Source organism: Bufo bufo, chromosome 3 (assembly GCF_905171765.1).
Source record: "Bufo bufo chromosome 3, aBufBuf1.1, whole genome shotgun sequence".
Lineage (NCBI taxonomy): Eukaryota > Metazoa > Chordata > Amphibia > Anura > Bufonidae > Bufo > Bufo bufo.
In genome coordinates this window covers 522,151,435-522,223,523 of record NC_053391.1, presented here as the reverse complement: position 1 = coordinate 522,223,523, position 72,089 = coordinate 522,151,435, and positions in this window count along the sequence as shown.

The window sequence follows — 72,089 nt, the reverse complement described above, 5'->3', positions numbered from 1 at the left end:
CGGGTTCGCTCATCCCTACCAAGCATCTCTAACTTATTAGTATAGCATTTGCAATTATGATGCAATTTTGTACTTTATTTGGTTTGCAGTGAGCTGTTGTATTGCATGTTTCGTTTAACAGTCTTGTTCTCAGCCATAGCAACGTGCCCCTGTGCTTTGGGATGTGCTGACTGACCCCCTTTTTCTTTGTGATTTGTGCATAGCATCCTTTAATGTTATGGGTTTTCATGCCCCATGTAAATGCAGTCAAATATTCACTTATATAAAAAAAAAAAAAAAATGTTCAGTCCTGATGCTTCAGGAGACACATTTCAAATTCAACAAATATCCTACCCTCTCCAGATCATTATTCCCACAATGGTACCACTGTGGCTCAAATTCTGCTGCCTCTAGAGGCGTGAGCATCGGATTCCAGAGGGGCCTTCCTTTCACATATATATCACACATCCAAGATGTGGAGGGCAGATATATTCTGCTAAAGGGAACTATTGCTAATCAAATATACACTTTTGCAAATTTATATGCCCCCAATGTTAATCAGATGTCGTGGTTGGACGAGGTACTATCTCTTTTGGAAACGTATAAGGAAGGTGTGGTGGTGCTTGGAAGAGACTTAAATATTACATTAGATCCTATATTGAACTCTACATCCAAGAAATCTGCAATATATACCAAAGCACTTAGACATCTTAAGAACAAATTCCAACAAAGTGCTATTTTCGATGTTTGGCGTCTTCTCAATCCCTCCACGCAGGACTACACCTTCTTCTCCTCTCCTCATAGTTCGTACCATAGACTGGATTATATATTTTTGTCTAAAGAACACTTACACTTATGTTCTCGTGCTTATATAGGAAATATGTTCCTCTCTGACCACGCACTTGTGTTTACTACTATCGTAGCCCCCTCACTAGAAAACAGAGCATTTAGATGGAGATTAAATGAACAACTTATATCTACAGAAGAGAACATAAAGAACGTCCAAGCTTTACTAGTATAATTTTTTGCCCTTAACTCCCTCCCTGAGACATCTTCCCATATTCTGTGGGATGCCCATAAGGCATACATAAGGGGTCAATTTATTAGCATTGGATCCAAAATAAAAAAATAAAATAAAAATGAGTTGACGAGCTTCTATCCCAGATCCAGCGGTTAGAAAATATACATAAAAAATCCTTATTGGAAGCACATCTCACTGAACTCACTGAACTGAGAACTACTTAAAAAAATCTGCTTAACACAACATCAGTAAAATATTATCTCCATGTGCAATTTAAATACTACGCACATGGAGATAAAGCATCTAAATTTATGATGCAGCGTATTAAGCAGAGAAAATCCCGCAACTATATACATAAGATTAAGGTCCCTAACAAAAGAGACGTACTTACCACCCCAGATATAGCTAAACAATTTAAAAACTTTTATTACTCCCTATATAACATTAAAGAAGCGGAGAAAGAAACTAATCCCCTACCTCCCCCCCCCCCCCCCCCCCGAAGAATCGATAACTTTATTTCTTAATTCCCTCTCCTTACCAGCCTTATCTGACATCCAGGCCCAAACTCTTCAAGCCCCCTTCACAGCAGAAGAAATAATGACAGCAATTAAACAACTTCCCAATGGGAAAAGCCCAGGGCCAGATGGCTTCCCAGCCTTATACTATCGAACTTTTCGCAACACATTGGGACAGCATCTTCTCCCATTATTCAACAGCGTCCTGTCTGGTGTCCCATTAACTGCAGACATGACTAGAGCACATATTACATTGATCCCGAAAGTTCCCAATGTGCTAATTACCACCCAATCTCCCTGTTAAATTTGGATTTAAAGTTATTAGCTAAAATGTTAGCCTGTCCAATTTTCTTCCATTTCTGATTAAAAGAGAACAGGTAGGGTTCGTCCGTGGTGGGGAGTCTTGAATTCCATCTATTATGCAAAAAAGTCTAAACGCCCTCTAGTCGTCCTTAGCACGGACGCAGAAAAAGCCTTTGATAGGGTCAGCTGAGAATACATGAGGAAAGTTCTCGAGGCATTTAAATTTCCGGATAACATAACAAAAACAAAAACAGGTGCACTCTGCGGTCTTACTAACCCTCGAACTGGTGTAAAATTGAGAATTAGCCAACATATCCAGCTTGGAGGACATGTCTGAGCCCGAGCATCGCGCCAAGGTTTCTCAAGTAGCTTGGGAACCTAACGCTAAACCTACCTGGGCCGTATGGGCAATACCAGGAGCCAGTGGGCGAATTATAGGTGCGCATGGTCCGACTCAAAGCAATCTCCCAGTAACCTCCAGCATGTGACCATGCATACAATGGGAGGAGGCAGAGAGCTCTGAGCCCCACACAATTGCTATCCTGTGTAGGATGTCCATTGTGGTACTTGTGGTCCGCTGCAGACATCCTCCCTTGTATGCATTTTTGCTGGGGATTGCCATCAGCAACGGACCACAAGTGCAGGATCTGCCCCCCCGGTATAGATGCACCACTGCATATGGGGTTGAGCACTTCCTGCTTTTTAATACCACGCCAATTTGTAGTTTGTATTTAGAATTTTTGGAGGTGTAGAAACTCCTAGTCTGAATGTGCCTTCATTTCCATCCACAGGCAGCATTCTGGTGCACATGTGAGGCCCGGGCTATATCAGCCAGTCTTGGGTGGGGCTCAGAGCTCTCTGCCTCCTCCCATTGTATGCATGGTCACATGCTGGAGGTTACTGGGAGATTGCTTTGAGTCGGACCTTGCGCACCTATAATTCGCCCACTGGCTCCTGGTATTGCCCATACGGCCCAGGTAGGTTTAGCGTTAGGTTCCCGAGCTACTTGAGAAACCTTTGTAGTTTGTAATTTACATTTCTGGACCCATATATTAAAGCCATCTTATCCCTATATACCCATGCCTCAGCTTCTAATATTATAAATTACACTTTATCTCCGTCTTTTCCTATCCGCAATGGCACCAGACAGGGCTGCCCGTTATCTCCACTAATATTCGTCCTGATCATGGAAACCCTGCTCCAGATGATCAGAAGTGAAAAGGGGATTGAAGGCATTAGAATGGGTCAGCAGGAACATAAAGTGGCTGCATTTGCAGATGACCTGCTTATACTAAATACTAATCCAGCTAAAGCTCTTCCACTGATTTACAAGATACTAGAGCAGTTTAGTCTCTACTCTAACTTTAAAATTAACATTAGTAAGTCCCACATTCTCAGTATAAACCTCCTATCCCCAATTAGAGATACTATGAAAGCTAACTCTCCATTTAACTGGGACTCCCCGTATATTACTTGCCTAGGAGTTAAGATTGGACCAGACCCAAAATCACTTTTTAGTATGAATTTTACTCCTCTCCTTCAATCAATCTATAACCAACTTTCCATGTTAAAGAATCCAATGCTATCATGGTTTGGAAGGAAAAATATCGTCACCTCACTAGTTTTACCCAGACTGACATACCTACAACAGGTATTACCTATCCCAGTCCCAAAGTCATATTACACTAAATAAAAAACGTCAAATTGGCTCATTTGTTTGGGCCGGGAAGAGAGCTCGACTGGCTCGCTCTGTTCTCTGTAGACCTAAATTGAGTGGGGGAATAGGTTTACCTGACCCTGAGCTATATGGAAAAAAAAATATATTTGCCAGTCAGCGGAGCAGTTATCTGTTCTAAAGTCTTTTGTGGAGTGTATTAGTGGAAAAAGAAAAGGGGGGTGTGGCCGATTGCCGAGCTGAGAAGACGCTTAGATCGGGAGCTCCTCACCAAGCCATAAAGCGGCTCAAATATACCGAGGCAGACCACTATATTTTTGCCCGAAACTGACTCCCTACAACCCTGGAAACTCCTGATCACATTTCCACCATGACCAGAGGAAGAAAGAAGGGCACAAGTCCACCAAAACTTACTGTGTTCTCCCAGCCTGCACAGTCCGCGCAAGATAGCGCTGACTCCCGCCATACAGGTGGCGCCTCCCAGCCAGCAAATGTACCGAGCGAATGTCCTCCAAAGGGATTGATAAAAGCAGCCATAAATACTCCACAGAAACACTCTCTTCTCAGCGTAGAATCAACTCCTTTAAAAGTGAGTAATACCATACAGAGCTCCCAAAGAGATATTAAAGGGCTTCTGTCACCCTCCAAAGAGCAATTTTCAGTATTGGACTTAATATAATTGCTAATATACGCAGAGTCCATATATACCCCTCTTACCTCTGGCTGTGCTTTAAATTCTTTAAAAATAGTTCTTTTGTGATATGCAAATTTCTTCACTACCAGCAAGTTGGGCGGACTTGCTGGTAGCTGCCGCATCCTCGGTCTAAAAAAACACCCCCTCCTCCACTTGATTGACAGGGCCAGAGAGTGCTCTCCTACTTCCTCTGGCCCTGTTTGCAGCTGAAATCCCGCGCCTGTGCCATACCGGTCCTCATTCGGCGCAGGTGCTCTGAGAGAAGGACGCTCGCTTGGCTGCTCCTTCCTCAGTGCGCCTGCGCCGATCTTCTCTTCCGGCTGTAGGGCATCCTTCTCTCAGAGCGCCTGAGCTGAATGAGGACCGGTACGGCGCAGGCGCGGGATTTCAGCTGCAAACAGGGCCAGCGGAAGGAGGAGAGCGCTCGCTGGCCCTGTCAATCAAGTGGAGGAGGGGGCATTTTTTTAGACCGAGGATTTGCCGGCTACCAGCAAGTCCGCCCAACTTGCTGGTAGTGAAGAAATTTGCATATCACAAAAGTACTATTATTAAAGAATTTAAAGCACAGCCAGAGGTAAGAGGGGTATATATGGACTCTGCGTAAATTAGCAATTATATTAAGTCCAATACTGAAAATTGCTGTTTGGGGGGTGACAGAAGCCCTTTAAAGCAGGGATGCTCAACCTGCGGCCCTCCAGTTGTTGTAAAACTACAACTCCCACAATGCCCTGCTGTAGGCTGACAGCTGTAGGCTGTTCGGGCATGCTAGGAATTGTAATTTTGCAACAGCTGGAGGGCCGCAGGTTGAGCATGCCTGGTTTAAAGCTTCTCAGGGACACTCACCTAACTCACAAGTGTCACTGCAAGAAGTAAGATCAATGTTCCAAGAATTAAAAAGGTCTATTCATCAAGACATAACAGAAACAATATCTGCTATTCATGTTGACATAGTGACAACTGGGAGAGCGCACTGCACATTTAGAAGATAAAATGGAGGAATTTGTTGGAGCCCATAACAATCTTGTGGACTCTAACAATGTCATGGAGAAGGAAATCTCTGCAATTAAATTAAAACTGACTGACTTAGAGGACTGCTCTAGGCGGAATAACATTTGCTTCAGAAATATTCTGGAGTCAATTACAGACTCACAGCTACAATAATTCCTACAGGATTTGATAGTAGCATATATGCCTGAATCAACTGATAGGGATTAGTGATGAGCAAGCATGCTAGGCCGAATACCGGTTCAGCTCGAGCATAGCTATGCTCAGCACATGGCGGTACTCAGCCGAGTACCGCATGTGCTCAAGCGCCATGCTCGAGTCTCCTTCCCGCACGTTTTGCGGCTGCTAAGCAGCCAATAAACGTGTAGTTAAGTACTGCCCTCACTGTAATGCCAGTAGCCACGTTGGCTGCTGGCATTACAGTGATTGGCTGGTCGAAACGTGTCATTGAGTGCTATATAGCACCCGATGACACGTGCTCGGATCAGTCATAGTCAGGGAGAGCAGAGCGTAGGAATGGAAAGGCAGTGTAGTGAGCGAAGTTCTCAGTTATTATTCGCAGAAAGCTTTTCAAAGACCCAAAAGTCCTTTTAAGTACTACTGTGTGTGTGTGTTTTAGCCGCAATATATTTTTGCCTGCACTAATTGATCAGTCTCAGGGACATCCGTGCTGAAGAAGGCACACATAGTGCAGGGAGAGAAATTTGCTGTTTTTACTACCAAAAGCTTTTCAAAGACCCCAAAGTTCTTTTAAGGACTACTGTGTGTGTGTTTGACAGCAGCAAGATATTTTTCTTTAATACCTATTAGTGACATATACTATGCATCATCCGCAGACTGTGTCTTTTTGCGTAAATTCAAATAATCAGCGCCACATTCATTGTCTATAGTGTGCGTTTAATACACATCCATGACATATACAGTACTCCATCTTAAAACTGTTTCTTTAGAGCAAATTCCAATAATCTGGGCCTAATCTAGTGTCCATATTGTGTTGTTTTCTGTTACATATACAGCACTCCATCTGAAAACTGTTTCTTTAGGGCAAATTCTAATAATGTTGGCCTAATCTAGTGTCCATATTCTGTGAGTTTCTGTGACATATACTGTCCTGCATCAGAGAACTGAGTTTGTATTGCAAATTCCAAAAATCTGGGCCTAATCTAGTGTCCATAGTGTGTTGTTTTCTGTAACATACAGTATACAGTACTCAATCCAAAAACTGTTTCCTATGGGCAAATTCCAATAATCTGGGCCTAATCCAGTGCCATCTTAAGAGCATTATAGGCCCCCGGGCAATACAGTGCACTGGGGCCCTGTCTACACAATCACGCACTAGAATAAAAATGCAAATTATCAATAAGGCGATATTTATTGGGCATTTCCTCTTGTGGATTTTCCCCAGCAGTAGGATCAGGTAATGATACCATTGGTATTTCTGCTGGAATTGGAGTGCATGTAGATGTGGATGCTACATCTGGAGGAGCAGAACTACTGGCTGACGTTGCACCTGGATTGAGCCAAGATGTTAGTTTTGGAAGTTTGCACATTTTCTCTTTCTCCTCTGCAGCCTTTTTCCTCTTCTGTGCTCCACTCAAAACATTACGTTTCATTTCTGCACTAAAGGTTATTTTCACCAACACGTAATAAACTTTATTTTTCCTCACCTTTTTTACACTTCCTCGAACGAGTGGCAACTCTAAGATTGCTATATAAGGGGGACACATAAGATATTACAGTCAAAACTTGAGGGGCACTAATAACTTAAAGTGGATGTAAACCCAAACATTTTTTTTTTTTGTGATGTCACAATGTAGAGTACCCAGGCAGTACACACGCCACTCCAACATTAATACCCACCAGCACCAGCAGTACCCACACCAGCATTACCCACCAGCACCAGAGTGTGTGTACATTTATATATATATCTATATTTATTTCGTTTTTTTAGTTGTATGATTAAAGTGGATGTAAACCCCCAAGTATGCAGTATAGCACCCTATAGTATACAGCACCACACAGTATGCAGTATAGCACCCTATAGTATACAGCACCACACAGTATGCAGTATAGCACCCTATAGTATACAACACCACACAGTATGCAGTATAGCACCCTATAGTATACAGCACCACACAGTATGCAGTATAGCACCCTATAGTATACAGCACCACACAGTATGCAGTATAGCACCCTATAGTATACAGCACCCCACAGTATGCAGTATAGCACCCTATAGTATACAGCACCACACAGTATGCAGTATAGCACCCTATAGTATACAGCACCACACAGTATGCAGTATAGCACCCTATAGTATACAGCACCACACAGTATGCAGTTTAGCACCCTATAGTATACAGCACCACACAGTATGCAGTATAGCAACCTATAGTATACAGCACCACACAGTATGCAGTATAGCACCCTATAGTATACAGCACCACACAGTATGCAGTATAGCACCCTATAGTATACAGCACCCCACAGTATGCAGTATAGCACCCTATAGTATACAGCACCCCACAGTATGCAGTATAACACCCTATAATATACAGCACCCCACAGTATGCAGTATAGCACCCTATAGTATACAGCACCCCACAGTATGCAGTATAGCACCCTATAGTATACAGCACCACACAGTATGCAGTATAGCACCCTATAGTATACAGCACCACACAGTATGCAGTATAGCACCCTATAGTATACAGCACCACACAGTATGCAGTATAGCACCCTATAGTATACAGCACCACACAGTATGCAGTATAGCACCCTATAGTATACAGCACCACACAGTATGCAGTATAGCACCCTATAGTATACAGCACCCCACAGTATGCAGTATAGCACCCTATAGTATACAGCACCACACAGTATGCAGTATAGCACCCTATAGTATACAGCACCACACAGTATGCAGTATAGCACCCTATAGTATACAGCACCACACAGTATGCAGTATAGCACCCTATAGTATACAGCACCACACAGTATGCAGTATAGCACCCTATAGTATACAGCACCACACAGTATGCAGTATAGCACCCTATAGTATACAGCACCACACAGTATGCAGTTTAGCACCCCACACTATACAGTACCCCACAGTATATAGTAGAGCAGTATAGACCCCCACACTATACAGCACCTCACTGTATACAGCACCCCAAACTATACACGATACAGCCCCCCACACTATACAGTACAGCACTCTACACTATACCGCACCCACAGTATACAGCCCCCCACACTATACAGTACAGCAGTATAGCACTCCCCCCACTATACAGCCCGCCCCCCCCCCCCCACACTATACAGGCCCCCCACACTATACAGGCCCCCCACACTATACAGGCCCCCCACACTATACAGCCCACCACACAGTATACAGGCCACCCCCCCCCCCCCACACACACACAGTATACAGCCCACCACACAATATACAGCCCATTACACAATATATAGCCCACCACACAATATACAGCCCACCACACAGTATACAGCCCCCCACACAGTACACAGCACCCCACTATACAGTAGTTTACAGTATATTAAAATAACAACCCCATGTCACCTTTTTCTGATGTAATCTTTACACAGAAAAGCTCCACAGTTAACTTCTGCAACACTCCTGATAGGACCTGTGATGACTTCATAGCCATGTGACCAGTAATTGCTAGGTTACTGGTCACATGGTAATGATGTCATTAAGGTCCTAGATCAAAACTCATTAAGGTCCTAGAATTAAGATCATTAACACAGTACGATCATGATGCCTGTGTAGCCGACAGCCTGACACCCGGGGCAGTAGCTAGCAGGGCTCAAGAGGCAGCTGCCTTGGGCCCCCCCAGGAGCAACTGGGCCCAGGGCAGCTGCCCCTTTTGCCCCTTGGTAAAGACGGCCCTGGCGGCAACGCTGCTAAATGACGGTTGGGAAGTTGGCTGGTGGGTTCACTGGGCAGGCGGGCCCCCAGGCAAGTGGGGCCCCCGGGCAACTGCCCAGCGTGCCCATTCGAAAAGACGGCCCTGGCCTAATCTAGTATCCATATTCTGTGGGTTTCTGTGACATATACTGTCCTGCATAAGAAAATTGAGTTTGTATTAAAAATTCTAAAAATCTGGGCCTAATCTAATGTCCATAGTGTGTTGTTTTCTGTGACATATACAGTACTCCATTTGAAAACTGTTTCTTTAGGGCAAATTTAACTAATCTGGGCCTAATATAGTGTCCATATTCTGTGTGTTTCTGACATATACTGTCCTGCATCAGAAAACTGTATCTTTAGCAGACTGTAAAACAATCTGCGCCACATCTAGTGACAAAACCATTAATATGAAGAAGGCGAGCACTAAGGGACAGGGAAGTGGGCGTGATGCTGATGGTGCATGCAGAGGCTATGGCCATGGGCGCAATGAAACTGTGCCTGTTGCCAGTGTACCAGAAAAAAATAAAACATCCACCGTACCCAGCCTCATGTCCAACTTAGCTGGGCGGCGCAGGACAACACTGTCCAAGTCGGACAAGTGCGAACAGTTAGTCGGTTGGATTGCTGAAGATAATGCTTCCAGTCGGTTAAGCACCACCCTCTCTTCCACCAAGTCCCGTCTCTGTAGCCAAGAGTCTGGTCAACCGAATCCTCACTCTGATTATCCTTCCTCCCACCATGGAGAGGCTTGACAAACGAATGATCCCACACTCGGATATTCCGAGGAGCTCTTTCCAGCGACACTATTACATTTGGCCCTCGCGCCCAGCACGCTTGAAGAGGGACCTGAGATATTGTGCCCTGATTCTCAACCTCTTGAGCCTTCACTATGTGAAGAAGATGATGGTGGTGAATGGCAATCATTCATTCACGAGGTGGATGATGATGAGACACAGTTGTCAGTCACTGAGGTTGAGGCTAGGTCAAGTCAGGAGGATAAGCAGAGTGAGGAAGTGGAAGAGGAGGTGGTTGACAATGAGGTCACTGACCCAACAGGCTGGAAAAGGCAGTGTGGTTGCAGAAGGGAGAAATCAGCCCACACCAAACAGGCCCGCAACCGTTACACCGATCACCTCATGCATAAATCTACCTTGCCAAGGGGTAGGTGTTCCGCAGTATGGCGCTTTGTGTAGAAAGTGCAGACGACAAAAGAGTGGTAGTTTGCAACCTCTGCCGTACCAAAATGAGCCGGAGCGTGAATACTAGCAACCTCATCACCACCAGCATGATCTGCCACATGGCATCCAAGCACCCTAATAAGTAGGCCGAATGCCTGGGTCTACAATCTGGGTCTGCGGGTCACACCACTGCCTCCTCTTCCCCTGTGTTACGCACTGCTGGCCAATCCCCTGCCGAAGACGCAGGCCCGGATGCCCCTCGCCCTGCACCTGGACCTTTACATCAACCATTAGCAACAGCATCCACTTCCCTGTCCCAGCGCAGCGTGCAAATATCCATAACACAGTCATTTGAACGCAAGCGCAAATACCCACCCACAGGCCATAGCACTAAATGCGCAACTTTCGAAATTACTGGCCCTTTAAATGTTGCCATTTAGGCTTGTGTACACTGAGGCCTTCTGCAGCCTGATGTCGGCGGCCATCCCTCGGTGCACAGTCCCCAGCCGCCACTATTTTTGATGGTGTGCTGTGCCCACCTTACACCAGTATGTGTCCCAGATCATCACCCGTGCCCTGAACAACGCAGTTACTGGTGCTGGTGGCCAGGGACGCACACTGGGTGAATGTTGTGGAGGCCGGGAGTGAGTCGTACCGCGGGATGGCATGGGTGCTACCCACGCCCAGGATTGAGGGCCCTACATCCATCAGGTTCTCCGCCAGCAGCTATGTTACTGGCTCCAACCCCCATTTCTCCTAGTCCGCCGCCTCCTCCTCCACTTCCACCTCCAGCAGCAGTCAGCCATCAGTCGCTAGCTGGAAGCAGTGTAGCACTGCTGTGGGTAAGCGTCAACAGGCTGTGCTGAAGTTAATCTACTTAGGGGACAAACAGCACACCGCCGCGGAGCTGTGGCAGGGTATAAGGGACCAGACAGAGCTGCGTCTCTAGCCACTCAACTTACAACCATGCATGGTTGTGTCTGACAATGGCCGTAACTTGGTGGCAGCTTTGGAGCTCGGCAACCTGACACACATCCAATGCGTAGCCCTTGTCTTAAACTTAGTGGTTCAGCAGTTTATCAAAACCTACCCCAATTTGCCAGAGCTACTTGTGAAGGCGAGCAGCGTGTGTGCCCATTTCTGCAAGTCGTCCACAGCTTCAGCCGGTCTGTCAACACTGCAGCAGCGCTTGCGGCTTCCAGCTCACCGACTGTTGTGCGACGTGAGTACGCACTGGAACTCTACGTTCCACATGTTGGCCAGGCTTTGTGAGCAGCAGAGGGCAGTTGTGTAATACCAGGTGCAACAAGGTCGTCTCCTTTCTAGTCAACTGCCACTATTCACAAGCGAGGAGTGGGCCTTGATGTCAGACCTCTGTGAGGTTTTATAAAACTTTGATGAATCCACACAGATGGTTAGTGGAGATAATGCTATTATCAGCGTAACCATCCCACTGCTGTGTCTACTCAAACGATAGCTGCTCAGAATTAAGGATGATGCTCTGAATGTGGCTGACGAGGAAATAGGGGAGGACATTACACAGGCTGATAGCCAGCCCACCCTCAGTTCGTCTTCTCAGGGCGAATTGGACCATGAAGAGGAGGAGGAGGAGGAGGAAGAGCTGGAGACAGTTACCTCTGCTACAGAGGGTAGTACCCATGGAACTTTAATTCCATCTGTTCAGTGTGGATGGGCAGTAGTGGAGGATGAGGAGGTGGAGAGTCATCCTGATGTCGACATCTACGTCTTGCCTGTTGGTACTCTGGCACACATGACTTCATGTTAGACTGCCTTTCCCGCAACCCTCGCGTTATACGCATTTTAGATAACACGGATTACTGGGTGTTTACCCTTCTCAACCCCCGCTAAAAAGAGAACTTCTCATCTCTTATTCCTGTGGTGGAGAGAACGAGTAAAACGGTGCAATACCAGAAGGTACTTGTTGAGAGATTGCTCAAAACCTTTCCATCTGACAACGTGGCCGGCAGAGTCCGTACTTCCTTAGGCAACCGAGGAAGGAAAACAAGGGGAACACACAGCCTTTCCAACAAAGGCAGGGCAACACTCTCCTAGGCATGGGACACTTTCATGGAACCCCGCCAGCAACCTCACCCTGAAGCGCGGCCTAGTGGTACAAGGAGGAAAACGTTTTGGAAGATGGTGAAGGAATACATAGCAGACCATGTCAGCATCCTAAATGATCCCTCAGTGCCCTACAACTACCTAGTGTCCAAGCTTGACACGTGGCATGAACTTGCGCTCTACACCTTGGAGGTTCTGGCCCGCCCTGCTGCCAGCGTTTTGTCTGGGCGTGTATTTAGTGCTGCTGGTGGCATTTTAACAGATAAGCATATCCGCTTGTCCACTGGCAATGCTGACAGGTTGATTCAGATAAAAATGAACAAGGCCTGGATTGCCCCTGACTTCATAACTCCACCAGAGAAGCCTCTCAGAAGAAACCCATTCAAGAACGCTTCCAACAAAAATTACTATTCTCAGATTGTTGAGGGAAGTGTGAGATTTATATATATATGTATATATGCCCTGACATATATACATATATATTTGTATATATATTGGCCCTTTTTCATGGGCCTGTCCAGGTGGGGTGTGTATATACATAGAGATGTTTGTACGCCCCCTCGGCAGCAGGCATCTCTATGTATATAATATATACATAAATATGATATAGGTGGGCTTATTATGTATATCTGCCCCCTATATGTATATATTATGTCCGCTCATATATGTTTATAGATGTGCCCCAAGTATCTATAAACATATATGGCCAAAGGAATTGTGGCCAGTCTCCCCTGCCCCCCCCCCTCTGGAATGCGCCTGCTGGGGGGGTGGAAGAGACCGACAGCTGAATGTCCAATTATGTCCAGCGTCGGCCTCTTCAAAGGACAGGCCTGGAAGCGTGCTCCGGAAGACGTGGGCCAGCTCGGTGACGTCATATCATCGTGCCGGCCCACGTGTTCTTGCCGACTACCCCTGGTACCCCATTATACCCTTTCACGGCTGCCCTGCATACCCTAGCAGAAGCTGAGTCTGTATTAACCCCTTGTTACTCTCTTAGGGACAGCTTAGAGCCAGGTTGGGTGAGCTGTTAACGTGTATGTAAGTGTTAGGTATAGTTAGATTTTGGGGGTGAGTATTGTAAGTGGGATTGTCTCTAGTGTAGTTAGTACCGTATTAGTGTGTTGTTATAGTCGTTTACATATTATATTGTTGTGTGCTGCTATAAATATATATATCTATTCCATTGATATAGATATATATAATTATAAACAGATATTAGACTATAACATATAGTGTTTTAATAAATACCTTTTATTTAATCCCCGTGTGTGGTCTCTTATTGTAATAGGCGCCGCAGCAATAGACGTAGGCAGTTCATTGTAGAGTAAGGTAATCAGTAGTGATTTGTTTTATTGGTATAAATAGGCGGAGGCATCACTAGACGACTCACGCCTATTTATGAATATTAATTACTGAGATTGGCATAAAAATCAATAATTAATATTCCCCTTTAACACAGATCATTCTCCTGCTACTCTATCTAGACGCAGAGAATTCGCAAACATCACTAGAATCCTGAGACAACATGGTACGGGTATAACATACAAGTGGGGCTTCCCTGTGAAATTAATTGTGCGAAAAACACTATCACACATACGTTCCTTTCTCCAAAAGATGCTGAAACTGTCATCAAGAACTGGGATCTGGAAATACTGGATGAGGAAAATAATGCATATACTAGATCCCCTCCTAAGAAAAAAACTACCCAGTTATCTCAAGAATGGACAAAAGTAGGATCTTCACCCAAAAACTGAGATCATTCTCATTACTTGTTTTCTACCTAAATTTATATCGCAAGATTTGCCTGCAATGCACTTGCTTGGTGAGAAACACCATCTCTAATTTTGCTCCCTAATATAGAAGTATACAACTTCTCAAACCACCAATCCCAATCCAATAACTCCTGCCTCCCTAGTTGCAATTTGTTCTATCTTTTTCCTTTTAGTTTCAAAGCCGCAAATCAACACCTACATAAGGACTGTACTCCCATCTTTGGGGACCTACAACATCAAATCACCACTCATCTACCACCTTTAGTCATGCACAAGGAACCATTACTACAGTACAAGAGACTTAGTGCCTGCAATATTATCTCTTTTCAAGGTTGTATGTGGTTTACTCTACTAGATAATGTCCATCTTTTGACTCAGCACCCTCTGCTATTGAGACAGAATTGGAATTAAGTTCTCTCATTCAATGTAAAGGGACTAAACAGCCCCTTTAAAAGATCATTAACATGGTCAAAAATAAAAAAGCAGAAATGTGACATTTTTTGCTTACAAGAGACTCATCTTGATGAAAATGATTCTCATCGCTTACAAAACCCACAATTTCCGCATATCTTTTATTCCCATGCTGTCCATAGAAAAAGAGGGGTATCTATTGGTTTCAGATATAATATGGCGTTTCAATTACACAAATGTATAATCGATGAGGAGGGTAGATATATAATTCTAGTCTGCTCCATTGACAACACGCTATACACAATAGCAAACATATACAGTCGTGGCCAAAAGTTTTGAGAATGACACAAATATTAGTTTTCACAAAGTTTGCTGCTAAACTGCTTTTAGATCTTTGTTTCAGTTGTTTCTGTGATGTAGTGAAATATAATTACACGCACTTCATACGTTTCAAAAGCTTTTATCGACAATTACATGACATTTATGCAAAGAGTCAGTATTTGCAGTGTTGGCCCTTCTTTTTCAGGACCTCTGCAATTCGACTGGGCATGCTCTCAATAAACTTCTGGGCCAATTCCTGACTGATAGCAACCCATTCTTTCATAATCACTTCTTGGAGTTTGTCAGAATTAGTGGGTTTTTGTTTGTCCACCCGCCTCTTGAGGATTGACCACAAGTTCTCAATGGGATTAAGATCTGGGGAGTTTCCAGGCCATGGACCCAAAATGTCAACGTTTTGGTCCCCGAGCCACTTAGTTATTACTTTTGCCTTATGGCACGGTGCTCCATTGTGCTGGAAAATGCATTGTTCTTCACCAAACTGTTGTTGGATTGTTGGAAGAAGTTGCTGTTGGAGGGTGTTTTGGTACCATTCTTTATTCATGGCTGTGTTTTTGGGCAAAATTGGGAGTGAGCCCACTCCCTTGGATGAGAAGCAACCCCACACATGAATGGTCTCAGGATGCTTTACTGTTGGCATGACACAGGACTGATGGTAGCGCTCACCTTTTCTTCTCCGGACAAACCTTTTTCCAGATGCCCCCAACAATCGGAAAGAGGCTTCATCGGAGAATATGACTTTGCCCCAGTCCTCAGCAGTCCATTCACCATAATTTCTGCAGAAGATCAATCTGTCCCTGATGTTTTTTTTGGAGAGAAGTGGCTTCTTTACTGGCCTTCTTGACACCAGACCATCTTCCAAAAGTCTTTGCCTCACTGTGCGTGCAGATGCGCTCACACCTGCCTGCTGCCATTCCTGAGCAAGCTCTGCACTGTTGGCACTCCGATCCCGCAGCTGAATCCTCTTTAGGAGACGATCCTGGCACTTGCTGGACTTTCTTGGACGCCCTGAAGCCTTCTTAACAAGAATTGAACCTCTTTCCTTGAAGTTCTTGATGATCCTATAAATTGTTGATTGAGGTGCAATCTTAGTAGCCACAATTTCCTTGCCTGTGAAGCCATTTTTATGCAACGCAATGATGGCTGCACGCGTTTTTTTGCAGGTCACCATGGTTAACAATGGAAGAACAATGATTTCAAGCAACACCCTCCTTTTAACAAGTCAAGTCTGTCATTTTAACCCAATAAGCCTGACATAATCATCTCCAGTCTTGTGCTTGTCAACATTCTCACCTGAGTTAACAAGACGATTACTGAAATGATCTCAGCGGGTCCTTTAACCGCCTCCGGACCGCCTAACGCAGGATCGCGTTCCGGAGGCGGCAGCCCTTCGCAGAGTCACGCATATACGCGTCATCTCGCGAGACGCGAGATTTCCTGTGAACGCGTGCTCACAGGCGCGCGCGTTCACAGGATCGGAAGGTAAGCAAGTGGATCTCCAGCCTGCCAGCGGCGATCGTTCGCTGGCAGTCTGGAGATACGATTTTTTTTAACCCCTAACAGGTATATTAGATGCTGTTTTGATAACGGCGTCTAATATACCTGCTACCTGGTCCTCTGGTGGTCCCTTTTGTTTGGATCGACCACCAGAGGACACAGGCAGCTCAGTAATAAGTAGCACCAAACACCACTACACTACACCCCCCCGTCACTTATTAACCCCTTATTAACCCCTGATCCCCCCATATAGACTCCCTGATCACCCCCTTTCATTGATCACCCCCTTGTCATTGATCACCCCCCTGTAAGGCTCCATTTCGACGTCCGTATGTTTTTTACGGATCCACGGATACATGGATCGGATCCGCAAAACACATATGGACGTCTGAATGGAGCCTTATAGGGGGGTCATCAATGACAGGGGGGGTGATCACCCCATATAGACTCCGTGATCACCCCCCTGTCATTGATCACCCCCCTGTCATTGATCACCCCCCTGTAAGGCTCCATTCAGACGTCCGTATGTTTTTTACGGATCCACGGATACATGGATCGGATCCGCAAAAACACATACAGACGTCTGAATGGAGCCTTACAGGGGGTGATCACCCCATATAGACTCCCTGATCACCCCCCTGTCATTGATCACCCCCCTGTAAGGCTCCATTCCGAGGTCCGTATGTTTTTTACGGATCCACGGATACATGGATCGGATCCGCAAAACACATACGGACATCTGAATGGAGCCTTATAGGGGGGTGATCAATGACAGGGGGGTGATCACCCCATATAGACTCCCTGATCACCCCCCTGTCATTGATCACCCCCCTGTAAGGCTCCATTCAGACGTCCGTATGTTTTTTTACGGATCCACGGATACATGGATCGGATCCGCAAAACACATAGACATCTGAATGGAGCCTTACAGGGGGGTGATCACCCCATATAGACTCCCTGATCACCCCCCTGTCATTGATCACCCCCCCTGTAAGGCTCCATTCCGATGTCCGTATGTTTTTTACGGATCCACGGATACATGAATCGGATCCGCAAAAAACATACAGACATCTGAATGGAGCCTTATAGGGGGGTGATCAATGACAGGGGGGGGGATCACCCCATATAGACTCCCTGATCACCCCCCTGTCATTGATCACCCCCCTGTCATTGATCACCCCCCTGTCATTGATCACCCCCCTGTAAGGCTCCATTCAGACGTCCGTATGTGTTTTGCGGATCCGATCCATGTATCCGTGGATCTGTAAAAAACATACGGACATCTGAATGGAGCCTTACAGGGGGGTGATCAATGACAGGGGGATGATCACCCCATATAGACTCTCTGATCACCCCCCTGTCATTGATCACCCCCCTGTAAGGCTCCATTCAGACATTTTTTTGGCCCAACTTAGCGGAAATTTTTTATTTTATTTTTTTTCTTACAAAGTCTCATATTCCACTAACTTGTGTCAAAAAATAAAATCTCACATGAACTCACCCTCACGGAATCCAAATGCGTAAAATTTTTTAGACATTTATATTCCAGACTTCTTCTCATGCTTTAGGGCCCCTAAAATGCCAGGGCAGTATAAATACCCCACATGTGACCCCATTTCGGAAAGAAGACACCCCAAAGTATTCCGTGAGGGGCATATTGAGTCCATGAAAGATTGAAATTTTTGTCCCAAGTTAGCGGAAAGGGAGACTGTGAGAAAAAATAAATAAATCAATTTCCGCTAACTTGTGCCAAAAAATAAAAATTTCTATGAACTCGCCATGCCCCACATTGAATACCTTGGGGTGTCTTCTTTCCAAAATGGGGTCACATGTGGGGTATTTATACTGCCCTGGCATTTTAGGGGCCCTAAAGCGTGAGAAGAAGTCTGGGATCCAAATGTCTAAAAATGCCCTCATAAAAGGAATGTGGGCCCCTTTGCGCATCTAGGCTGCAAAAAAGTGTCACACATGTGGTATTGCCGTACTCAGGAGAAGTTGGGCAATGTGTTTTGGGGTGTCATTTTACATATACCCATGCTGGGTGAGATAAATATCTTGGTCAAATGCCAACTTTGTATAAAAAATGGGAAAAGTTGTCTTTTGCCGAGATATTTCTCTCACCCAGCATGAGCAGTATAACTACCCCACAAGTGACCCCATTTTGGAAAGAAGACCTTATACCCTAAGGTATTCCGTGAGGGGCATAGCGAGTTCCTAGAATATTCTATTTTTTGTCACAAGTTAGCGGAAAATGATGATTTATTTATTTTTAATTTTTTTCTTACAAAGTCTCATATTCCACTAACTTGTGACAAAAAATAAAAACTTCCACGAACTCACTATGCCCATCACGAAATACCTTGGGGTGTCTTCTTTCCAAAATAGGGTCACTTGTGGGGTAGTTTTACTGCCCTGGCATTTTAGGGGCCCGAATGCGTGAGAAGTGGTTTGAAATCAAAATCTGTATTTCGTGATGGGCATAGTGAGTTCATGGAAGTTTTTAATTTTTGTCACAAGTTAGTGGAATATGAGACTTTGTAAGAACATATATAAATAAAAATCATCATTTTCCGCTAACTTGTGACAAAAACTAAAAAATTCTAGGAACTTGCCATGCCCCTCACGGAATACCTTGGGGTGTCTTCTTTCCAAAATGGGGTCACTTGTGGGGTATTTATACTGCCCTGGCATTCTAGGGGCCCTAATGTGTGGTAAGTGGTTTGAAATCAAAATGTGTAAAAAAAATGACCTGTGAAATCCTAAAGGTGCTCTTTGGAATGTGGGCCCCTTTGCCCACCTAGGCTGCAAAAAAGTGTCACACATGTGGTATTGCCGTACTCAGGAGAAGTTGGGCAATGTGTTTTGGGGTGTCATTTTACATATACCCATGCTGGGTGAGATAAATATCTTGGTCAAATGCCAACTTTGTATAAAAAAATGGCAAAAGTTGTCTTTTGCCAAGATATTTCTCTCACCCAGCATGGGTATATGTAAAATGACACCCCAAAAAACATTGCCCAACTTCTCCTGAGTACGGCAATATCACATGTGTGACACTTTTTTGCAGCCTAGGTGGGCAAAGGGGCCCACATTCCAAAGAGCACCTTTCGGATTTCACCGGCCATGTTTTACAGATTTTGATTTCAAACGACTTTGCACGCATTTGGGCCCCTAAAATGCCAGGGCAGTATAACTACCCCACAAGTGACCCCATTTTGGAAAGAAGACACCCCAAGGTATTTCGTGATGGGCATAGTGAGTTCATGGAAGTTTTTATTTTTTGTCACAAGTTAGTGGAATATGAGACTTTGTAAGAAAAAAAATGAAAAAAGAAAAATCATCATTTTCCGCTAACTTGTGACAAAAAATAAAAAGTTCTATGAACTCACTATGCCCATCAGCGAATACCTTAGGGTGTCTACTTTCCGAAATGGGGTCATTTGTGGGGTGTTTGTACTGTCTGGCCATTGTAGAACCTCAGGAAACATGACAGGTGCTCAGAAAGTCAGAGCTGCTTCAAAAAGCGGAAATTCACATTTTTGTACCATAGTTTGTAAACGCTATAATTTTTACCCAAACCATTTTTTTTTTACATAAACATTTTTTTTTGATCAAAGACATGTAGAACAATAAATTTAGAGAAAAATTTATATATGGATGTCGTTTTTTTTGCAAAATTTTACAACTGAAAGTGAAAAATACCATTTTTTTTGAAAAAAAACCTTTAAATTTCGATTAATAACAAAAAAAGTAAAAATGTCAGCGGCAATGAAATACCATCAAATGAAAGCTCTATTAGTGAGAAGAAAAAGAGGTAAAATTCATTTGGGTGGTAAGTTGCATGACCGAGCAATAAACGGTGAAAGTAGTGTAGTGCAGAAGTGTAAAAAGTGGCCTGGTCATTAAGGGTGTTTAAGCTAAGGGGGCTGAAGTGGTTAATGACAGCAATGAAATGCAGTGGAAAGTTTTTTTGGGATTAAGTTAATTTTCATGGCAAAGAAGGACTATGCAATTCATCTGATCATATCTTCATAACATTCTGGAGTATATGCAAATTGCTATTATAAATTTGTCCTGTGGGCGTCTCCTTCTCCTAGGCTGCAGCGCTGGCCAATCGCAGCGCACAGCTCACAGCCTGGGAGGTTTTTTTCTCCCAGGCTGTGAGCTGTGCGCTGCAATTGGCCAGCGCTACAGCCTAGGAGAAGGAGACGCCCACAGGACATGGGAAGACCCGCCTACTATAACTTAAGGAGCAAAGGTACCGGAGGGCATAACGGGAGAAAGGAGCGGCGCCCGGGGATAATAGTAAGTGCAGTGAGATCCCCGGGCGCCGCTCTACATGGCAGCATACTTAGTTCACATAGTTTTTACAAGTGAAAGGTCCTCTTTAAGCAGCAACTTTTCCAATTTACAATATTTATGTAATTCTCAAAACTTTTGGCCACGACTGTACTGTATGCCCCGAATTTAAATCAGATGCACTTCATTAGAAAAGTCCTAAACCTAGCTGAAGAAAACAAGCAAGGATACCTGCTAATATATGGTGACTTTAACATTAGCCCTGATCCAATTTTAGACAAAAACCCTTCCCGTTTCGAGAAAGGGACATCCAAACTTTCTACTATTCTAAGATCTAAGGGACTATTTGACATTTGGAGGGTTTTGCATGTTAATGAGAGGGATTTTACTTTTTTTTCCCAACCCTCACAAAACTTATTCTAGAATAGATTTATTCCTCTCTGACAAATGGTTACTACAAAAAATACTAAAAGCCTCAATTTTTTCTATAACGTGGTCGGACCATACCCCGATCACATTAGTTATAAAAGAGCAATTCAATATCCCATTCTACTCCCCCTGGAGGTTAAATAACTTCCTGGTAACTAATACTAGTTTACAAAAGTCCAATGCATCAACCTTATCAGAATTTTTCCAAATTAATGACAAAAATACGACTTCAGACTCTACCTTATGGTGTGCCCATAAACCATACATACATACATACATATTTTTTTTTAAATGGCCTCCATTCAAAAAAGGAAAAGATCCCAAATTATAGACTCCTTAACAACGGAAATCAATAAACTGGAAGAAGAATTTTGAAATTCTTTCCACAATGATACCCTGCTAAAATTAAAGAAGGCCCAATTCCAACTATATTTACATCTTCACAACAACTATGATTTCCACTTACGAAGAATTAAAGCACATTAATATTCTCAGGGAAATATAGCTAATAAACATCTAGCCAGAAGAATCAAAAGTAGAGTAGTCAAATCTAGAATCCCATATGTTCTTGATAGTCACGGAAACAAAATACTTAACCCTAAACAAATTTCCGAAGAATTTGCTAGATATTATAGAAGCTTATACAACCTTGGTGAGTCTGACCCTGGCCCGCATCCTAATTCTGAGAGTATTAGGAGTTTTCTTGATTTCATCTCTGTTCCAAAGGTTACTGATGAACAACTGGATCTCCTTAATAAAGAAATTTCTTTAAGTGAGATCCTACAAACCATCTCATCGTTAAAACTCAACAAAACTCCTGGGCCAGACGGTCTTACCAATGAATACTATAAACACCTTGCTGATGTACTTGCCCCCTACTTCTAACTCACGTATCGCCACATAACTCAAACTGGTCACATACCCAAAGATATGCTTCACCCCCTGATAATAACCCTCCCCAAGCCAGGTAAATCCCCAGACAAACCCTCAAACTTTAGACCTAAATCCCTACTAAATACAGATCTAAAAATCTATTTCAAAATACTCGCTTCTAGACTAGCTGATATCCTTCCAGAGATTATCAATCAGGACCAAATAGTTTTCATAAAAAAGTCAATCATCTGATGGAACAAGAAGATTTTTTGACCTGATGAATGTGGTATGTGTGACTCGGACGCCTTCTCTGTTTTTATCCTTGGATGCAGAGAAGGCGTTTGACAGGGTACATTGGGACTACATTAAGGCTGTCATTGTAAAATGTGATATTTCGGGTTTGTTTGTGATGGCAGTGATGTCACTATATACAGTGCCCACAGCTATGGTATATTCTTCAGGTTTTCTATCCTCCCCTTTCCCCATATACAATGGTACACGCCAAGGTTGTCCCTTATCCCCCCTTATGTTTGCTTTGGCAATAGAGCCGTTCGCTGAACATATCAGATCTTCTCCTTTGATATCCGGGATTAAAACTGGCCCCATGTAACACCGTATTGGGCTATTTGCCGACGACGTAATAATTATTACATCCAATCCCAGGGTATCTCTAAAAGCCATTAATAATATTATTAACCACTTCAGTTCAGCATCATACTACAAAGTCAACATATCTAAATCGAAGATCCTAAGCCTCGGCCTTCTAAACTCTACCCTCTCCTTCATTAAAAACGAATTTGCCTTCACCATTACCACATCTTCCTTACCTTATTTGAGTATTAATCTGGCCTACCCTACTCCCAACTTATTTAAATACAATTTTAAACCCTTACTAGAAACAAAATGTATAATCTTTAAAATTACAAAACCTCTCCTGGCTAGGTAGACAAGCTGCTATAAAGATGGTCATACTTCCAAAGATTATCTATGTCATGAAAAATATTCCAATCAGTCTACCTACTCCATTCATTACCAAACTAAGTTCTCTTATTTCTCATTTTTTATGGGGGACGAAAAGACCCAGAATCAAATCCTCTATTCTCACTCTCAACAACAACCTGGGGGGTATTAACGCACCCTCATTTTCCCATTATCATCAAGCTATTATTTTGGACCAAATGAGAGCCTTACTCTCAAGTGATCTATCCAGAAATTGGGTTCAAATAGAATCTTACAGCTTACATGCCCATACACTCTCACATTTTCTGACTACTATAACGTTCTTCAACACCCCAATTCATACCTCACTCTTAACTCTTAAGGCAATATTCCATATTTGGAAAACTATCCCAAATAATGCTTCCTTACTACCCCAGACACTTTTTGATTCTCCTCTGAATATTTGTAAAATAGCTATCCCTAAATTGTCTTTATCATTGTGGAAATTTAAAGGTATCACTGAAATATCACATTTATGGAATAATAATGTATTTGTTAGTTTTACCTACCTTAGGAACCACTACAACATCCCTGTAAAATATTTCTTCAAATACCTACAAATCAGAAATCTTCTAAGTTCTCATAGATCTCCTATGAGTAGCACTACATATATACTTAAAATTTGGATAGAGTCTAGTAATCTTTGCAATAGGGGTATTTCCAGAGGATATCAGCTTCTGAAAGCACCTCATGTGGATCCTCTTAATCATTTAAAAAATAAATGGCTATTGGAGCTTCAGATTTCCATTACCTCTGAACAATGGCAAGAATAATTTACGATTACACCTAAAATGTCCAAAAATATAGCACATTTTGAAAATGCTAGGAAAATATTATATTTTTGGTACTATGCTCCAATTTTTTTAACTCCATCTTTCCAGACATATCTCCAAATTGCTGGAGATGCCACACATCCTGTGGCACCTACTCACATATTTAGTAGTTCTGCCCAGTGTTGTACAATTTATGGAAGCAGATTTTTGGCCTTATATCTCATCTATGTAACCAACAGACACACCCTTCTCCTCAGTTGGCCTTACTCTCTATTGGCCTGAGTGACTTTCCATCTCATACGCGTACTATAATTGCTCACATTATTTTTACTACCAGAATAAAAATAGCTTTTTGCTGGAAGCAAGAAAAAATCCCCTCACTTCAAAGAATTATATGGTAAATAACAACAACTGCTGGTATGAATGGATGCTAGCACGTGCTACCAATAAACTGCAGATCTTTGAGAGTAAATGGGATGTGTGGCTAAAATCCAAACATTGCTTACTTCCAGACAAACTATTTTAGTACTTTTTTTTATCTTTTCATATAATCCTCCTATTGGGTACTTTGTAGTTATTGGTTCTAAATTTCTCATTAGTCTCTTGGATACTCATTTATGTAGATGGTCACAAATAACCGTATACCGTTCTCTCACTTCCATAACAACAATTTTAACTGATTGAATTAGTCTAATATACATGTATCATTGTTCTGACATTATTACTGTATGCCTTTACTTTATTGTACTGACTATATTGTTCGCCCGCAAATGAAGCAGCTTTTTGTTTTTGTCGACGACTGTATTCTTGTTAAAACTTCAATAAAAAATCAATGTTTAAAAATATATATATATATATATATATATATATATATTTGCCGGTCAGTGGTGGAGTTATATGTTCTAAAGCCTTTTGGGGCATGTATTAGTGGCAAAATAAAAATATATTTGCCTTTCAGCTGTGCAGTTAGAAGTTTTAAAGCCTTTTGTGGTGTGTATAAGTAAAAAAAGAAAATATATATTTGCCGGTCAGCGGTGCAGTTACGGTATATTTTCTAAAGCCTTTTGTGGCGTGTATTAGTGGAAAAAGAAAAAATATATTTGCCGTTCAGAGATGCAGTTATCTGTTTTAAAGCCTTTTGTGGCATATATTAGTGGCAAAATAAATATATATTTTCCATTCAGCGGTGCAGTTATCTGTTCTAAAGTATTTTGGGGTGTGTATTAGTGGCAAAATAAAAATAGATTTTCTGGTCAGAAGTGCTGGTATATGTTTTAAAGCCTTTTGTGGAGTTTATTAGTGGAAAAAGAAAAATATATATTTGCCGGTCAGTGGTGCAGTTATATGTTTTAAAGCCTTTTGTGGCGTGTATTAGTGGAAAAAGAAAAAATATATTTGCCATAGAGTGGTTCAGTATCCTGTTCTAAAGCCTTTTGTGGCATTTATAAGTGGAAAAAAATAAGGGCCTATTTGCCATTCAGCAGTGCAGTTATATGTTCTAAAGCCCTTTTTGGCATGTATTAGTGGCACAAAAAAGTACGGTATTTGCTGCTGTGTGGGGAAGTGAGATATTTACAGCCTTTTTAGCATGTATTAGTGGTAAAAAAAAGGGCTTATTAATAGTGATAATCGAGCACCAAAGTATTCGGGTGTTCGGGCCAAACACATTGCTATATTTATGTGCTCAGCCGAGCACCCGAGTATAATGGAAGTCAATGGGAGACAACCAGGCACCCCCTGCTCTGAAGAGGGGAGGGTGCATGGTCCATTGGAAAAGGTCAGAAAGTGACAGAAACACCACTGAAATTGATCGGGAACACCATGGGGACGATGTCTGGATGCATCTTGGACGCCCAGGTTGCTGCTGGGAACCATGTTGTCCGAGTTGTACACCACTTTTTCAGACTGACAAAAATATGTACAAAACCCCCCCAAAAAATCTATTTTACAGTATAAATTGTTAGCAAACATTATTTCCTGTATATTCAATTGTATATAAAGTGCAAGTGCTGCAAAAGATTACAAGCAAGAGGCACTCCGAAACAGCCTGTATATCACATAAAGGAGGGCCTCATTCACATTGTGGAACAATTTTTCAGGTAGTGGGACTCCTACACTCATAAAGCCTATGCACTAAGTGAAAGGGCTGCCAAAAAATTACAAGGAACCGGCACTCCAAACACCCTTTGTTACAAATAAAGGAGGGCATCATACACACTCTTGAAAAATTATGATTGATGGCCTGGTGGTGACCCTCAAAAATCTTTGGAGCAAGGGCCTGCTGATCTGACCATCTAAAACCTTAGGGGCGAGGGCCTGCTGCCGCATTGGTGACTCTCGATAACCTCTGGGCGATTGCACGTCCCCGTGACGTGTCCCCGTACATTTGGATGTCTGTACTATCAGTTTTCGATGTTCTTTTATGCGCCTATCATGATGATCATGGGTAACGGGGAATCAGGGTTCCATGCCGGAGAGGGAGCTTGAGAAAGAGATACCACATTCAAGGGAGGTCAATGGCTGAAATCTGATTGGGTGGAGAGGGTGGGTCAAGTTATTAAAGCAGAAACATTCAAGGAAGACAGCAGGCGTGCAACAATTACCCAATCCCGACTCGGGGAGATAGTGACGATAAATAACAATACAGGACTCTTTTTGAGGTCACTGCGGTATTTTGGATGAGGAAACGTTATAGCTGCCGCTTTGTTGACTCTAGATAACTTCTGCCTAATCGCACGTCCCCGTGACGTCCACGATCCATTTGCATATCTTCCCTATCAGCTTTCGATGTTCTTTTATGTGCCTAACATGATGACCACCGGTAACGGGGAATCATTGTTCGATTTCGGAGAGGGAGCCTGATAAACGGCTACGGCTATTACTTCAAAGCAAGGCAGCATGTGAGCTGACCCTGTAAAACCTTTAAGTCGCGGGCCTGCATGTGAGCTGACCTTGTAAAAGATTTTAGGTGCGGGCCTGCTGGTGAGCTGAGGTGGAACCGATAAACCCAACTTGAATTTGATGGCTGCATTAATCTGCAGGTGACGGTGATACAGCTCTACAGATTGTTTCCATCTGCATCTTTTTAAGCAATCTGTGGCCTTAGTCTTTTATCCAGACTCAGTCATTGTGCCACTATGTGGCTTCCTCATGCTGCCATCTCCACACCATGTCACCTTGCCGCTCATTTTTATCATGATGCTGATGCTGCTTAAAAGGCCTTAAACTGATCACCAAGCCCACAATTTAATTAAGCTTTTGGAATCGATAAACCCAACTTGCTTTTGTGGGCTGCATCAGTTGCGTAGCTAGAATTGACTGGGCCCCACAGCAAATTTTTGAATGGGGCTGCATCCCACAGTAATTTTTTAGCAACCTCTTCCTTTCATGCCGCCCCCATTCCTGTGGCTAGTAAAGATCACTCTCAGACCAGGGTCGGCAGCTGTTCCATCAGTTTTATACACTGTCTATACTGTCACTGTATCTAATTTCATTGTGTAATACTGTTGAGGGGGCCCTGACCAAATCCTTTAGTAAGCCTACTCCTGGATGGGCCCCTTCTGGGTCAGGGCCCCAAAGCTGCAGCTTCCCCTCCTTCCCCTATAACAACGGCCCTAGTCTGCATTAACGTGCAGGTGACGGTGATACAGCTCCACAGATTGATTCTATCTGCATCTTTCTAAGCAATCTGTGGCCTCAGTCTTTTATCCAGACTCAGTCATTGTGCCACTATGTCGCCTACTCATGCTGCCATCTCCACACCATGTCACCTTGCCACTCATTTTTATCATCATGCTGCTCCTGCTGATGCTGTTTAAAAGGCTGTAAACTGATCACCAGGCCCACAATCTAATTAAGTTTTTACGCACAAAACCAAAGTAAAAATCGATTTTATAGGAATAATTTATTGAAAACATTCTTTCCTGTATATTTACTTGTATATAAAGTGCAAGTCCTGCTAAAAATGACAATGAAGAGGCATTTCGATACAACCTGTATATCACATAAAGAAGCGCCTTATTCACATTGACTTGCAGGCCTGCAGGTGAGCTGACCAAGTAAAAGATTTTAGGTGCGGGCCTGCTGGTGAGCTGACCCTGTCAAACATTTTATTTGAACTGACTGCTGAACTGACCTTCTAAAACATTAGGGGCGAGGGCCTGATGCTGAACTGACCCTCTATAACATTATGGGCGAGGGCCTGCTGCTGAACTGACCCTCTAAAACATTATGGGCGAGGGTCTGCTGCTGAACTGACCCCCTAAAACATTAGGGATGATGGCCTGCTGCTGAGCTGACCCTCTAAAACATTAGGGGCGAGCGCCTGCTGCTGAGCTGACACTCTAAAACTTTAGGAGCGAGGGTCTGCTGCTGAGCTGACCCTATTAAAAAAAATTTGAGTGGAGGGAACATCGCTAATCTGGATGAGGAGGAGGAGAACAAGAAAACAAGATTCAACCATATACTCTTTTTTTGTGGTGAAAAAGGTGCATGGGAATAAACTACAGTAGATTGAGTACATTATAAATGATATATTGAAATTGCCTTTATGTTCATCATCAGCTTAGCTCTCATCTGTTGGAGTTCAGAAGTCCGGGGCAATCCAGGCCGTGTTCATTTTTATCTGAGTCAACCTGTCAGCATTGCTAGTGGACGAGCGGATACGCTTATCTGTTATAATGCCACCAGCAGCACTAAATACACACTCAGACAAAACACTGGCGGCAGGGCAGGCCAGCAGCTCCAAGGCGTAGAGCGCAAGTTTGTGCCACGTGTCCAGCTTGGTCACCCAATAGTTGTAAGGCACTGAGAGATCATTTAGGATGCTGACACGGATTGCTATGTATTCTTCACCATCTTCCAAAACTTTTCCCTCCTTGTACTACTAATTTGCGCTTCTGGGTGAGATTGCTGGCGGTTGTCATGAAAGTGTCTCATGCCTTGGAAAGTGTTGCCCTGCCTTTGTTGGAACTGCTGTGTGTTCCCCCTGACTCCCTTCCTCAGTTACCTAAGGAAGTACGGACTCTACCGCCAGTGTTGTCAGATGGAAAATTTTGGAGTAATTTTCCAACAAGGATCTTCTGGTATTGCACCATTTTGCTTGTCCTGGTGTGGGTAGCATCCCAGGGTACGACTCACTCCCGTGCTTCAACATTTTTTACCCAGTGTGCAGTCAGGGAAATGTAGCGTCCCTGGCCACCAGCACTTGTCCATGTGTCCGTGGTTAAGTGGACCTTCCCAGTAAATGCATTGGTCAGGGCACGGGTGATGTTCTGGTACACATGCTGGTGTAAGGCGGGCACGGCACACCGTGAAAAATAGTGGCGGCCGGGGACTGCGTACCGAGGGACGGCTACTGACATCAGGCTGTGGAAGGCCTCAGTGTCCACAAGCCTAAATGGCAACATTTCAAGGGCCAGAAATTTTAAAAGTGCATTTAGTGCTATGGCCTGTGGGTGGGTGGGTGGATATTTGCACTTGCGTTCAAATGACTGTGTTATGGACATTTGGATGCTTCGCTTGGACAGGGAAGTGGATGTTGTTGCTAATGGTTCATGCAAAGGTCCAGGTGCAGGGCGAGGGGCATCTGGGCCTGCGCCTTCGACAGGGGAAGAGGAGGCAGTGGTGTGACCCACAGACCCAGACTGTGGACCCAGGCATTCGGCCCACTTGTTAGGGTGCTTGGATGCCATGTGGCGGATCATGCTGGTGGTGGTGAGGTTGCTAGTGCTCACGCCCCAGCTCATTTTGGTAAGGCACAGGTTGCAAACTACCACTCTTTTGTCATCTGCACTTTCCTCAAAAAAATGCCATACTGTGGAACACCTACCCCTTGGCAAGGTAGATTTACGCATGGGTGTACTCGGTGTAACGGTTGCGGGCCTGTTTGGTGTGGACTGACTTCTCCCTTTTGCAACCACACTGCCTCTTTCAGCCTGTTGCAGTGCTGTGGATCCCTCCCCCTCTATACTGCTCTCCTCGCTCGTCTTTTCACCTTCCCATGTTGGGTCAGTGACCTCATCGTCAACCACCTCCTCCTCCACTTCCTCACTCTGCTCATACTCCTGACTTGACCTAACCACAACCTCAGTGATTGACAACTGTGTCTCATCATCATCCACCTCATGAACGAATGATTGCCGTTCACTACTGTCATCTTCTTCAGACAGTGAAGGCTCAAGAGGTTGGGAATCAGGGCACAATATCTCAGGTCCCTCTTCAAGCATGCTGGGCGCGAGGACAAAATGTAATAGTGGCGCTGGAAAGAGCTCCTCGGAATATCCGAGTGTGGGATCACTCATTTGGAAAGCATCTCCATGGTGGGAGGAAGGATGATCAGAGTGAGGATTCGGTTGACCAGACTCTTGGTTACAGAAACTGGACTTGGTGGAAGAGAGGGTGGTGCTTAACCGACTGGAAGCATTATCTTCAGCAATCCAACCGACCAACTGTTCTCACTTGTCCAACTTGGACAGTGTTGTTCTGCGCCGCCCCGCTAAGTTGGACATGAAGCTGGGCACAGTGAATGTTTTATTTTTTTTCTGGTGCACTGGTAGCAGGCACAGTTTCATTGCGCCTAGGGCCACGGCCTCTGTGTGCACCATCAGCATCATGCTCACTTCCCCGTCCATTAGTGCTCGCCTTCTTCATTTTAATTGTTTTGTCACTAGATGTGGTGCAGATTGTTTTACAGTCCGCTAAAGACACCGTTTTCTGATGCAGGACAGTATATGTCACAGAAACACACAGAATATGGACACTAGATTATGCCCAGATTTTTGGAATTTGCCCTAAAGAGACCGTTTTCTAATGCAGGACAGTATATGTCACAAAAATACACAGAATATGGACACTAGATAAGGCCTGGATTTTTGGAATTTGCCCTAAAGTCACAGTTTTCTGATGCAGGACAGTATATGTCACAGAAACACACAGAATATGGACACTATATTAGGCCCAGATTTTTGGAATTTGCCCTAAAGATACAGTTTTCTAATGCAGGACAGTATATGTCACAAAAATACACAGAATATGGACACTAGATTAGACCCAGATCTTTGGAATTTGCCCTAAAGAGACCGTTTTCTAATGCAGGACAGTATATGTCACAAAAATACACAGAATATGGACACTAGATTATGCCCAGATCTTTGGAATTTGCCCTAAAGTCACAGTTTTCTGATGCAGGACAGTATATGTCACAGAAACACACAGAATATGGACACTATTTTTGGCCTAGATTATTGGAATCTGCGGTACAGACACTGTTTTCTGATGTAGTTTATATTTATATTTTTCACTATATCTGGCCCTGACAACCACAAAATGTATTGAAGCGCAGATCACACAATTCACTGATTGCACCGTTGACAGCAAAAATGTGGATAGATTATGGGGGAAAAAATAGTGTTTTCTGTATTCAAATTTTTTCCCTATATCTGGCCCTGACAACCACACAATGTATTGAAGCACAGATCACACAATTCACGGATTGCACAGTTGACAGCAAAAATGTGGATAGATTATGGGAAAAAAAATAGTGTTTTCTGTATTCAATTTTTTTCACTATATCTGGCCCTGACAACCACAAAATGTATTGAAGCGCAGATCACACAATTCACGGATTGCACCGTTGACAGAAGAAATGTGTAAAGATTATGGGGGAAAAAAAGTGTTTTCTGTATTGTCATTTTTTCCCTATATCTGGCCCTGACAACCAAAAATGTATTGAAGCGCAGATCACACAATTCACTCATTGCACCGTTGAAAGACAAAATGTGGATAGATTATGGGAAAAAAATAGTGTTTTCTTTATTCAAATTTTTTCCCTATATCTGGCCCTGACAACCACAGAATGTATTGAAGCGCAGATCACATAATTCACGGATTGCACCGTTGACAGCAAAAATGTGGATAGATTATGGGAAAAAATATTGTTTTGTGTATTCAAATTTTTTCCCTATATCTGGCCCTGACAACCACATAAGGTATTGTAGCACAAATCTGACAATTCATGGATTGCACCATTGACAGCAAAAATGTGGATAGATTATTGGGAAAAAAATTGTGTTTTCTGGATTCAAATTTTTTCCCTATATCTGGCCCTGACAACCACAAAATGTATTGAAGCGCAGATCACACAATTCACGGATTGCACCGTTGACAGCAAAAATGTGGATAGATTATGGGAAAAAATATTGTTTTGTGTATTCTAATTTTTTCCCTATATCTGGCCCTGACAACCACATAAGGTATTGCAGTGCAGATCTGACAACTAACGGATGACACCATTTACAGCAAAAATGTGGATAGATTATGGGTAAAAAAATGGTGTTTTTACTAATATTCTTCCTTTCTCTGCCCCTGACACATAGAAGGTATTGCACAGATGTCACAAGTCACTGCAGACACCCTCTAGATAGAAAAAGAATCGCTATTTTGCAATGTAAAAAAAAAATCCGTACTACTTTGCTAAAATAAATTGCTGCCAACCACACACAATAGTCCTTAAAAGGACTTTTGGGTCTTTGAAACGTTATTCACTTGAATAAAATACGATGACAAACTCCCTACACTATCTGTCCCTTCCTAAGCGCAGCTCTCCCTGACTCGCAATGAGCCGAACCCGCGTCATCGGGTGCTATATAGCACCCGATGACGTGTTCCGGTTAGCCAAGTTAGGCTCGGCTCCACTTTTAAGCGAGGACGAGCTACTAGAGGACAGTCAGTAGCTACTACCCAGCCAACATCTGGAAGAGACATCCGCTGCTTTCTCCAGTAGACGGGCAAGTAATGATGAGGAGAGTGGCATGGGAGCTGTTGTTGCGAGCAGTCAGGCTCCTGACCCAGAGACTGTTGAGGAGGACATCAGTGACAAGCAGACAGTACTCAATGATGATGATGTAGCTGATCGCACTTGGGAGCTGGGTGACGAAGGGGCTTCATCATCATCGGGAGAGGAAGGTGGAAGCTTACCCAGCTAGTCAGCAAGTCGCTAGCATGGCCGGGAGTCAGCCGGGGTGCAGCAGTTGGAGGTCGGCAGCCGAACGTGCCCGGGGTAGACCACTAGTGTTGAGCGCGAATATTTGAATATCAAATTATTTTTGCAAATATCGGCACTTCGCTAATTCGCGAATATTTTGAATATAGTGCTATAAATTCGATATTTTGAATATCCTTTTTATTTTCTTTTTTTCTTTTTTTTTCTTTCCCACTTCCCAAAAGTAGTTCTTACCTGTCCTTAGGATTCCTGGCTTCCTGGCTGCTCCAGTCAGTGCCCGTTGCCGCTTCTGACGACTTCCGTGCTCATGGAGCGTCCCCATCACCATGGGAACGTCTCCATACTAGAATGTACTGTCGGATTTGAGAATTACGTTGAAATCGCAATTCGATTATTTCAAGTTATAATAATCGAATTTCGATTTTAACTTAGCACTGCTATATTCCATATTCGTTAATTCTAGCCTAATATGGACTATAGCAGTGCTAAGTTAAAATCGAAATTCGATTATTATAACTTGAATTTTATCGAATTGCGATTTCAACTTGGACCTGGTTTACTATGGTTGGCTTGGTAGAGTTAGCGAATATGACGAATGTATTCGTCATATTCCTCAAAACGAAGATAACAAAGTATTCTACATCTTTGTTATAGCTCCATATTCGTCAACTTCGCTAATTCTAGCAATCAAATAGGAAAGTTGACTATAGAGACAGCTAAGTTTAATTCGCTATGCGATTATTTTACTTTGCTTTTTTTTTTATAAATAGAATCATTATAATAATTTATTATAATGATTCTATTTATAAAAAAAAAAAGAAGCAAAGTAAAATAATCGCATAGCGAATTAAACACAGCTGTCTCTATAGTCAACCTTCCTATTTGATTGCTAGAATTAGCGAAGTTGACGAATATGGAGCTATAACGAAGATGTAGAATACTTTGTTATCTTCGTTTTGAGGAATATGACAAATACATTCGTCATATTCGGCATCTTCGCTAATTCTAGATATCAAACCAATAGGAAAGTAGCCTTAAGTTAAAATCGCAATACGCGATTATTTAAATCGCATAATAATCGCGATAACTAGAATAATGATGAATATTAGATTTCGACAAATATGAAACAAATATTCTATCGAATATTTGTGAATTTCGTCGAAATCGAATATGGCACCTGCCGCTCATCACTATAGACCACCCACTTCGCGGGAGCCTACCTGCCCAGGAAGTAGCGGTGCACCGGCTCATTGAGGCAACGGCGGTAGCAGTCACTCAGTGCGTAGTGTGTGGCAGTTTTTTGTCAAGCCACCAGAGAAGATGAACATGGCCATATGTAGAATCTGTGGGCAGAAGGTGAAGCGTGGCCACGGTGCCAATGTTGTAACTAGGGCCCTGCATCAACATATGCAGCATCGCCATAAAGTGGCCTGGGAGAACCGTGACTCCGATGTGGTTTTCCAGCCTGCCGCAGCAACCGCTGCCTCACCCAGTGGCACGCACCCGATTTCAGGCAGTCAAGGCTCCACCAACTCAGCCAAAGGGAGCTGTCTTTCATTCCCATCATCTGCTGGTCCTTATGCTCCTGCTCCTCCTCTTCCTACTCCTCATCAGTCATTCCGTCAGCAATCGGTCACCGAAGCGATTGCCAAGAGACAACATTATGTGTGCACTTATCCAACCGCGCAGAAGCTGAATGTGCTCCTGTCCAAGTTGCTGGTGCTGCAGTCCCTCCCTTTCCAGGTGGACTCTGCACTCTGAAGTGGTGGCTTTTGCCGAGCCGAGGGAGAGAGTCCTAAGCCGTCATTTCTTTGCCAAAAAGGCAGTACCAGCCCTGCACACACATGTAGAACAGAAGGTGGGCCAGTCCTTGAGCATGTCGGTGTCTGCCAAAAAGCACGGCAGCACCGACGTGTGGAGATATATCTACGGTCAGGGACAATAAATGTCCTTTACGGCCCACTCGGTGAATGTGGTTCCTGCACAGCCACACCAGCAACTTGGCCAGGTGAAGCCGCTTCCGCCTCCACGTTCTCACGCCGTTGGTCTAGCGACAATGTCCGCCTCTACCTCCTCATCCTCCATCATGGCCATTTCACAGTGCTCCTGCAGCATACCTCATGTGCAGGGCACGGCGGTGTCAGGCTGTTCTGCACCTCGTTTGCCTGGGCGAATGGAGTCACACAGGGGAGGAACTGCTCTGCATCCTTCATCAAGAAATCGAATCCTAGCTTTCTCCACGACAACTGAAAATCGGAAGCATGGTGACCGACAACGGCAATAACATTGTGTCCGCGCTGCATCAAGGAGGGCTGAGCCATGCGCTTTGCATGGCACACATATTCAATCTGGTTGTCAAACGGCTCCTGAAGTCTTCCACCCATCTGCAAAACATCCTAAAAATGGCCAAGAAACCTTGCAGCCACTCATACATCGCAAAGAAAATCCTCCTTAAGCTTCAGCAGCAGAACGGCATCCCCCAACATAGGCTGATATGTGACGTTTCCACCTGTTGTAATTCCACCCTCCATATGTTGGACCGACTATACGAACATGGAAAGGCCAAGCACACAGGAGTACTCCCCTGTGTAACTTTGATGTCAGCCAGTGGCAGCTCATGCCTGACACCTGCTGTTCGCTCAGGCCTTTTGAGGAGGCCACGTTTTTTTTCAGTCGCCAGGACTTCGGGATGACCGATGTCATTCCACTGCTTCATGTCCTGGAACAGATGCTGGTAAATCTGTCTGGTCAGGGGCCTGGAGATGTGGTGCCTAGATCTCACGGCCACATTAGCCCTGTGGGGCTGAACTGGAGGAGGAGGAGGAGGACATTGAATCACAAGCAATGTGTAGCGAAATGGGTGGTTTTTCTACACAGGTGACAGGAGAGGAGGAGCAGGAGCAGGCAGAGCAGCTACAGGGCGATGAGGAAGACGAGGCAGAGGACCCAGACACACCAGGGCAGTATGCAGTGGAGATGGAGGCATGGAGTCCCTCCGAGTCACTTCCGCAAATGGCCCGAAGCATGCTCTCTTGCTTGCATAGTGACAGCCGAATTGTCACCATTCGGCAGAGGGATGACTTCTGGCTCTCCACCTTGTTGGACCCTCACTACCGTTCCAAAATGGCCTTTTTTACACTCGCTGAGAGAAAGGACAAACTGAACTACTATAGAGACATACTTTGTAGTCAGTTGGCGACTGTCTATGTGCACCATCGCCCATCCTCATGCAGGTCTGACTGGGGGGGGGGGCCTTTGCACTTGTGTTCCACTGCGATGGCTGCTGGAGGGAGGTGGAGAGGAAGGAGCAATACCAGCTCCATCCCAAACAACTTAAGTCTAGAGTCGCTGATGAGCAGTTTTCTTCACCTGCCTACTGAAGAAACTACTCGCCAGCAGCAGCAGGTAGACATAGAGCAGAACCTGAACCAGCAGGTGGTGGACACTTGGACACCACCCTTCCACCCCAAGTTGAAGATCCACTGTACTACTGGGCAGCCAAACTGGATTTGTGCCGCAACTGGCAGAGTTTGCCCTAGAAAATCTGTCCCGCCCAGCCAGTAGTGTAGCATCAGAGCGGGTGTTTAGTGTGCCAGGGGCCATAGTTAGCCCAAGAAGAACTCACCTGTCCACCCAAAATGTGGAGAGGCTGACCTTTGTCAAGATGAATCAGACGTGGATCAGCCAGGATTTCCACCCACCATATGCTGATGTCTTAGATTAGATCATCCATGGTGCCACACCAATACTTTGACAAAAGAGACGGTTTCTTTTGACTACCATACCTCAGCTACTATTCTAATGCTGCCACCCGCCTGATGCCACACATCTGATGCCAAGTGTTCCTTCTTTCACCCCCATTTTCAGCGGGTACTAGTATTGCTCCCACTCCACACTATATCACCTTGCCACTCTGTGGCCTCCTGATGCTGCTGCCACCCCCCAAACTTTGTCACCTTGCCACTCTGTGGCCTCCTGATGCCTGCTGCCACCTCACACTATGTCACTTTTGCCACTTTGTGGTTTCCTCATGCTGCTGCCTCCTCCACACTATGTCACCCTCCTTAACACTATGTCACTGCCACTCTGTTGTTTCCTGATGCTGCTGCCACTTCCACACTATTTCACCTTGCACTCTGTGGTCTTCTGAAGCTGCTGCCATCTCCACACTCTGTCATTGTGCCACTCTGTGGACTTCTCATGCTGTTACCAATCTCCCCACTTCATGACTGAGCCACTTTTTAGCCTTTTTGGCTTTGCTGACATCATCATTTATTTGACACTTCTTCTCATCTGTCAGAAGGAAGGTAAAATGAGATGCACAACGGATCCTGTCTATGTAGCAGCTGTAAGGCCTGTATGGTCCCATCAGAATTGGCTTATGATTTGGCAGCCAAAAGCAGGAGTGGGTACAAAACACAGAAGACTTGCAAATATTTCGTTCACGTGTCATCTCTGTTTTGGATCCACTCCTGTTTTTTTTGGGCATTAGCAATACTGATGGATTACTGACCAAATGCTGACCGAGTGAAGGTGGATTCTCCACAGATAGTTTTTTTGTTGGTATTGTTCTGACGGATAAGAGGAAGGGTAAAATAATCAGTAATGTCAACACAAACTTACTGCTGACACCCTCTCCACTCTGTCGGGGGCTCTACTTGTATAAGCGTTTAATAGAGCAGGTTCTGTAGACATCTATGTGGAATCAGCTTATGACAGTGTAAAAGGAGTGCACATCTTCTTGGCGCTAACATCGACCTGTAAGGCTGAGTTCATACCTGAGCTATTTGGTCAGTTTTGACCCCATGACTGCCCAAATAAGTGAAGTTTGCAGTGATTCTAAGTGTGACGCCTGTCATCTGCATGTCATACAGACTCACATTATTATTTTACTACTAAAGCAGACTCCCTATGTTACTGAAAGGCACAGTGTTGTACTCCATCCACTATAAAGGCTCTCTGCAGACAGGAAATAGCAGTTTTTTAAATAAAATTTGCCGCAAATATATTTCGGATCAAACCAAATTTTTTTTTTTAATTCGCTGAAACGGCGAATTGAATTTTTGAAAATTTTGCTCATCTCTATCCAGGATCACCAAAATGGTTGCCAACAGGGAAATTTGTATTTTTCTCCTTTATGGAATGACTGTGAGACCTCATCCTTTCCCTGAGTGTCTGACCTGTTTCTCCCACATAAAGATCCTGAGTTGGACATTTAGTGCAGATAATGTGGTACACCACATTGGATGGAGAACACATGAATAGAGATGTCCCGAATAGTTTGCCGGCGAATAGTTCTCGGCGAACAAAGATTGTTCGCTTTCGCCGCAGCGGGCGAACATATGTGATGTTCGGTCCGCCCCCTATACATCATCATTGAGTAAACTTTGACCCTGTACCTCACAGTCAGCAGACACATTCCAGCCAATCAGCAGCAGACCCTCCCTCCCAGACCCCCCCCCCTCCTGGACAGCATCCATTTTAGATTCATTCGGAATCTGTATTCTCAGTGAGAGAAGGGACAGTGCTGCTGCTGCTGATTCAATAGGGAAAGCGTTAGCTAGGGCAGTGTTCTGTGTCCACAGACTCATCTGCTGTAAGGACAGCGTCCTGACAGCACCCCAAAAAGCCCTTTTCTTTTCAAGGCTGGTACATCAGTTTGCTTTTTTTAAAATGTATTATATATATATATATATATATATATATATTGCAGTTGCCTGCCTGTGTGTGAGAGGCTGCAGGCTCAATCACAGACAGTACTGTGTGCACACCATTCATACAGGGTGTGACAGAAAATACCTCGCAGATAAAAAAAAAATTCTATTAATCTTTTTCTGTGATATAATCACAGTTGCACCAAGTGTGTGTCAGTCCCACACAGACTGTATTTTGGCCACTGGCTAGTGGCTAGGCCTCCACTCATACCGTTACAGGGTGTCACTCACTCAAATACCTTTCAGATAAAAAAAATTCTATTTAATATTTTTCTGTATATTTTATCCATTTTTCCTCTATATATATAATATTTTTCTGTGATCTAATCACATTTGCAAGCCCGTGTGTGTCAGGCCCACACAGACTGTATTGTGGCCACTGGCTAGTGGCTAGGCCTCCACTTATACCGTTACAGGGTGTCACTCACTCAAATACCTTTCAGATAAAAAAAATTCTATTTCATATTTTTCTGTGATATAATCACATTTGCAAGCCCGTGTGTGTCAGGCCCACACAGACTGTATTGTGGCCACTGGCTAGTGGCTAGGCCTCCACTTATACCGTTACAGGGTGTCACTCACTCAAATACCTTTCAGATAAAAAAAATTATATTTAATATTTTTCTGTGATATAATCACATTTGCAAGCCCGTGTGTGTCAGGCCCACACAGACTGTATTGTGGCCACTGGCTAGTGGCTAGGCCTCCACTCATACCGTTACAGGGTGTCACTCACTCACAAATACCTTGCAGATAAAAAAAAAATTGATTTAATCTTTTTCTGTGATATAATAGCCAGTGTGTGTCAGGCCCCCACAGACTGTACTGTGCCCACTGCCCACCACTTATATAGGGTGGCACAGTACCTTGCACGCATAGTAACAGTTATCTAATAAAAAATGACAGGCAGAGGCAGGCCACCCCGCAGGGGCCGTCGTGGTCGTGCTGCTGTGATTTCCACTGGCCCTGGAATAATGTCCAGTGTTCAGAGGCCACGTACCCTGAACCAAAAAAATTCAAAGAAAATAGTTGACTGGCTTACACAGGACACCCAATCTTCAACAGCTTCCCCTAAGAACCTTGACGCACCATCCTCCTCCAGCTCAGCTTTGGTCACCTGCTCTCAAGTTACCACTCTCCCGCCCGCCGCCACCACCACCACTACCAACACAGCCACCACAGCCGCTTCACTTGATCCCTCAGAGGAGTTATTTACACATCAGTTGGATGAAATTAGTGATGTGCAACCATTATTGCCAGAGGATGGAGATAACAGGGATATGTCTCAGTCAGGCAGCATTACACACATGGACGTACAGTGTGATGATGATGATGATGTTGTACCCGCTGCTGCTTCCTTTGCTGAGGTGTCAGATACAAGTGAAGTGGTTGATGATGACGATGTGTCCGTGAATGCCACGTGGGTGCCTGCTCGAAGAGAAGAAGAGGGGGAAAGTTCAGAAGGGGAGACAGAGAGAAGGAGGAGACGAGTTGGAAGCAGAGGGAGGTCATCGCAGGGAGCTAGTGGCACAGTCAGACAGCATGTATCGGCACCCGGGGTCAGCCAGACAGCACGCCAATCAACGCATGCTGTTGCCACCACCAGAATGCCGTCATTGCAAAGCTTAGCAGTGTGGCATTTTTTTTGTGTGTCTGCCTCTGACAACAGCGATGCCATTTGCAACCTGTGCCAAAAGAAACTGAGTCATGGGAAATCCAACACCCACCTAGGTACAACTGCTTTGCGAAGGCACATGATCGCACATCACAAACGCCTATGGGATCAACACATGATGACGAGTAGAAGCAGCACACAAGCTCAAAGCCACCATCCTCCTGCTGGTCCAGCATCTTCAGCCACGTCAACCACTGCTGTCCTCCTTGCCCCCTCTCAACCATCCGCCACTCCGCCTCTCACCTTCAGCAGTTCCATCTCATCTGCCCACAGTCAGGTGTCTGTAAAGGAAATGTTTGAGCGTAGGAAGCCAATGTCACAGAGTCACCCCCTTGCCCGGCGTCTGACAGCTGGCTTGACGGAACTCTTAGCCCGCCAGCTTTTACCATACCAGCTGGTGGAGTCTGAGGCCTTCAAAAAAATTTGTCGCTATTGGGACACCACAGTGGAAGGTACCCGGACAAATTTTTTTTTCAAAAAAGGCAATCCCAAACCTCTACTCAGTGATTGAAAAGGAAGTCATGGCATCTCTGGCATACATTGTTGGGGCAAGGGTCCACCTGACCACTAATACCTGGTCTGCAAAGCACTGTCAGGGCAGGTATATCACCTACACTGCGCATTGGGTCAACCTGCTGACGACTGCCAAGCATGGAATGCGTGGCTCTGCAGAGGAGTTGGTGACATCGCCATGACTTGCAGGCAGGCCTACTGCCACCTCCTCTACTCCTCCTACTCCATCCTCTTCGATAACCTCCTCGGCTGAGTCCTCTTCTGCTGTGGCGTCTGGCTGCACATCAACTGAATCCCCCCAGCTCCCAGGGGCTATTCCACATCCCGGATACAACAGTGTCACGCTGTCTTGGGGTTGACTTACCTGAAAGCAGAGAGCCACACCGGACCAGCACTCCTGTCTGCCCTGAACGCACAGGGGGATCAGTGGCTGACCCCGCACCAACTGGAGATCGGCAAAGTGGTGTGTGACAATGGAAGCAATTTGTTGGCGGCATTGAATTTGGGCAAGTTGTCACATGTGCCGTGCATGGCACACGTGTTGAATCTCATCGTACAACGCTTTGTATCTAAGTGCCCAGGCTTACAGGACGTCCTCAAGCAGGCCAGGAAGGTGTGTGGCCATTTCAGGCGTTCCTACATGGCCATGGTGGACTTTTCAGACATTCAGCGCCGAAACAACCTTCCAGTGAGGCGCTTGATTTGCGACAGCCCGACACGTTGGAATTCAACACTACTAATGTTCGATCGCCTGCTCCAACAAGAAAAAGCCGTCAACGAGTATTTGTATGACCGGGGTGCTAGGACAGCCTCTGCGGAGCTGGGAATTTTTTTGCCACGTTACTGGACGCTCATGCGCATTGCCTGTAAGCTCATGCGTCCTTTTGAGGAGGTGACAAACCTAGTCAGTCGCACCGAAGGCACCATCAGCGACATCATACCATTTGTTTTCTTCCTGGAGTGTACCCTGCGAAGAGTGCTGGATCAGGCTGTAGATGAGCGTGAAGAGGAAGAGTTGTGGTCACCATCACCACCAGAAACAGCCTTGTCATCATCGCTTGCCGGGCCTGCGGCAGCACTGCAAGAGGAGTATGAGGAAGAGGAGTCAGAGGAGGAATGTGGCTTTGAGGAGGAGGAAGACCAACCACAGTAGGCATCTCAGGGTGCTTGTTGTTGTCACCTATCTCGGACCTGTGGTGTTGTACGTGGCTGGGGTGAAGAACAGACCGTCAATGACATCAGTGAGGACGAGGAATGGGAAATGAGTAGCTCGGCATCCAACCTTGTGCAAATGGGGTCTTTCATGCTGTCATGTCTGTTGAGGGACCCTCGTATAAAAAGGATGAAGGAGAACGACCTGTACTGGGTGGCCACGCTACTAGACGTATAAGCAGAAAGTGGCGGAAATGTTACCAAATTACCGAAAGTCAGAAAGGATGCAGCAGTTCAAAACAAAACTAAAAATTATGCTTTACACAGCTTATAAGGGGGATGTCACAGCACAACGGGAATCTAACAGGGGAAGAGGTGAAAGTAATCCTCCTCCTACCATGACCACGGCGGCAAGGACAGGACGCTTTACAGATGTGTTGTTGATGGAGGACATGCAGAGCTTTTTTAGTCCTACACATCGCCACAGCCCTTCGGGATCCAGCCTTAGAGAACGAGTCGACCGACAGGTAGCAGACTGCAGATATCGACACTCTGAGGAGCGATGAACCCCTTGACTACTGGGTGTGCAGGCTTGACCTGTGGCCTGAGCTATCCCAGTTTGCGATAGAACTTCTGGCCTGCCCCGCTTCAAGTGTCCTGTCAGAAAGGACCTTCAGTGCAGCAGGAGGCATTGTCACTGACAAAAGAAGTCGCCTCGGTCAAAAAAGTGTTGATTACCTCACCTTCATTAAGATGAATGAGGCATGGATCCCGAAGGGACTGACCAGTGGGGGATACGTTTGATTAACAAAAGGCCTGATGACATGCCTTGGCCTCAAAATGGTCCCCACGCTGCTGTATTTAATGTCTGCATACCGGATGACTTTCGTGAATTCTCCGCCACCAACTAGGGTTCAAGCCGCAATGTTTTAGTCAGCTTTCTGCCTTGAAAACATAAATTTTTCCGGCCGCTGCTACAACAGCGGCTGCAACAATAACATTATTTTTCAGGCATGTGTACATGCCTAATTTTTCTGGCCTCTGGTGCTGCACTGTGGCTGCAAAAAACAAAACAAAAAAAAAGGCACATACAAGTGTCAATTCCCCTTCGTGATCGTTACCTTGTTGTGGTGAAGGGGCTTGCGCATCACATTGAAGCGATCATCACCTCTATGAGTGTGTTGGAAATGTTGCCACACCCCAGATGATAAGGCCGTTGCTTCATTATGATCAGACCAAAAGCGATCGGCTGGATAATTTTTCATAGAAAAAACATATATATATATATTTTTTTTTTTAAGTTGTATGGGTTTGTTTTTAATACATAAAATAAAATAAAAATTATAATAAAGTCTCTTAATAGTTTATTAGAAATAATGCAGACAATTAAAAAAATCCCCATCAATTCCAATACAAAACAAGTACAAAGCTCAGAACTAAATTATTGCAGGATGTCGCAATGGTTCGTTAATTCGACAATGGTTAATCAATTCTACACACGTCCCCGGATAGGGGACATAACAGGGATTAAACTGATAGGAATAGTACTAGTTAAGACACCACTCATATAGGGTGTCACAGCACATTGCCCCGTGCACGCACAGTGCCCCAACTTGGGAGTAAGAGGACCGACCAAGTTGCTTTTTCCATCTCCCGGTTCCTAAAATCAATTCAGTTTGGTGTATCAGAGTTTGGTCTGTCACTGTAAAGGCAGTCGAAGGTACCCGGCCTAAATTTTTTTTCACAAAAGGCAATCCCTGATATGGGACGTAACATGGATTAAACTGATGAGAATAGTACTACAGAAAATACCACTCATATCGGGTGTGACAGTAAATTGCACGGCGCAGACGCAGTGACCGTGGCGTGGATTCAAACAAAGGGGAGGGAGCAAGCGTTTTTTTAACCATCTCCCCGTTCGAAAAATCTATTCAATTCACCTTTCGGGGACCCTTGTTGTTTTTACAAAAGGCAATCCCTGATATGGGACGTATCATGGATTAAACTGATGAGAATAGTACTACAGAAAATACCACTCATATCGGGTGTGACAGTAAATTGCACGGCGCAAACGCAGTGACCGTGGCATGGATTCAAACAAAGGGGAGGGAGCCAGCGTTTTTTTTAACCATCTCCCCGTTTGAAAAATCAATTTAATAAATGGATCCCAGATTGGGATTAAACTGATGAGAATAGTACTACAGAAAATACCACTCACGGGTGTGACAGTAAATTGCACGGCACAGACGCAGTGACCGTGGCGTGGATTCAAACAAAGGGGAGGGAGCCAGCGTTTTTTTAACCATCTCCCCGTTCGAAAAAATATATATTCAATTCACCTTTTGGGGACCCTTGGTGTTGTACATGGCTGGGTGGAAGAAGAAACCTTCAATGACATCAACGGGACATGTCTAGCTTGGTATCCAACCTTGTGCAAATGGGAAGTTTGCGGTTGGGCAAATGGACTGTTTGCGGTTGTTTGCGGTGCATTAAAAGGGGAGTTTGGTCTGTCAATGTCTGTGAAGCGGGCGTAACCCTTACACTACCTGATCGATACAACATCATACCTGATCGTATACACACACTGGATGTTTTAAACCACGTTATTCAAAAAAAAATTGGATTGTTAGGTGATTTATGCCCTTTATGGATTAAAATCCAACTCTGCGTCAACTATGTAATTTTCCATGGGAGTTTTGCCATGGATCCCCCCACCGGCATGCCACAGTCCAGGTGTTAGTCCCCTTGAAACAACTTTTCCATCACTACTGTGGCTAGAAAGAGTCCCTGTGGGTTTTAAAATTCGCCTGCCTATTGAAGTCTATGGCGGTTCGCCCGGTTCGCCCGTTCGCGAACATTTGCAGAAATTCGCGACATCTCTACACATGAATGTTCCAGGAATCTTATAGTCCTGCTGGGTGTTGGGGATACATATCCTGTCTGTGGTCTGTATGTGTAAACAGGTTTTGCAGATCCTCACATTGCAGGGAAAAGTTCCTTTCTGTATATTGGATGGTAGTGAACTCCTAGTCATTTGGAAGTTGTCTGAAGCATAGCATTGGAAGTTCTGGGTATATTGTCCTGAGACAGTCTTCTTTGGGTAGAGTGATGTGTAGTTTCCTTGCGGTTTTTCTAATTACCGCAAGAAGTACACGGTCATTGCCTTTTATTTTTTTTATATTTAAGGATTTGATTTCTTGGGATTCTGGTGGCTCTGTTGATTTGACCCTGAATTGTGGTTGGATGGTAGCCCTGGTTTAAAAATATCCTCTCAAGGTGACCCAAGTGATCATCCCTGTCTGTTGGGCTGGACCAGATACGATTGTATCTGATGGCCTTGCTGTAGACAAGGGATTTTTTTATGTGCTTGGGGTGAAAGCTATCCTATCTCAGGTATATAGGATGATCAGTGGGTTTCCTATACAGGGATGTCTATATTAAGCTGTGTTGAATACTTATGGTAGTGTCCAGAAAGTTGGTTTCCGTATGCAAGTAATTTAATATCAGGTTTATGGTGGGATGAAAGTTGTTGAATCTCTCGTAGAAACTTAGTTGTTCTTCAGAGTTCGTCCAGACAATTTGTATGTCATCAATGTAACAGAAGTAGACAAAGGGTTTTGTGGAGCAGGAAGCCAAGAAATTGCTTTTCAGTTTTTCCATTATAAATGCTTCTCACTAGTGGCTTAAGCATTCCTTGACTCAACCTGAGATTTTTCGGTGAGGGTTTCCACACCAGAGATGATGGGTCTCCCTGGATTATCATGCTTATGTATCTTGGGAAGCATATATAATATTCCAATTCTGGGATTGTCCAGTATCAGATCTAGAAGCTTTGTAGATTGCGCAGGTAGTAGTTTGATGATTTTTCTAAACCCTTGACCTACTTCCATTATTTTGATGACATACTAATTCTCTCTCTCTCTCCTCTCTCTCTATATATATATATATATATATATATATATATATATATACAGCATCTCACAGAAGTGAGTACACCCCTCACATTTTTGTAAATATTTTATATATTTTCATGTGACAACACTGACACTTTGATACAATGTAAAGTAGCCAGTGTATAGCTTGTATAACAGTGTAAATTTGATGTGCCCTCAAAATAACTCAACACACAATCATTAATGTCTAAAGAGTGAAAACAAAAGTGAGTACACCTCTAAGTGAAAATGGCCAAATTGTTATCAAAGTGTCAATATTTTCTGTCGCCATCATTATTTTACAGCACTGCCTTAACTCTCTTGGTGATGAAGTTCACTAGAGATTCACAGGTTGCCACTGGAATTCTCTCCAAATGCTTGTGCTTCTCCATCCACCTTCCATTTGTCCCCCAGATGCTCAATAAGGTTTAGGTCTGGAGACATTCTTGGCCAGTCCAGCACCTTTCCCTTCAGATTCTTTAGCAATGGTTGTCTTGGTGGTGTGTTTGAGGTTGTTCATTTCTATGGAGTTCAGCCAAGCAAGTGTACATCTTGGGAGTCATAGTTTTACCACGGCTCGAGTGCTGGAGGTTAGCCATCACAGGCCTAGGGCATCTTTATTTAGATCAACAATTCTTTTTTTTCAGATCCTCAGAGAGTTCTTTGCCATGTGGTGCCATGAGTGCCATGACTGTGAGAGCGATAACACCAAATTTAACAGTGTCACACCAGTGCAACTCATATCTGGTGTAACAGTGGTGCACATTTAAAAAAATAATACAATTTTGACTGTAATAGATTGAATAGCAGTTTGTTGTCTGCAAGCGTGTGTGTCAGGCCTACAGCGTCTACTCTGCCAACTTGTGCCAGTGCACAGTGCCACTCATATCTGGTGTCACAGTAGCTTGCACGCATAGTACAACTTAACTAATCTAAAAAAAAATGACAGGCAGAGGCAGGCCACCCCGCAGGGGCCGTCGTGGTCATGGTGCTGTGATTCCCTTTGGCCCTAGAATAATGCCCAGTGTTCAGAGGCCACGTACCCTGAACTCGAAAAGTTCTGAGGACATAGTTGACTGGCTAACACAGGACATCCAATCTTCTACAGCTTCCGCTCGGAACCTTGACGCACCATCCTCCTCCAGCTTAGCTTCGAGCACCTCTCAAGTTACCACTCGCCCGCCTGCCGCCACCACCAACACTAGCACCACAGCAGGGTTCACTTGATCTGTCAGAGAAATTATTTACACACCAGTTGGAGGAAATAAGTGATGCGCAACCATTATTTCCAGAGGATGTAGATAACAGGGATATGTCTCAGTCAGGCAGCATTACACACATGGACGTACGGTGTGATGATGATGATGTTGTACCCGCTGCTGCTTCTTTTGCTGAGTTGTCAGATACAAGTGAAGCGGTTGATGATGACAATGTGTCCGTGGATGTCACATGGGTGCCAGCTAGAAGAGAAGAAGAACAGGGGGATAATTCAGATGGGGAGACAGAGAGGAGGAGGAGACGAGTTGGAAGCAGGGGGAGGTCGTCGCAAGGAGCTAGTGGCACAGTCAGACAGCATGCATCAGCACTCGGGGTCAGCCAGACAGCACGCCAATCAACGCATGCTGTTGCCACCACCAGAATGACTGTGAGAGCGATAACACCAAATTTAACACACCTACTCCCTATTCACACCTTATAACACTACAAGTCACATTACAACGGGGAGTGAAAATGTCTAATTGGGCACAATTTGGCCATTTTCACTTAGGAGTGTACTCACTTTTGTTGCCAGCGTTTCAGACATTAATGGCTGTGTGTTGAGTTATTTTAAGGGCACAGCAAATTTAGACAAGCGTGTCATATCTTCAGTGTCGTCCCATAAAAAGATATAATAAAATATTTACAAAAATGTGAGGAGTGTACACATATATATATATATATATATATATTATTATTATTATACAAATTCCCCTCACAACTATGCCATTTCACAAGTCATATATGTGTACTTAACAAAAATTGACAGAAATTTATGTTGTCTGTTTTATGTTTGCATCTTTTGTACCTTTCATGCACTGGTATGAGAGTAGATCAAGTAATGTAAGAAGAAAGCCAGTTTTGTTTGACATTTATTAAGGTTGACTGTTCTTCATAAACACATATTTATTTGCTTGCACATTTCTGTCAGGGTAGGTCAACTGAAAGCAAAATGTTCTTATATATCATAGAATATGTGCTATGTAATATTTGTGAACATTTTTAACATGTATAAAATGTGTTGATAAGAACTAGCAGTGATAAATATTTATTCAATTGTGTAAAAGTCGAGTGTTTTACAGACAAAAATTAAATTGATAAATGAAAAGAATATAATATTAATAATAATAATAATAATAATAATAATAATAATAATAATAATAAATATAGCATATTTGAGAGATAATTGAGAAGAAAAGGCCTAAAAAACTAAGGACCAAACATCTTTCAGAGATACTGTAAATTGAGTAGGAGACTGTAGAATTTTCAAGAAGGGAATCTTTCTAGTTCAAAACATAAACCTAACTAGATTCTAAAATAATAATCTATAAAAACCTAATAAGATAAGTAATTGAAGGGCTAAACAGATTTTAAGAGTGTGTGTCCCTGTGTAGTGCGCGTACCCCCTCGCAATGCAGCCAAGTCTGAGCCACAGTGGGAGAATTGGGGTACATTGAAACCTGCTTGAGACAGGCTGCATCTGATTTTATAGGGCTGCAGTGCCTGTTGCAAGCTGCTAGTGAGGGTCTCAGAGGGCCTTATGATGCTAGAGACATCTGAGGAGTGTGAGATGCTTCATAGATGCTTGTGGATGATGTGAGCAGCTTTTTTGAGAGGATGCCAGTCGCAGAGGGTGTAATGTCTATGTTTGTCTGATGGGGCTGAGCTACAGGGACAGAGTGTATTCAGTGTCCACTACAGTCCTGAAGGGCTCATCTGATCTCTGCTGTAAGGACAGCACCACAAAAAGCCCTTTTTAGGGCTAGAACATCAGTCTTCTTTTTTATTTATTTTTTCCTGTGTAATCTAATTGCAGTTGCTTGCCTGCCAGCATGTGTGTCAGGCTAACAGCATATACTGTGCCCACTTGCCCAGTGCCACCACTCATATCTGGTGTTACAATAGCTTGCATTTAAAAAAAAACAACACTTTTTGGACTGTGAAATAATAGCAGTCATTTTCCTTCACACGTGTGCGTTTCAGGGCCTGCCAAGGAACAGTGTCACACCAGTGCAACTCATATCTGGTGTAACAGTGGTGCACATTTAAAAAAACAAACACTTTTCGGACTGTGAAATAATAGCAGACATTTTCCTTCACACGTGTGCGTTTCAGGGCCTGTAAGGGCACAGTGTCACACCAGTGCAACTCATATCTGGTGTAACAGTGGTGCACATTTAAAAAAATAATACAATTTTGACTGTAATAGATTGAATAGCAGTTAGTTGTCTGCAAGCGTGTGTGTCAGGCCTACAGCGTCTACTCTGCCAACTTCTGCCAGTGCACAGTGCCACTCATATCTGGTGTCACAGTAGCTTGCACGCATAGTACAACTTAACTAATCTAAAAAAAAATGACAGGCAGAGGCAGGCCACCCCGCAGGGGCCGTCGTGGTCGTGGTGCTGTGATTCCCTTTGGCCCTAGAATAATGCCCAGTGTTCAGAGGCCACGTACCCTGAACTCGAAAAGTTCTGAGGACATAGTTGACTGGCTAACACAGGACATCCAATCTTCTACAGCTTCCGCTCGGAACCTTGACGCACCATCCTCCTCCAGCTTAGCTTCGAGCACCTCTCAAGTTACCACTCGCCCGCCTGCCGCCACCACCAACACTAGCACCACAGCCGGGTTCACTTGATCTGTCAGAGGAATTATTTACACACCAGTTGGAGGAAATAAGTGATGCGCAACCATTATTGCCAGAGGATGTAGATAACAGGGATATGTCTCAGTCAGGCAGCATTACACACATGGACGTACGGTGTGATGATGATGATGTTGTACCCGCTGCTGCTTCCTTTGCTGAGTTGTCAGATACAAGTGAAGCGGTTGATGATGACAATGTGTCCGTGGATGTCACATGGGTGCCAGCTAGAAGAGAAGAAGAACAGGGGGAAAATTCAGATGGGGAGACAGAGAGGAGGAGGAGACGAGTTGGAAGCAGGGGGAGGTCGTCGCAAGGAGCTAGTGGCACAGTCAGACAGCATGCATCAGCACTCGGGGTCAGCCAGACAGCACGCCAATCAACGCATGCTGTTGCCACCACCAGAATGGCGTCATTGCAGAGCTCAGCAGTGTGGCATTTTTTTTGTGTGTCTGCCTCTGACAACAGCGATGCCAACACCCACCTAGGTACAACTGCTTTGCGAAGGCACATGATCGCACATCACAAACGCCTATGGGATCAACACATGAGTACAAGCAGCACACAAACTCAAAGCCGCCATCCTCCTCCTGGCCCAGCATCTTCAGCCACTTCAACCACTGCTGTCCTTCTTGCCCTCTCTCAACCATCCGCCACTCCGTCTCTCGCCTTGAGCAGTTCCTGCTCATCTGCCCACAGTCAGGTGTCTGTCAAGGACATATTTGAGCGTAAGAAGCCAATGTCACAAAGTCACCCCCTTGCCCGGCGTCTGACAGCTGGCTTGACGGAACTCTTAGCCCGCCAGCTTTTACCATACAAGCTGGTGGAGTCTGAGGCGTTCCAAAAATTTGTAGCTATTGGGAGACCGCAGTGGAAGGTACTCGGCCAAAATTTCTTTGCACAAAAGGCAATCCCCAACCTGTACTCGATTGTGCAAAAGGAAGTAATGGCATGTCTGGCACACAGTGTTGGGACAAGGGTCCATCTGACCACTGATACCTGGTCTGCAAAGCACGGTCAGGGCAGGTATATCACCTACACTGCACATTGGGTAAACCTGCTGATGGCTGCCAAGCATGGAATGCGTGGCTCTGCAGAGGAGTTGGTAACACCGCCACGACTTGCAGGCAGGCCTGCTGCCACCTCCTCTACTCCTCCTACTCCATCCTCTTCCATAACCTCCTCGGCTGAGTCCTCTTCTGCTGCTGCGTCTTGCTCCACATCAACGACCCCCCCCAGCTCCCCAGGGGCTATTCCACATCCCGGATACGGCAGTGTCACGCCGTCTTGGGGTTGACTTGCCTGAAAGCAGAGAGTCACACCGGACCAGCACTCCTGTCCACCCTGAACGCACAGGTGGATCAGTGGCTGACTCTGCACCAACTGGAGATCGGCAAAGTGGTGTGTGACAACGGAAGCAATTTGTTGGCGGCATTGAATTTGGGCAAGTTGACACATGTGCCGTGCATGGCACATGTGTGTAATCTGATCGTACAACGCTTTGTGCATAAGTACCCAGGATTACAGGACGTCCTGAAGCAGGCCAGGAAGGTGTGTGGCCATTTCAGGCGTTCCTACACGGCCATTGCGCACTTTTCAGATATCCAGCGGCGAAACAACATGCCAGTGAGGCGCTTGATTTGCGACAGCCCGACACGTTGGAATTCAACACTCCTAATGTTCGACCGCCTGCTCCAACAAGAAAAAGCCGTCAACGAGTATTTGTATGACCGGGGTGCTAGGACAGCCTCTGCGGAGCTGGGAATTTTTTTGCCACGTTACTGGACGCTCATGCGCAATGCCTGTTGGCTCATGCGTCCTTTTGAGGAGGTGACAAACCTAGTCAGTCGCACCGAAGGCACCATCAGCGACATCATCCCATTTGTTTTCTTCCTGGAGCGTGCCCTGCGAAGAGTGCTGGATCAGGCCGTAGATGAGTGTGAAGAGGAAGAGTTGTGGTCACCATCACCACCAGAAACAGCCTTATCAGCATCACTTGCTGGACCTTCAGCAACGCTGGAAGAGGATTGTGAGGAAGAGGAGTCAGAGGAGGAATGTGGCTTTGAGGAGGAGGAGGAAGACCAACCACAACAGGCATACCAGGGTGCTCGTTGTCATCCCTCTGGTACCCGTGGTGTTGTACGTGGCTGGGGGGAAGAACATACCTTCATTGAGATCACTGAGGACGAGGAACGGGACATGAGTAGCTCGGCATCCAACCTTGTGCAAATGGGGTCTTTCATGCTGTTGTGCCTGTTGAGGGACCCTCGTATAAAAAGGCTGAAGGAGAACAACGTGTACTGGGTGTCCACGCTACTAGACCCCCGGTATAAGCAGAAAGTGCCTGAAATGTTACCGAATTACCGCAAGTCGGAAAGGATGCAGCAGTTCCAAAATAAATTAAAAAGTATGCTTTACACAGCGTATAAGGGTGATGTCACAGCACAACGGGAATCTAACAGGGGAAGAGGTGAAAGTAATCCTCCTCCCACGACCACGCCGGCAAGGACAGGACGCTTTACAGACGTGTTGTTTATGGAGGACATGCAGAGCTTTTTAAGTCCTACGCATCGCCACAGCCCTTCGGGGTCCACCCTCAGAGAACGACTCGACCGACAGGTAGCAGACTACCTCGCCTTAACTGCAGACATCGACACTCTGAGGAGCGATGAACCCCTTGACTACTGGGTGTGCAGGCTTGACCTGTGGCCTGAGCTATCCCAATTTGCGATAGAACTTATGGCCTGCCCCGCTTCAAGTGTCCTGTCAGAAAGGACCTTCAGTGCAGCAGGAGGTATTGTCACTGAGAAGAGAAGTCGCCTAGGTCAAAAAAGTCTAGATTACCTCACCTTTATTAAGATGAATGAGGGATGGATCCCGAAGGGACTGACAGTGGGCAATACATTCGTCGAAAAAAGGCCTGATGAGATGAGCTGCCTTGGGCTAAAAATGGTCCACACGCTGCTGTATTTTATCTCTGAATGCCGGATGACTTGCGTGACTTATCCGCAACCAACTAGGGTTCAAGCCGCAATGTTTTAGGGCACTTTATGCCTGGGAAACAAACATACATTTTTCTGGCCGCTGCTACAGCAGCGGCTGCAACAATACCAAATTTTTCAGGCATGTGTACATGCCTAATTTTTCTGGCCTCTGGTGCTGCACTGTGGCTTCAAAAACCAATAAAAAAAAAACAACACATACATGTGTCAATTCCCCTTCATGATCGTTACCTTGTCGTGGTGAAGGGGCTTGCGTATCACAATGAAGCGACCACCTGTATGAGTGTGTTGGCAATGGCAATGTTGGCACACCCCAGATGATAAGGTCGTTGCTTTATTGTGAACAGACCAAAAGCGATCGGCTGGATAATTTTGCATAGAAAAAACATACATTTTCTTTGTGATCATCTAATGTGATCATTAAAGCCTACTAGGCCAGCAATGGGCCTACACTGCAGAATCATTGTTTTCTGGGTCACTTAACTGTCACTGAACTACCTCAGCACGACCATAGGCTTTGTAAAACCCCCATCGCCTGCAATCTCCCAAACGTGCGCACGAGCACAGTCATAACTACTCCAAGATTGACGCATAGAGGTATAAAATTTATGTCATGAGTGTGTCAAATATTGACAACACTTTGCGGTTGTCTAAAATGTATTCCATACACGTCCCCTGATAGGGGACGTAACAGGGATTAAACTGATAAGAATAGAACTACTTACCACACCACTCCTATCTGGTGGCACATTAGATTGCACGCGTAGTGCCCCAAATTTGAAGTAGGAGGACCGACCAAGCATCTTTTTCCATCTCCCGGTTCCTAAAATCGATGCCATATACACGTCCCCTGATAGGGGACGCAACAGGGATTAAACTGATAAGAATAGAACATAACACACCACAACTATCTGGTGGCACATTAGATTGCACGCGCAGAGCCCCAAATTTGAAGTAGGAGGACCGACCAAGCATCTTTTTCCATCTCCCAGTTCCTAAAATCTATGCCATATACACGTCCGTCCCCTGATAGGATTAAACTGATAGGAATAGTACTACTTAATACACCTTATAATAACGCAGAGAGAGCTAACGCAGAAAGAGGAGTCTGAAGAAGAGGAGTCAGAGGAGGAAGGTGGCTTTGAGAAGGTGGAAGACCAACCACAGCAGGCGTCCCAGGGGACTTGTTGTCACCTTTCGGGGACCCTTGGTGTTGTACGTGGCTGGGTGGAGGAAGAGACCTTCAATGACATCAGTGAGGACAAGGAACAGGACATGGCTAGCTTGGTATCCAACCTTGTGCAAATTGGGAGTTTGCGGTTGTGCAAATGGACTGTTTGCGGTTGTTTGTGGTGCGTTAAACGGGGAGTTTGGTCTGTCACTGTGAAGCTGGCGTAACCCTTACACTACCTGATCGATACAACATCATACCTGATGTTTTAAAGCACGTTATTCCAAACAATTTAGGAATGTTAGGTGATTTATGCCCTTTATGGATTAAAACCAGACTCTGCGTCAACTATGTAATTTTCCATGGGAGTTTTGCCATGGATCCCCCTCCGGCATGCCACAGTCCAGGTGTTAGTCCCCTTGAAACAACTTTTCCATCACTATTGTGGCCAGAAAGAGTCCCTGTGGCTTTTAAAATCCGCCTGCCTATTGAAGTCTATGGCGGTTCGCCCGGTTCGCCCGTTCACGAACATTTGCGAAAATTCGCGTTTGCCGTTCGCGAACGGAAAATTTTATGTTCGCGATATCTTTAGTCATGTTGCTCCACACAGCTAAGTTGAAGACAGAAGGAGATGCAGGCTTCGCGATGTAGTGGATTAAGATGAGTTAAATTTTAGTAAAATTTTTTTTAACCCCTCCAGCGCTATTTTACTATGCATTCTGTATTCAGAATGCTATTATTTCCCCTTATAAGGCCTCATGCACACGTCCGTGTTCCGTGGCCGAGAGCGGTCCGTGGTAACCCGGCCGGGATTCCTTCTGACAGCAGGAGCGCACAGCGTCATTGGTTGCTATGACGCCGTGCGCTTAATGCCGCCGCTGCTGTACAGTGATACACTGGTATGATCTATAACAGTGTATCACTGTACAGCAGCGGCGGCATGAAGCACATGGTGTCATAGCAACCAATGACGCTGTGCGCTCCTGCTGTCAAAAGGAATCACGGCCGGGTTACCACGGACCGCTCTAGGCCGCGGAACATGGCCGTGTGCATGAGGCCTAACCATGTTATAAGGCAAAATAATAATGATCAGGTCTCCATCCCGATAGTCTCCTAGCAACCGTGCGTGAAAATCGCACCGCATCCGCACTTGCTTGCTGATGCTTGCGATTTTCACGCAACCCCTTTCACTTCTATGGGGCCTGCGTTGTGTGAAAAATGCAGAATATAGAGCATGCTGCGATTTTCACTCAACGCGCAAGTGATGCGTGAAAATCACCGCTCATGTGAACAGCTTCATAGAAATGAATTGGTCTGTATTCAGTGCGGGTGCAATGCGTTCAACTCACGCATCGCATCCGCACGGAATACTCGCCCGTGTGAAAGGGGCCATAGTGTATCCATAGTCTGAGAGCCATAATTTTTTCAGTTTTTGGGCGATTACCTTGTGTAGGGTATGATTTTTGCGGGATGAGATGATGGTTTTATTGGCACTATTTTGGGGTGCGTGTGACTTTTGATCGCTTGCTATTAATTTTTTTGTTAAGTAAGGTGACAAAAAATGGTTTATTTAGCACAGTTTTTATTTTTTATTTTTTACGGTGTTCATCTGAGAGGTTAGGTCATACTTAATATGTATACTTTTTTTATTTATGTAAGTTTTACACAATAATATAATTTTTGAAACAAAAAAAAAATCATGTTTTAATGTCTCCATATTCTGAGAGCCATAGTTTTTTTCAGTTTTTGGGCGATTATCTTAGGTAGGGTCTCATTTTTTGCGGGATGAGATGACGGTTTGATTGGCACTATTTTGGGGTGCATATGACTTTTTGATCGCTTGCTATTATACTTTTTGTTAAATAAGGTGACAAAAAATAGTTTATTTATCGCAGTTTTTATTTTTTATTTTTTACGGTGTTCATCTGAGAGGTTAGGTCATGTGATATTTTTATAGAGACGGTCGATACGAACGTGGCGATACCAAATATGTATACTTTTTTTTATTTATGTAAGTTTTACACAATAACAGCTTTTTTCAAACAAACAAAAAAATGATATTTTAGTGTTTCCATATTCTGAGCCATAGTTTTTTTTATTTTTTGGGCGATTGTCTCAGGTAGGGGCTAATTTTTTGCGGGATGGAGTGACGGCTATATTGGTACTATTTTGGTGGGCAAACACCTTTTTGATCGCTTGCTGTTGTACTTTTTGTGATGTAAGGTGACACTTTTTTTTTATTTAGCACAGTTTTTATTTTTTATTTTTTACGGTGTTCATCTGAGGGATTAGGTCATGTGATATGTTTATAGAGCCGGTCGATATGGACGCGGAAATACATAATATGTATACTTTTTTTTCCCCCCTATTTTTTTCCAATTTTTTTTAACTTTATTTGGGAAAAATGACTTTTTAGTTTATTTTTACTTGAAACGTTTAATTTTTTGGGGGGAAAACTTTATTTTTTCAACTTTTTTTTTCACTTTATTTTTTGTCCCACTTTGGGACTTGAACTTTTGGGGGTATATTCCTTTACAATGCATTCCAATACTTCTGTATTGGAATGCATTGGCTGTATGAGTAATACTGTGTGTATTACTCATACAGCTTCCGGGGCCTGTGAGATCCAGGGGGCTGGATCTCACAGACTCTTCACTGGAAGGCAGCGCAGATGTCTCAGGAAGGCATTGCGCTGCCTTCCATGCCATCGGGTCCCCCCCACAGCCCCATGGGGACCCGATGGCACCACCGCCGCACCAGTAAAAGCCGCAAACCGCAGGTCTGAATTGACCTGCGGTTTGCGGCGATCGCCGACACGGGGGTGTCGCGGGACCCCCCAGCGCATTTAGCCGTGGTGCCTGCTCAATGATTTGAGCAGGCACCGTGTTCCGATCACCGCCCGCCGGGCGGCGGTGATCGGTACAACACGTCATGCGTCCCTAAGGGGTTAATATCTTTATCAGCGAAATTGCAGAAGGCCTCGATGGTAAAGTGTGTCTTTTTGGTGCTGACACAAAGATTTGTAACAGGGTTGATGTTCCTGGAGGGATACAACAAATGGAAAAGGATTTAGGAAAACTAGAGGAATGGTCAAAAATCTGGCAACTAAAATTTAATTGTAACAAATGAGGTAGGGGGCGGCACCACTACTCCGGCTGAGCGCACATGAATCAAAACGCTGTGCGTGGCTGGAGAGGACACACACGGTCGGCCGTGCTCAGCTGTGCAAGTGAGATGCAAGAATCAAGGTACTGTAGAACTGAACAAAACAGCGGCACTCACCCGTGTGTTGTCAATTCAGCAACTTTATTAATCCAGTGTTACATCAGGCAGGGGGCGGACAATTCAAACAACACGCATTGATCCGCGGCGGCCGTTTCGCGCTACATGCGCTTCTTCTGGCTGTGCGTCAATGCGTGCTTGCGCATTGCTCCTTTTAAATGCTGGCGCAGGCCGTTGTCATGGAAATTAACAAATCGGGCCGCGTCAGCATAAAGGAGATGACTGAAACGGGATACATATAAAAACAATGTAAAAACAATATAAGTGCAAGAACCAAGGAACACACACATATTAAGCAACAAGAAACTATACATGCTAGGATGTTACAAAAATAGACTTAGATCGTTCCTATCATTAAGTCCCAATTCCCCTAGGGCTTGTGTACGCAATATCCATTTAGCCTCTCTCTGCAGGAGGAGGCGGTGTCTGTCTCCCCCCTGCAGAGGGGCGGACACAATTTCCAGGCCAGAAAAAGAGACACAACTCGTATCACTATCATGGGCACTTCTAATGTGTTCTATAAACCTAGGACACCCTTTCCCTGTCTTAATGGAGTTAAAGTGTTCCCTCACTCGTTCAAAAAGACATCTGATAGTTTTACCGATGTAAAAGTATCCACATGTGCACAATAATAAATATACTAGGTAAGTACTACGACAGTTAATGAAGGTATTGACAGTATGCCGGATACCAGCAAATTCAATACTCTTTTTCTGCGAATTATTGGTGCACAGTGAACAATTTCCACACCTGTAGTTGCCTTTTGGCAAGTTACTTTTTAGCCAATTCCTGCTCTTGTCTTTCTGGAGCCTACTCCTGATGAGTTTGTCCTTGACAGTGTGAGTCCTTCTAAAGGAGATAAGGGGTCTCTGTCCTGTCAGCTCATTAAGAGTTGCGTCCCTCCTCAAAACGTCCCAATTCTTAAATATGACCGACCGGATGCGATCCGCCATTGGACTGTATTTGAAGGAGAACGCAAATCTGGCACCCTTGATCTGATCAACACCCCTATCTTTTTTCTGGTTACCACTCTTCAGAAGGCAATCCTGTGAGAAATTTTCCTCCACATTTTCCATGTCTCTGCTTAGTGCTTCTTCAGGGTAACCCCTTTTTACTAAGCGCTGTTTAAGATCATCAGCCTGTCTATGATAACCACTGTTTTTGCTGTTAATACGTCTCAGTCTAATAAACTGTCCGTATGGTACGGCCTTTTTGACACTCCGTGGATGGAAGCTGTCGTGGTGGAGCAAGGAGTTGGTCGCCGTGGGCTTACGGAAGCCCTCCGTGACCAACTCATCGCCTTCCACCAGGACAGCCACATCCAGGAATTCCAACCTCTTTCCTCCAAAATTCATGGTGAAGGTCATGCCCATGTCATTTTTATTTAAATAATCAACAAACTCGTTGCACTCCTCTTCTGCACCTTCCCAGACTACAAAAACATCATCTACAAAACGTAGGTACGTTTTCAATTTAGAAAGAAAAGGATTGTTGACAGAATATATGTATCTGTCCTCTAGTCTGGCAAGGTACATATTAGCAAAAGTGCAGGAGACGGGGGTCCCCATAGCCGTACCCAGCTTCTGCCTGAACTACTCGTCACCAAATTGGAAAACATTGTTCATTAAAATGAACTTCAACGCCTCCCCAACAAACTCACAATATACAGGGCTTTTACCTAAGTTCACCACGATGTCCAGGATTGCCTCAACACCCGCATCATGAGGGATGCGGGTGTAGAGGCTCTCCACATCGAGGGATACAAGTTGGTAATCTTTCTGCCAACAGATTTCTTTCATGGCCAACAAAAAGTCATTGGTATCCCTGAGATAGGCAGGGGCGCTGCTGAGTACTGGTCTCAGAAGCCAGTCCACATACTTGGATAAAGGCTCAGTCACTGAGCCAATCCCCGCGACGATGGGACGCCCGGGGGGTGGCTCAGTGACCTATGCACCTTTGGAAGAAAATACCAAGATGGCTTTGCCGGAGATAACAGGACAAGTTTGTCCAACATATTTTTGGGTAAAAAACCCACCTCCACGTATTTTTTGACGAGGGATTGCAGCAGCTGCTGGGTACTAGGCAGGGGATCCCCCCGTATCCTTTCATAGACAGAGGTATCACCCAATTGTCTGAGAGCTTCGTTGATGTAAAATTCTCTGGACATGAGAACAACATTGCCCCCCTTGTCCGCTGGTTTCACTATTATATCTTCCTGGGAACGGAGCCACTGTAAGGCTTTCTGTTCCTCTATACTGATGTTAGGTTGAGCAGTGGAATATATCACCGCTCTGATATCCCTCATGACGTAAAACTGGAAGATATCAATGCTACTCCCAGCGGGCATGGGTGGGCAAAAGGTGGATCTCACTCCACCAGTGAATGGATCCACGGAGACATCAGTTAAAGATCTCTCAGTGGCATCCTTTCCAGTTAGAAATTCAAGACAGGCTCGTTCATCATCATTAAATTTATTGGACACTTGAAAGGCCACAGGATCCGACTGGAGTGGTAACTCTCCCAGGGTGGTAGTTAATTTCTGTGGGGTGTCTCTGAATAGCTTGTGTAGGTACAATTTGCGGGTGGCTTTGAACAAATCGACCTCGAAGGTTACAGGATCAAACCTTTCAGTCAAGCTGTAACCAAGTCCTTTATTCAGGATCTTTGTACAACCAAGTGGTAACAGGCGGCCAGTTAGGTTGATCACCAAATTTTCTTCAGGGGATGGGAGGCTATCTACTTTCTCCAAGAGACTTGTTTCTTCTCCCTTCCTGACTTCCTGACCCCTGTTATTTTTGTTGGTCTTCCTCCCTCCTCTTCTGATCCTTTTCCCAAAGGGTCACATGGCTCCCTTGCAAGATCAGCTGGTGTGTGGCCAGGGTCATCCGAAACACTGGAGTCGGAGTCTGTTGTCCAGTAATAGAGTTGAGCGAACAACTGGATGTTCGGGTTCGAGAAGTTCGGCCGAACTTCCCGTAAATGTTCGGGTTCGGGATCCGAACCCGAACCGAACTTCGTCCCGAACCCGAACCCCATTGAAGTCAATGGGGACCTGAACTTTTGGGCACTAAAAAGGCTGTAAAACAGCCCAGGAAAGAGCTAGAGGGCTGCAAAAGGCAGCAACATGTAGGTAAATCCCCTGCAAACAAATGTGGATAGGGAAATGAATTAAAATTAAAATTAAAAAAATAAAAATGAACCAATATCAATTGGACAGAGGTCCCATAGCAGAGAATCTGGCTTCACGTCAGCAGAGAATCAGTCTCTTCATGCCATAGCAAAGAATCTGGCTTCATGTCAGCAGAGAATCAGTCTCTTCATGCCATAGCAGAGAATCTGGCTTCATGTCAGCGCAGAATCAGTCTTCATGTCATAGCAGAGAATCAGGCTTCACGTCACCCACCACTGGAACAGGCCACTGTCACACATTTAGGCCCCGGCACCCAGACAGAGGAGAGCGGTCCCGTAACAGAGAATCTGGCCTTATGTCAGCACAGAATCTGTCTTCATGTTATAGCAGAGAATCAGGCTTCACGTCACCCACCACTGGAACAGGCCACTGTCACACATTTAGGCCCAGGCACCCAGGCAGAGGAGAGAGGTCCCGTAACAGAGAATCTGGCCTTATGTCAGCGCAGAATCTGTCTTCATGTCATAGCAGAGAATCAGGCTTCACGTCACCCACCACTGGAACAGGCCACTGTCACACATTTAGGCCCAGGCACCCAGGCAGAGGAGAGAGGTCCCGTAACAGAGAATCTGGCCTTATGTCAGCGCAGAATCTGTCCTCATGTCATAGCAGAGAATCAGGCTTCACGTCAGCCACCACTGGAACAGGCCACTGTCACACATTTAGGCCCAGGCACCCAGGCAGAGGAGAGAGGTCCCGTAACAGAGAATCTGGCCTTATGTCAGCGCAGAATCTGTATTCATGTCATAGCAGAGAATCAGGCTTCACGTCACCCACCACTGGAACAGGCCACTGTCACACATTTAGGCCCAGGCACCCAGGCAGAGGAGAGCGGTCCCGTAACAGAGAATCTGGCCTTATGTCAGCGCAGAATCTGTATTCATGTCATAGCAGAGAATCAGGCTTCACGTCACCCACCACTGGAACAGGCCACTGTCACACATTTAGGCCCCGGCACCCAGACAGAGGAGAGCGATCCCGTAACAGAGAATCTGGCCTTATGTCAGCGCAGAATCTGTCTTCATGTCATAGCAGAGAATCAGGCTTCACGTCAGCCACCACTGGAACAGGCCACTGTCACACATTTAGGCCCAGGCACCCAGGCAGAGGAGAGAGGTCCCGTAACAGAGAATCTGGCCTTATGTCAGCGCAGAATCTGTATTCATGTCATAGCAGAGAATCAGGCTTCACGTCACCCACCACTGGAACAGGCCACTGTCACACATTTAGGCCCCGGCACCCAGACAGAGGAGAGAGGTCCCGTAACAGAGAATCTGGCCTTATGTCAGCGCAGAATCTGTCTTCATGTCATAGCAGAGAATCAGGCTTCACGTCAGCCACCACTGGAACAGGCCACTGTCACACATTTAGGCCCAGGCACCCAGGCAGAGGAGAGCGGTCCCGTAACAGAGAATCTGGCCTTATGTCAGCGCAGAATCTGTATTCATGTCATAGCAGAGAATCAGGCTTCACGTCACCCACCACTGGAACAGGCCACTGTCACACATTTAGGCCCCGGCACCCAGACAGAGGAGAGGTTCATTCAACTTTGGGTTGCCCCGCAATATAATGGTAAAATGAAATTAAAAATAGTATTGAATGAGGAAGTGCCCTGGAGTAGAATAATATATTGTTAAGGGGAGGTAGTTAATATCTAATCTGCACAAGGGATGGACAGGTCCTGTGGGATCCATGCCTGGTTCATTTTTATGAACGTCAGCTTGTCCACATTGGCTGTAGACAGGCGGCTGTGTTTGTCTGTAATGACGCCCCCTGCCGTGCTGAATACACGTTCAGACAAAACGCTGGCCGCCGGGCAGGCCAGCACCTCCAAGGCATAAAAGGCTAGCTCTGGCCACGTGGACAATTTGGAGACCCAGAAGTTGAATGGGGCCGAACCATCAGTCAGTACGTGGAGGGGTGTGCACAGGTACTGTTCCACCATGTTAGTGAAATGTTGCCTCCTGCTAACACGTTCCGTATCAGGTGGTGGTGTACTTAGCTGTGGCGTGTTGACAAAACTTTTCCACATCTCTGCCATGCTAACCCTGCCCTCAGAGGAGCTGGGCGTGACACAGCTGCGTTGGCGACCTCTTGCTCCTCCTCTGCCTTCGCCTTGGGCTTCCACTGGTTCCCCTGTGACATTTGGGAATGCTCTCAGTAGCGTGTCTACCAACGTGCGCTTGTACTCCCGCATCTTCCTATCACGCTCCAGTGTAGGAAGTAAGGTGGGCACATTGTCTTTGTACCGGGGATCCAGCAGGGTGGCAACCCAGTAGTCCGCACACGTTAAAATGTGGGCAACTCTGCTGTCGTTGTGCAGGCACTGCAGCATGTAGTCGCTCACGTGTGCCAGGCTGCCCAGAGGTAAGGACAAGCTGTCCTCTGTGGGAGGCGTATCGTCCTGTGTTTCCCCCCAGCCACGCACCAGTGATGGGCCCGAGCTGCTTTGGGTGCCACCCCGCTGTGAACATGCTTCATCCTCATCCTCCTCCACCTCCTCCTCATCCTCGTCCTCCAGTAGTGGGCCCTGTCTGGCCACATTTGTACCTGGCCTTTGGTGTTGCAAAAAACCTCCCTCTGTGTCACTTCGAAGAGACTGGCCTGAAAGTGCTAAAAATGACCCCTCTTCCTCCTCTTCCTCCTGGGCCACCTCCTCTTTTATCATCGCCCTAAGTGTTTTCTCAAGGAGACATAGAAGTGGTATTGTAACGCTGATAACGGCGTCATCGCCACTGGCCATGTTGGTGGAGTACTCGAAACAGCGCAACAGGGCACACAGGTCTCGCATGGAGGCCCAGTCATTGGTGGTGAAGTGGGTCTGATCCGCAGTGCGACTGACCGGTGCATGCTGCAGCTGAAACTCCACTATGGCCTGCTGCTGCTCGCACAGTCTGTCCAGCATATGCAAGGTGGAGTTCCACCTGGTGGGCACGTCGCATATGAAGCGGTGAGCGGGAAGGCCGGAGTTACGCTGTAGCGCAGACAGGCGAGCAGCGGCAGGGTGTGAACGCCGGAAGCGCGAACAGACGGCCCGCACTTTATGCAGCAGCTCTGACATGTCGCGGTAGTTGCGAATGAACTTCTGCTTGAGGCTCACCGGCAGCAACCACTCGTCGGTCTGTTGTTCTATACCCCGCCACAACTCCTGTGCGGTGTGGGGCCTGTCCCCCAAACATATGAGTTTCAGAATGGCCTGCTGACGTTTACCCCATGCTGTGCTGAAGTTGGTGGTGAAGGTGTGTGGCTGACTGGATGAGCAGGTGGAAGAAGAGGAGGAGGAAGCTGAGTAGGAGGAGGAGGAGACAGGAGGCAAAGAATGTTGCCCTGCGATCCTTGGCGGCGGAAGGACGTGCGCCAATTAGCTCTCCGCCTGGGGCCCAGCCATCACTACATTTACCCAGTGTGCAGTTAGGGAGATATAGCGTCCCTGGCCGTGCTTACTGGTCCACGTATCTGTGGTTAGGTGGACCTTGCCACAGATGGCGTTGCGCAGTGCACACTTGATTTTATCAGACACTTGTTTGTGCAGGGAAGGCACGGCTCTCTTGGAGAAGTAGTGGCGGCTGGGAACAACATACTGTGGGACAGCAAGTGACATGAGCTGTTTGAAGCTGTGTGTGTCCACCAGCCTAAATGAAAGCATTTCATAGGCCAGTAGTTTAGAAATGCTGGCATTCAGGGCCAGGGATCGAGGGTGGCTAGGTGAGAATTTACGCTTTCTCTCAAATGTTTGTGAGATGGAGAGCTGAACGCTGCCGTGTGACATGGTTGAGATGCTTGGTGACGCAGGTGGTGGTGTTGGTGGTACATCCCATGTTTGCTGGGCGGCAGGTGCCAACGTTCCTCCAGAGGCGGAAAAAGAGGCCGAGGCGGCGGCAGCAGCAGCAGAAGAGGCCGAGGCGGCAGCAGCAGAAGAGGTAGCAGGGGGAGCCTGAGTGACTTCCTTGTTTTTAAGGTGTTTACTCCACTGCAGTTCATGCTTTGTATGCAGGTGCCTGGTCATGCAGGTTGTGCTAAGGTTCAGAACGTTAATGCCTAGCTTCAGGCTCTGATGGCACAGCGTGCAAACCACTCGGGTCTTGTCGTCAGCACATTGTTTGAAGAAGTGCCATGCCAGGGAACTCCTTGAAGCTGCCTTTGGGGTGCTCGGTCCCAGATGGCGGCGGTGAGTAGCAGGCGGAGTCTCTTGGCGGCGGGTGTTCTGATTTTGCCCACTGCTCCCTCTTTTGTTTCGCTGTTGGCTCGGTCTCACCACTGCCTCTTCCTCCGAACTGTGAAAGTCAGTGGCACGACCTTCATTCCATGTGGGGTCTAGGACCTCATCGTCCCCTGCATCGTCTTCCACCCAGTCTTGATCCCTGACCTCTTGTTCAGTCTGCACACTGCAGAAAGACGCAGCAGTTGGCACCTGTGTTTCGTCATCATCAGAGACGTGCTGAGGTGGTATTCCCATGTCCTCATCATCAGGAAAAATAAGTGGTTGTGCGTTAGTGCATTCTATCTCTTCCACCCCTGGGGAAGGGCTAGGTGGATGCCCTTGGGAAACCCTGGCAGCAGAGTCTTCAAACAGCATAAGAGACTGCTGCATAACTTGAGGCTCAGACAGTTTCCCTGATATGCATGGGGGTGATGTGACAGACCGATGGGCTTGGTTTTCATGCGCCATCTGTGCGCTTTCTGCAGAAGACTGGATGGGAGATAATGTGAACGTGCTGGATCCACTGTCGGACACCCAATTGACTAATGCCTGTACCTGCTCAGGCCTTACCATCCTTAGAACGGCATTGGGCCCCACCAAATATCGCTGTAAATTCTGCTGGCTACTGGGACCTGAGGTAGTTGGTTCACTAGGACGTGTGGCTGTGGCAGAACGGCCACGTCCTCTTCCAGCACCAGAGGGTCCACTAACACCACCACGACCATGTCCACGTCCCTTATTAGATGTTTTCCTCATTGTTCCCGTTTACCACAATTTTGAGAATGGCAAATTTGGGAATGCTTTTTCAACCCAGAACAAAAAGTCTGCTTTTACGGTCACTACAAATAACTTGACCAGCTAAAACTGTGCAGATTTGGTTGAATAGAGATGTGAGACCTGTTTTTTTTTGCGCTGTGTGACAGTTATAGGTTTAATCACAAAATGACACTTCTATCAGCACGCTAGCGTGTGTCTTAGGTTTTTCTGAATGACACTATCAATACCTTCAATGTAAGATTTTCTTTTTGGGATAGATTTCAAGTAGGCCTCAAATACCACAAACTAGTTATTTTCAGAATGGCAAATTTGGGAATGCTTTTTCAACCCAGAACAAAAAGTCTGCTTTTACGGTCACTACAAATAACGACCAGCTAAAACTGTGCAGATTTGGTTGAATAGAGATGTGAGAAATGTTTTTTTTTGCGCTGTGTGACAGTTATAGGTTTAATCACAGAATGACACTTCTATCAGCACGCTAGCGTGTGTCTTAGGTTTTTCTGAATGACACTATCAATACCTTCAATGTAAGATTTTCTTTTTGGGATAGATTTCAAGTAGGCCTCAAATACCACAAACTAGTTATTTTGAGAATGGCAAATTTGGGAATGCTTTTTCAACCCAGAACAAAAAGTGTGCTTTTACGGTCACTACAAATAACTTGACCAGCTAAAACTGTGCAGATTTGGTTGAATAGAGATGTGAGACCTGTTTTTTTTTTGCGCTGTGTGACAGTTATAGGTTTAATCACAGAATGACACTTCTATCAGCACGCTAGCGTGTATCTTAGGTTTTTCTGAATGACACTATCAATACCTTCAATGTAAGATTTTCTTTTTGGGATAGATTTCAAGTAGGCCTCAAATACCACAAACTAGTTATTTTGAGAATGGCAAATTTGGGAATGCTTTTTCAACCCAGAACAAAAAGTCTGCTTTTACGGTCACTACAAATAACTTGACCAGCTAAAACTGTGCAGATTTGGTTGAATAGAGATGTGAGACCTGTTTTTTTTTTGCGCTGTGTGACAGTTATAGGTTTAATCACAGAATGACACTTCTATCAGCACGCTAGCGTGTGTCTTAGGTTTTTCTGAATGACACTATCAATACCTTCAATGTAAGATTTTCTTTTTGGGATAGATTTCAAGTAGGCCTCAAATACCACAAACTAGTTATTTTCAGAATGGCAAATTTGGGAATGCTTTTTCAACCCAGAACAAAAAGTCTGCTTTTACGGTCACTACAAATAACTTGACCAGCTAAAACTGTGCAGATTTGGTTGAATAGAGATGCGAGACCTGTTTTTTTTGCGCTGTGTGACAGTTATAGGTTTAATCACAGAATGACACTTCTATCAGCACGCTAGCGTGTGTCTTAGGTTTTTCTGAATGACACTATCAATAACTTCAATGTAAGATTTTCTTTTTGGGATAGATTTCAAGTAGGCCTCAAATACCACAAACTAGTTATTTTGAGAATGGCAAATTTGGGAATGCTTTTTCAACCCAGAACAAAAAGTCTGCTTTTACGGTCACTACAAATAACTTGACCAGCTAAAACTGTGCAGATTTGGTTGAATAGAGATGTGAGACCTGTTTTTTTTTGCGCTGTGTGACAGTTATAGGTTTAATCACAGAATGACACTTCTATCAGCACGCTAGCGTGTGTCTTAGGTTTTTCTGAATGACACTATCAATACCTTCAATGTAAGATTTTCTTTTTGGGATAGATTTCAAGTAGGCCTCAAATACCACAAACTAGTTATTTTGAGAATGGCAAATTTGGGAATGCTTTTTCAACCCAGAACAAAAAGTCTGCTTTTACGGTCACTACAAATAACTTGACCAGCTAAAACTGTGCAGATTTGGTTGAATAGAGATGTGAGACCTGTTTTTTTTTGCGCTGTGTGACAGTTATAGGTTTAATCACAGAATGACACTTCTATCAGCACGCTAGCGTGTGTCTTAGGTTTTTCTGAATGACACTATCAATACCTTCAATGTAAGATTTTCTTTTTGGGATAGATTTCAAGTAGGCCTCAAATACCACAAACTAGTTATTTTCAGAATGGCAAATTTGGGAATGCTTTTTCAACCCAGAACAAAAAGTCTGCTTTTACGGTCACTACAAATAACTTGACCAGCTAAAACTGTGCAGATTTGGTTGAATAGAGATGTGAGACCTGTTTTTTTTTGCGCAGTGTGACAGTTATAGGTTTAATCACAGAATGACACTTCTATCAGCACGCTAGCGTGTGTCTTAGGTTTTTCTGAATGACACTATCAATACCTTCAATGTAAGATTTTCTTTTTGGGATAGATTTCAAGTAGGCCTCAAATACCACAAACTAGTTATTTTCAGAATGGCAAATTTGGGAATGCTTTTTCAACCCAGAACAAAAAGTCTGCTTTTACGGTCACTACAAATAACTTGACCAGCTAAAACTGTGCAGATTTGGTTGAATAGAGATGTGAGAAATGTTTTTTTTTTTGCGCTGTGTGACAGTTATAGGTTTAATCACAGAATGACACTTCTATCAGCACGCTAGCGTGTGTCTTAGGTTTTTCTGAATGACACTATCAATACCTTCAATGTAAGATTTTCTTTTTGGGATAGATTTCAAGTAGGCCTCAAATACCACAAACTAGTTATTTTGAGAATGGCAAATTTGGGAATGCTTTTTCAACCCAGAACAAAAAGTCTGCTTTTACGGTCACTACAAATAACTTGACCAGCTAAAACTGTGCAGATTTGGTTGAATAGAGATGTGAGACCTGTTTTTTTTTTGCGCTGTGTGACAGTTATAGGTTTAATCACAGAATGACACTTCTATCAGCACGCTAGCGTGTGTCTTAGGTTTTTCTGAATGACACTATCAATACCTTCAATGTAAGATTTTCTTTTTGGGATAGATTTCAAGTAGGCCTCAAATACCACAAACTAGTTATTTTCAGAATGGCAAATTTGGGAATGCTTTTTCAACCCAGAACAAAAAGTCTGCTTTTACGGTCACTACAAATAACTTGACCAGCTAAAACTGTGCAGATTTGGTTGAATAGAGATGTGAGACCTGTTTTTTTTGCGCTGTGTGACAGTTATAGGTTTAATCACAGAATGACACTTCTATCAGCACGCTAGCGTGTGTCTTAGGTTTTTCTGAATGACACTATCAATACCTTCAATGTAAGATTTTCTTTTTGGGATAGATTTCAAGTAGGCCTCAAATACCACAAACTAGTTATTTTGAGAATGGCAAATTTGGGAATGCTTTTTCAACCCAGAACAAAAAGTCTGCTTTTACGGTCACTACAAATAACTTGACCAGCTAAAACTGTGCAGATTTGGTTGAATAGAGATGTGAGACCTGTTTTTTTTTGCGCTGTGTGACAGTTATAGGTTTAATCACAGAATGACACTTCTATCAGCACGCTAGCGTGTGTCTTAGGTTTTTCTGAATGACACTATCAATACCTTCAATGTAAGATTTTCTTTTTGGGATAGATTTCAAGTAGGCCTCAAATACCACAAACTAGTTATTTTCAGAATGGCAAATTTGGGAATGCTTTTTCAACCCAGAACAAAAAGTCTGCTTTTACGGTCACTACAAATAACTTGACCAGCTAAAACTGTGCAGATTTGGTTGAATAGAGATGTGAGACCTGTTTTTTTTTGCGCTGTGTGACAGTTATAGGTTTAATCACAGAATGACACTTCTATCAGCACGCTAGCGTGTGTCTTAGGTTTTTCTGAATGACACTATCAATACCTTCAATGTAAGATTTTCTTTTTGGGATAGATTTCAAGTAGGCCTCAAATACCACAAACTAGTTATTTTGAGAATGGCAAATTTGGGAATGCTTTTTCAACCCAGAACAAAAAGTCTGCTTTTACGGTCACTACAAATAACTTGACCAGCTAAAACTGTGCAGATTTGGTTGAATAGAGATGTGAGACCTGTTTTTTTTTGCGCTGTGTGACAGTTATAGGTTTAATCACAGAATGACACTTCTATCAGCACGCTAGCGTGTGTCTTAGGTTTTTCTGAATGACACTATCAATACCTTCAATGTAAGATTTTCTTTTTGGGATAGATTTCAAGTAGGCCTCAAATACCACAAACTAGTTATTTTCAGAATGGCAAATTTGGGAATGCTTTTTCAACCCAGAACAAAAAGTCTGCTTTTACGGTCACTACAAATAACTTGACCAGCTAAAACTGTGCAGATTTGGTTGAATAGAGATGTGAGACCTGTTTTTTTTTGCGCTGTGTGACAGTTATAGGTTTAATCACAGAATGACACTTCTATCAGCACGCTAGCGTGTGTCTTAGGTTTTTCTGAATGACACTATCAATACCTTCAATGTAAGATTTTCTTTTTGGGATAGATTTCAAGTAGGCCTCAAATACCACAAACTAGTTATTTTCAGAATGGCAAATTTGGGAATGCTTTTTCAACCCAGAACAAAAAGTCTGCTTTTACGGTCACTACAAATAACTTGACCAGCTAAAACTTTGCAGATTTGGTTGAATAGAAATGTCAGGTCTATTTTTTAGGCGCTGGGTGACAGGCTCAACTTGCCCCTGATGTAATATATGGCCAAAAAATAACCACACTGTTGATGGTTAAATGCACTTGGGTGACACAGGCTCAGCCTGCACCAGATGTAGTATATGGCCAAAAAATAATCAGACTGTTGATGGTTAAATGCACTTGGGTGACACAGGCTCAGCCTGCACCAGATGTAGTATATGGCCAAAAAATAATCAGACTGTTGATGGTTAAATGCACTTGGGTGACACAGGCTCAGCCTGCAGCTGATGTAGGATATAGCACAAAATAACCACACTATCGATGGTTAAATACACTTGGGTGACACAGGCTCAGCCTGCAGCTGATGTAGTATATGGCCAAAAAATAATCAGACTGTTGATGGTTAAATGCACTTGGGTGACACAGGCTCAGCCTGCAGCTGATGTAGTATATGGCCAAAAAATAACCAGACTGTTGATGGTTAAATGAACTTCGGTGACACAGGCTCAGCCTGCAGCTGATGTAGGATATAGCACAAAATAACCACACTATCGATGGTTAAATACACTTGGTGATAGCTCGTGCTGGCGCACCACAAGTCACAAAATGGCCGCCGATCACCCTAGAAAAAAAGTGATCTAAAAACGCTCAGGGCAGCCTCAAAAAAGTGAGCAAGTCAATAATAGCACTTCAATGATCCACAGCTGCAGATCGATCACAGAATGGAGTCTTTTGGAGGAGTTAATCTGCCTAATCTCGCCCTAACGTCGCAGCTGCAACCTCTCCCTATACTGATCATAGCAGAGTGACGTGCGGCGCTACGTGACTCCAGCTTAAATAGAGGCTGGGTCACATGGTGCACTGGCCAATCACAGCCATGCCAATAGTAGGCATGGCTGTGATGGCCTCTTTGGCAAAGTAGTATGACGCTTGTTGATTGGCTGCTTTGCAGCCTTTCAAAAAGCGCCAAGAAAGCGCCGAACACCGAACCCGAACCCGGACTTTTACGAAAATGTTCGGGTTCGGGTCCGTGTCACGGACACCCCAAAATTCGGTACGAACCCGAACTATACAGTTCGGGTTCGCTCATCCCTATCCAGTAATCATTATTTTGGCGTCGATAGGGTTTTTTCTTTTGTTGTCTTTTATTGAATCTTTTACCGGAATTCCAGTTAAAGACAGTCCCAGATTCATAATCCTGTTTGTCTCGTACAAATTTATCTCTTTTTCTCTCCTTAACCTCTGCTTGTGTGACAGTCAGCTTTTTACTTAGCTTCTTCTCGAAAGCATCCAGAAGGTTTTCAGATAATCTGGATTCCAACTCTGTCCGTGCTTTATCGAGTTCACTTTTCACAATATCATATTCTTTTATATCTCTATTTAGTACCATTTCTAATATTTGCAGAGAGAAACCCTTGTGTAGTGATTGCCATTCTTTCAAGAAAACATCATCATGCTCATATTGTGCAGGAACTTTGTAAATCCTTAAGCCCCTGGGCACTCTTCCACTCTCCTTATAGGATTTTAGTGATTTAACTGTCCAGAAAAGACGTATCTCTTTATCTGCCAGTTGCGCTACTTTCATTTCAAGCGCACGAGTGCTCAAATTCTGCAGGGCGTCCTTGGCATTGCACTGTGTAAAGAAATCTTCTGCCCCTTGTCTGCCTTCAAGTAGGGATGCCTCTGTAGCCATACTCTTACAACAACTGCGACAACTGTATCTTCTGTGCTGATAAAACCGGCAATACGTAGTGTGCTCAAGCCCCAAAGGAAAAGTCCTGAACAATTGTAACAAATGAGGTAGGGGGCGGCACCACTACTTCGGCTGAGCGCACATGAATCAAAACGCTGTGCGTGGCTGGAGAGGACACACACGGTCGGCGGTGCTCAGCTGTGCAAGTGAGATGCAAGAATCAAGGTACTGTAGAACGGAACAAAACAGCGGCACTCACCCGTGTGTAGTCAATTCAGCAACTTTATTAATCCAGTGTTACATCAGGCAGGGGGCGGACAATTCAAACAACACGCATTGATCAGCGGCGGCCGTTTCGCGCTACATGCGCTTCTTCTGGCTGTGCGTCAATGCGTGCTTGCGCATTGCTCCTTTTAAATGCTGGCGCAGGCCGTTGTCATGGAAATTAACAAATCGGGCCGCGTCAGCATAAAGGAGATGACTGAAACGGGATACATATAAAAACAATGTAAAAACAATATAAGTGCAAGAACCAAGGAACACACACATATTAAGCAACAAGAAACTATACATGCT